This window comes from Bidens hawaiensis, unplaced genomic scaffold (assembly GCF_021521415.1).
Source record: "Bidens hawaiensis isolate Kalapana, Puna unplaced genomic scaffold, B.hawaiensis_p1.1 tig00003760_1, whole genome shotgun sequence".
Taxonomy (NCBI): domain Eukaryota; kingdom Viridiplantae; phylum Streptophyta; class Magnoliopsida; order Asterales; family Asteraceae; genus Bidens; species Bidens hawaiensis.
Window position 1 is genome coordinate 2046108 of NW_027491216.1, and position 72089 is coordinate 2118196.

Below are 72089 nucleotides of genomic sequence, written 5' to 3' on the forward strand. Positions count from 1 at the left end.
AATAAATAAATAATAAAATTTGTTGTTATACAAAAGCGACAAAGAAAGATATAAAGCATGACAAAATTACAAAGATATGGGCTATATACCATAGTTTCGAGCCCAAAGCTAGGGGCCACAACCCCTCCCCGCTCCCACTATGGTCCGCCCATGAATACAAGCCAACAAGATTGTCACACCCGGACTTAGGCCTAGAATTGTGACCAATAGTTTGTACCTGTTTTGTAAATATATCAGAGTTGTGGGTTATTTTAACGGAAGACTTTGTTTAATAATAAAATATTTATTTATATCAAAAACTTCTTGGATAATTAAATATTCGAGTATTCTATTTACAATACCTGTTTAATTCATTTACACCATTTTAATAATTAAAAACCGAGTTATCTCCATAAGGGAGTTTTAACTTAATGAGTGACTCTAATTCCTTGCTATACGTGCTAACTTTATTCCCTGTAATATGGGGGAGGGATACGTTAGTGATATGTTGGTATATCGTTGAATCTAAAAACATTTAATAAATCTTTAACTGATAAGATAGTTTTCTTGAACAAACTTAGCAGGAACGCCTCTTATTCCTGGAATTTGTACCACTTGCCATGCACACACAATTCAAGAGTTCTCCAGGAACTGATACCCATTGGAGAACTGGTTATGACTGCTAGCCTGCGGCCACGTAGCCTTGCTAGACAGATATGTTTGGATCCAGACACATGTGTACTCGGCCTGAGTTGTTTTTATTTTCTATCTTGTATATGAGAGATCACGTAATCTCTTATAAACATTTGACAAACTAATTAGCTAAGATAAACAACCTACTTACCTTAATGACTGATTGTAAAAGGTTTAACGTATTCACTTGTGATTGTCTGCTCTAAATGATTGGTGATCTCATTTAAAAACCTTCGTGAATGAATGATGTTTAACCTATAATAAAATAGGTTTATATAAATACCCGGATCGTCTCCTGGTCCGGCTACAGACCTTTAGTCTGGTTTTGATAGCTTTAAACTTGATAGATCATTTGTTCGAATAACATATTTATACACGTAGTCTTTTTGTTTATTCACCAATTATATGCTGAGTTTCTTCTTAATGAAGAAACATTTATGATAGGTTTCTTCTTCAAGAAGAAAATCAATTAACTATAACATTTGTATGTAAAATCTTATGTTTCTTTCCCATGAAGAAACATTTATTTTAACTATACCCCCTTGCATATAAAACTTTATGTTTCTTAATCGTGAAGAAACAATATTGATTGTATTCTCTTGTATGTAAAAGTTTGTGTTTCTTAATCATGAAGAAACAATATTTTAGCTATAACTATTTGTATATATAATGTGACATTCGTGACAAAACGGATACACCTTAGTACTTACAAACTCAAATAAGCATTTAACCGCATATTGTGTAACGAACAAACGAATAATCGAACGGGTATGGTTATGACCCAGATATCCCGGGGGGGGGGGCATATATAAGTGATATATGTCTATTATAAGTCAACATATTGATATTAAGGCCTTAGTATGATAGCAAACTAGTTAAACAAAAACATACTCGTTTAACTACCCGTTATGGGTTTAAACGCGAAAGAGAGTTACGAAACAAGCATTGTATCATCCGTTAAGCCGAAAAAGATTTACCAAACACTTGTTGGGAATGTTTTAAGCGATCCGTGAAAATATTTTTGATTTTTACAAACAAATAGTATGTTTTTATAAATTTACAATCAACTAGCCGAAAAACACACGTTTTCGCATTGTTTGTCGTACCCGATATATTTTTCTTGCCAAAAACCGAACCCGAATTTAAAATAGACTTGGTATTTAACATATATGACCACAAAAAAAAGGTCTAGAACCATCCCTTTAATCCCGATCGGACCAAAGGGGGGTCCTCCCTTGATACTTTTCACATAAAAGTCATACATATCATCCTAAACTCAAATATCCAACAACTAAAAGCTGCTCATGTTCTGATCTTTCATTTTTCCAGCAAGTTTCTAAGGTAAAAACTCCATTTGATCCACTTTAACTTGATGAAGAACATGATTATACACCTCTAAACATAGTTTGAATACAAAAAACCAATCCTAACTGTGCAAAAACCCTAAAATTTGTCCAAAAATATGTTTTAATCCTACATATGGTTAGGAATCAGAATCATACTTTTTTTTGGCCATAAACACGGATTAAAGGGTTTAAACGGCGTTTTTACGGTTCAAAAGTTCGGTTTAATTCCCTAGCCGAAACCCTAAGTTTCGGGGCTGCCATATTGATGAAACATGCTTGTTTTATGATATAGGACCTGTTAGGATTAAGAGAGCGAAAATGAACCAAAACCGCAAAGGTAATACCGATTTACTCGATTACGGGCTGTTTAGGATTCGATTGTGATGTGAATATTTTTAGGCTATAAAATTTTTCAGGGACATAAGGGACCATAAGAATGAGTCACTGTTCAAATTTGGTAATTTTTTGATCATCCGAGAATATTTGGCGAACGAAAGTACTTCATGAAGAGACAAGAATCGGCCAGAAAAGATATTGAAAGGGCGTTTGGAGTTTTAAAGAAAAAATGGGCAATATTGGCGAATCCAATAAAATTTTGGACAAGGGAGAAGATAACGGAAGTCGTCTACACGTGTGTAATCCTACATAACATGATACTAGAAGACGAGAGTCACGCTATTTGTCAAAACTACCAAGGTGATATTCCAAGACAAGAATCGACGATCACCAATGAACAATGACTCGACAACTTAAATATCATCAAGAGCCGTGAGATACACGACAACATTCGGCATGAGTTGGTTGAGCATTTGTGGGATAGAAGACCCGATAATCTTGTATTAGACTAGTAATATTTTAAATTATTATTAATGTAATGTTTTAAATTATTTAAAAAAAATAAAAAAAATTCAATCAAGCCCCGGATCACCTGGACCACTACACCCTCTGGGGCTTGATTCTGTGCTACGTCACCACCTACGTGTCGTAAATATATTGGATCACTTGGGCTTGGATCAAGCCCCACTACCCTTAGCCTAATAAACTCTTATGCGTTTATAAACACAACAAAATTTATTTGAATCATTTATGTTTTATTAAAATCTTTAAGGCACTATTTTATGATTTTGTCATTACAATCAGTAGTATCAATAATAATAATAATATTAATATTAATATTATTATTATTATTAATTAAGGAAAGTTGGATTACGCAATATGGGACTGTTTCAAAAAGTTAAAAAGCGATTAGCTATTCGAACCTCGTAGGTTTAGATGGACACGCATGTGGTTAATATATGGCCACTAGTTAATGATGGGGTCATTGAGAATATGTGGACGGTCTGGATTTTCTTTTTCTTTTCTTCTTTCCTTTTCTTTTCGTGTGCGTATAGACGAAAGTTCACGTCAACTTAACATTCTACACTTAACATTCAATACTTCTTTCTTGACAAACTTATATACTGTTGACAAAAGTTTATATCCGTTCCTTAAATTTGAGAATTGATTTGCAAATTATATGGTGTGGTTATGAGTAGTTGTGAGTAGAGAAGAAAGAAAAATATATATGGGAAAGTTAAATTTAAGGTTTTACTGTAGATACTGTATAATTTTTTAATATTTTCATAAAATAGTTGTAAGTGAAATAGAGAGAAAATATGATGATGATGATAAAGATATAAAAATTATTGTTTAATTAAACAGGAGAGAGAAAATACAGTGTTTTTTAATGTAATTATATGATATATATGGATATAGGGTAGAGAACGGGCTGGGAATGCTCTTAACATTCAATACTTCTTTCTTGAAAAATCAGTTTTGTTTTCATAAACATATTGAATAAATCAGTTTTTTTTTCAAAAACATATTGAATAAACAAAATCTGAATAGTGGTGATTACATCGAAAGTCGAAACAAAAGGAAAGTGGGCAATAAGTTGCGCCGCTACCCATTTTAAAATTGTAAAACCCATTCTATTAAAAATTACATTGGCTGATCTTTGAGTTATAACAATATTGTGCATGACCCGTTAAACTTGGCTAAGTAACCCAACAACATCAGGCATGAGGAAACCAAAAGTGTCAAAAACAAAATGAATATATACATGTTGGTTCTCAAGGCACGTCATCTCATTTCTAGTCATCTTGCATGAAACAGTTTTTAAAACAGCTTGACCCACTGTAAAATTCTAGAGTACTCCAGAGAAGCAACTTCACCCCGTTAGAGAAAAGAAAGTCATACTTTATATGCGGTTATGGGCAAATATTATGCTTATGCTTTTTGTTCAAACGCACTTGATCAATGATGAAATCAAACAAGTGACACCAAATGCATATGAAATTCACAGTAATGGCATTTATGGCACACTTACACTTCTAAGCAAAAATTACATGTCAATGCTGGGATTTTCGTTTTTGGGATGAAGTCTTGAATGCCGGATTGGATGTTAATGATGGCATATGTATGTGAAATTCACATTTTATAATACTTATCACGTACGCATGTACAAGAATTTCCAGCAAAATATATGTGTCAAGGATGAATGCTCGTGTTTTTAGCTCAGCCAAAAGATTTTTGTTTGATTGTAAACTGTCATCACATGCCTTTGAAATTCATAATTATGGCACTCTCTAGTTAAATATCGATGTTGATCAATGATGAATTCTCACACTTTTAACGTCACAAATTAAATTTTGGTTTTAGACTAAACTTCTGAAGTAGCGTATGTTGCTCATATTTATTTTTATAAGGAAACGTATAACTATTTCAAAAGGTTAAATTATTAAGCTTTAAAAACTTATTGTCACGTAATTTAAGTTTTCATTCAATTGCATGAGTCTCCTAAAACTCTTTTTTTCTCTTCTTGTAATTCAAATAGTGGTCAATATATGAACAAGTAAAAATAAAACAGATAAAAAAGTTTTACTGAAATAAAAAGTTTCTCCTAAAACGTCACTTTCATCCTTATTATAAACGTGTTGAGAAAAATAAAATTTAATTTTGTAAAAAAAAAACATAAGAAGCGAGTCAACCGACATGTTAAGTAATGACATGTAATTGGGAATTTTGTAATTAGTATAATATTTTATCGTTGGTGTATTTATAGTATATAATCACATGTGTATATTAATTTTATGTAATATAGTAAAAGAAAATTAATCCAATAACTGGTGTCATGACCATCATTAATTATTTAGGGGTTTACGATTCTATTAAAATATTACCTTTAAATCAGACAACAATCGTTATTAAATGTGCTTAGTTGTAGGTCTCTAGCTGGATTTAACGACACTGTTATGATCTTCTAAGGGTTCAAAATCCCCTCATATGTTGATTACAAGATTGGTACGAGATTAGAACTAGAATAACACACTTCAAATGATTCTTCTATTAGTTATAAACTCAGTTACAACTAATATCATAACTATATATCACAAAACGGCTGGAAGAGAGGAACTCTAAACCCTAGGCCGACTTGTGTTTATATAACACACAAGTTCGCCTATTACAGCAACTTAATTTCGCCCACTAAGTTCGCTCCAGCCTTACAAAAACATAAACGAAAACGTACACAACCATAAACGACACAAACCTTAAAGTATTTAATACAGAGTCGATTACAAACAATAAACACATGAACTATTGTCACCAACATGTGCCATCATTAGTTAACTAAAATGACACCTCTAAATCGATCAACAAACCTCTTACCCGTTAAGTTTTAAAATGATGTTGAATAAAAATTTGTTTTTTTTATCAGTTCACATGTGTTTATAACTTTCAATCTGTCACTCGCTCACCACCTCATCAACCAACCACCACCTACACCACCATCGATCACCACCACATCAGCGTACTTAGCATTAACTCAACATTTGTTGGCTCAGAGTCTCTTAATCATTCAGGCATTTATTGGCTCAACACTTATTGGTGCAGAGGCTAAAAAAACAACCCCTTAGTCTAGTTGTGATATGGATGGTGTTCTAGGTTTGATCTTTTGGACGACCTCTTCTTGTGATTAAAAAATTATGATACAAGTTGATTGGATTATTATTGAAGTATAGAGTGGTGGATTCAAATTCATTTTTATAGATGTAGTGAATTTTTATGGATACGTTGTATGTCATTATATGAGAAAATGACAAAACCAAAACTTTCGATATTTTTTCGCACCGAGCGGGATCACACAAAACCAAAATTGGTCCATGCCACATGATAAAAAAACAAAACCAAAATTCTTGACTTTAATTTTTGAGAAATCATCCATAACATTCATATTTTCTAAATTTACAAATTTATATTCAACTCACGACAAAATTTCAAGTTAACATTAACAAGATTCTTCAAAGAATGCTAAATTATTTCAAAATAAAAACTAAATTATTATTTTTTTTCATTTTAAATATCTTAAATTATAGAATGGGTTAGGTTTAAACAATCTAGCAACTGGTGGTTTAAACATCATATGTTCTAAGGTTAGGTTTTTGATCAAAATAGCCTACGACTTGTGAAAATACACGCAAATACTTGACAAAACCTTCTATAGACAACCGACAGTAGTAGGTGCCTCGACATTAGTAGGTGTCTCGACATAATCGTCAACTAAGTTTTTAGTTTGAAAATTTTATTTGTAGGCAGAACGATTAATAGTTAAAAACGTGTGAGCAAAATGAGCTTAGTTGCTTTATATTTGCTATTTAATTTCTAATAGGTTAAATAGTTATAATTGTATTAACATTAGATCTAAAATAAAATTTTCTCGAAGGTCGATGTCAAAATTACATGTTGGTTTCAAAGTTTAATCAGAGTATATGTCAAAATTTCTTGGGGTTGCTAGAGATTAGATCATGCATAGTAAAACAAAAAATAAAAAGAAAATCATGGTGTGGAGTCGCCTCTCATCCACTCAATATAGATTCGCCCAAGAGTAAAGTAAGAAATCATGTCTTTAGTTTATAGAGAACAGAAGTTAAGAGAATATCGTATGATTAAGAAAATGAATCTATCATGTAATAATAGTATATCACTAAGACGGACCTAGAAATTTTTTTCAGGTGGTGCACTAGTTTTAAATGTTTTAATTTCATGAAATCGGATAAAAAATTTCGGGTCAGTTCGACGGTTCGGGTCTGTTCGACGATTCAGGTCGATTCATTACATAATAGTGCTTTACCATTGGTTTAATTTGCTAATTATAATCTAAAATTTAACAAATAGCTTAACAATTAACAAATGAATCTAAACAATCAACAATATCAAGAAGAATTAACAAATGAATCTAAACACGCTGTCACGGTCGGAGGATTCGAGGAAGAGTACCAACTAGCAAGGCTAGAGGGAAGCGACTGGAGAAAGGCAGGAGCCCGCAGCGGACGGTGATAGTCTGTGGTCGGCCGGATGCCCAGACTACCGGAGGAAAGAGGTGTGGCGCCTGTGTAATCGTGGTGGAGAGGGGAGAAAGGCAGAGAGCGACATTTGTAATTGTATCCTTGCTTAAAAGTTTTGGTTTATTAAACCCTTAAAGACTACATAAAATAATTAAAAAATAGTGTAATACGGATTTGAACCTGTGACATTTAGTTAACCAACTCAGAGAATTATCCACCAAACCAACAGCTTATATTCTAATCAAGATGGTTCCCTTCAAATTTATAAGGTGGTTCCTCTATTATTTTATACAACCAATACACTATTACTTGGAAACTCGGGTGGCTCCTAGGAACCACCCATTTTAAAGGTAGATCCGCCCCTGGTCACTAACAAACGTCCTAATATTAGTTTCTTTCTAATAAATTAAATTTTAGACGAAAATATAATTGCATTAGTTTTAATATAAACGCTTTACGAAAAATAGCTTAATTGAACAATAAACATGGTTCAACCTACCCTAAAATACCTAAGTTCGATAACCTAAAGCTTATTAAATCATTCATACTTCGAAACCAAAATTCAAAATCACCTTTAACAAAAACATCACTACATCTCACCCACTATTTTCATCTCCATCCACTAAAATTTAACGAAACCCCAAACATTTCCTTCAAAAATTAAAAACAACTATTCATCCATATATCATCTCTCTCTTATACACACTCATATATATATATATATATATATATATATAAATATAAAGGAGTAACAACTAATAAAAAAAGAAAGAGAAAACATAATAATAATGAATATAAAGATAGGTATAGTGAATGGGATGAGGGGTTTTTTTTAAATTTAAGAGATAAGAGATTATGGAAAGAATGTGAATGCTTTTATAACTTAAATGATTATAGTTAAAATGTATAAATCTTAAGAAAAAAGAGGATAAAACAATAGAAAAAGTCAAAATAATCTAATTTGAAATCTTGTTTATATACGCTTTTATCATACAAAAATTAGTCAGCGTTTATTTTCTTTCTATGATTTTCATTCTAACAACCTTGTCTTCTTCACACATGCAAGTATGCAACGTTTAAAATAACTACAATAACTATCGTCAAATTTTGTTTCTCTTTTAAAAAGCTTATTATAGGCATGCCTCATTCCTAACTCTATTTAATTAAATCGTTTAATTTTTAGTATGTTTTCTCTTTCTCATATTCACAAAATAACAGAAGTGGGGAACTTAAGCAATTAAATGAGGGGGGGGGGGGGGTGGATTTTAGACTAATCATAAGTTTATGCATATAAATAATACCAATTTTTTTTAAGTAAAGGCCACAAATCCAAATAAATAAATAATAAAATTTGTTATTATACAAAAGCGACAAAGAAAGATATAAAGCATGACAAAATTACAAAGATATGGGCTATATACCATAGTTTCGAGCCCAAAGCTAGGGGCCACAACCCCTCCCCGCTCCCACTATGGTCCGCCCATGAATACAAGCCAACAAGATTGTCACACCCGGACTTAGGCCTAGAATTGTGACCAATAGTTTGTACCTGTTTTGTAAATATATCAGAGTTGTGGGTTATTTTAACGGAAGACTTTGTTTAATAATAAAATATTTATTTATATCAAAAACTTCTTGGATAATTAAATATTCGAGTATTCTATTTACAATACCTGTTTAATTCATTTACACCATTTTAATAATTAAAAACCGAGTTATCTCCATAAGGGAGTTTTAACTCAATGAGTGACTCTAATTCCTTGCTATACGTGCTAACTTTATTCCCTGTAATATGGGGGAGGGATACGTTAGTGATATGTTGGTATATCGTTGAATCTAAAAACATTTAATAAATCTTTAACTGATAAGATAGTTTTCTTGAACAAACTTAGCAGGAACGCCTCTTATTCCTGGAATTTGTACCACTTGCCATGCACACACAATTCAAGAGTTCTCCAGGAACTGATACCCATTGGAGAACTGGTTATGACTGCTAGCCTGCGGCCACGTAGCCTTGCTAGACAGATATGTTTGGATCCAGACACATGTGTACTCGGCCTGAGTTGTTTTTATTTTCTATCTTGTATATGAGAGATCACGTAATCTCTTATAAACATTTGACAAACTAATTAGTTAAGATAAACAACCTACTTACCTTAATGACTGATTGTAAAAGGTTTAACGTATTCACTTGTGATTGTCTGCTCTAAATGATTGGTGATCTCATTTAAAAACCTTCGTGAATGAATGATGTTTAACCTATAATAAAATAGGTTTATATAAATACCCGGATCGTCTCCTGGTCCGGCTACAGACCTTTAGTCTGGTTTTGATAGCTTTAAACTTGATAGATCATTTGTTCGAATAACATATTTATACACGTAGTCTTTTTGTTTATTCACCAATTATATGCTGAGTTTCTTCTTAATGAAGAAACATTTATGATAGGTTTCTTCTTCAAGAAGAAAAATCAATTAACTATAACATTTGTATGTAAAATCTTATGTTTCTTTCCCATGAAGAAACATTTATTTTAACTATACCCCCTGCATATAAAACTTTATGTTTCTTAATCGTGAAGAAACAATATTGATTGTATTCTCTTGTATGTAAAAGTTTGTGTTTCTTAATCATGAAGAAACAATATTTTAGCTATAACTATTTGTATATATAATGTGACATTCGTGACAAAACGGATACACCTTAGTACTTACAAACTCAAATAAGCATTTAACCGCATATTGTGTAACGAACAAACGAATAATCGAACGGGTATGGTTATGACCCAGATATCCCGGGGGCCCATATATAAGTGATATATGTCTATTATAAGTCAACATATTGATATTAAGGCCTTAGTATGATAGCAAACTAGTTAAACAAAAACATACTCGTTTAACTACCCGTTATGGGTTTAAACGCGAAAGAGAGTTACGAAACAAGCATTGTATCATCCGTTAAGCCGAAAAAGATTTACCAAACACTTGTTGGGAATGTTTTAAGCGATCCGTGAAAATATTTTTGATTTTTACAAACAAATAGTATGTTTTTCTAAATTTACAATCAACTAGCCGAAAAACACACGTTTTCGCATTGTTTGTCGTACCCGATATATTTTTCTTGCCAAAAACCGAACCCGAATTTAAAATAGACTTGGTATTTAACATATATGACCACAAAAAAAAAGGTCTAGAACCATCCCCTTAATCCCGATCGGACCAAAGGGGGGTCCTCCCTTGATATTTTTCACATAAAAGTCATACATATCATCCTAAACTCAAATATCCAACAACTAAAAGCTGCTCATGTTCTGATCTTTCATTTTTCCAGCAAGTTTCTAAGGTAAAAACTCCATTTGATCCACTTTTAACTTGATTAAGAACATGATTATACACCTCTAAACATAGTTTGAATACAAAAAACCAATCCTAACTGTGCAAAAACCCTAAAATTTGTCCAAAAATATGTTTTAATCCTACATATGGTTAGGAATCAGAATCATACTTTTTTTTGGCCATAAACACGGATTAAAGGGTTTAAACGGCGTTTTTACGGTTCAAAAGTTCGGTTTAATACCCTAGCCGAAACCCTAAGTTTCGGGGCTGCCATATTGATGAAACATGCTTGTTTTATGATATAGGACCTGTTAGGATTAAGAGAGCGAAAATGAACCAAAACCGCAAAGGTAATACCGATTTACTCGATTACGGGCTGTTTAGGATTCGATTGTGATGTGAATATTTTTAGGCTATAAAATTTTTCAGGGACATAAGGGACCATAAGAATGAGTCACTGTTCAAATTTGGTAATTTTTCGATCATCCGAGAATATTTGGCGAATTTATTACCGAATTAGGGCATTTATTTGGGAAAAATAGTTAAAATGCTTTAAAAATCATGAATTTTTGTGGGAAACTAAGATTTGATATATCATGATCACATATGAAATTTGGGGTCATTTGGAAAACCCTAGATATGTTTGGTGCATTTGCGTTTATTCGGATTTTCATAGTGGTTTTCGGCTCGAAAAAGTTTTTTGGCATGATTGTTAGGTTTTGGAAATTTTCCAGGTTGTTTTTTGATGTATTCTGATCACTCCAGAATTTTGGTGGATTTTTCGGAAATCATTTGGTATAAACGGATGATTTTCGGGCTAAATGCTGCATATAAAATGATTTTTTATAAATTTATAAATCAGCAAATAATTCCAGAAATATTTTTATAAAAGTATACATATTTTATTTGATAAGTGTCTAAATTTTCATGTTCGAATGATTAGCGGATAATTAATTATGCTAATTTGAAGATTAAATAAATTAAATTCTAACGAAAACCGGCAAGTTCGTGATTAACGAACCTGTTGGAATATCAGAACATCCAAAAATTATCAAGAAGCATATTTTCAGATTAATTATGTAAAAACAAACTTTTTGTGAAAAATCCGAACAATTTGGGTAGATTGTGCACGTTTTTCTCCAACTCAAACTGAATAAACGGAAACGACCCCCGTAGCAAATCCAGACCCCTAATTTGTGATCTTTCTTTATAACTTAATCATTTTATCAACCAACACGTTTACCCAAGCTTACATCCCTCATAAATGTTTTCCAAACGCATAAACGAGCAACTTGGCTCAGCTGGTGAAACGGGGAAACTGAGCCAAGTTCGATTTTAAACATTAGACATTGAACATCACAATCTAAGTCTATTAACACTTTCTGGGTGTTACAGCTATACCTAGACTAGATATACAGCCCAGTCTAGTATGAAGATTATAGTAATATTAAAATATTAATATTATTACAATATTGATTAAAGTGACTAAGAGATAGCAAGGGAAACGAACCCCGAGCTGATCTCGCACTGAGTGCCTACAAAACTTTGAGTTTCATGACCCCTCTTTTCCAACTGTTTACGAACTTTTTGGGGTGAAAAGCATATTTATATACGTTCATTATCTAAAAACAGTTCAAGATATAAATTAATTGAACATTTACATACAAAAAGTCCCTACAAGCATAATGATTGACTAAGTACGATTGAATGATGAATAGTATTCTTGAATAATAAATTAAGTGGATACGGTACGAATACCAAAACATAACGAAATTACATGTGACAACACGTTTATACAAACACGCTGTGCACTGTTAAACATAACAAGCAGGGTGAATAATGGCCATGGGTGAATAACGTGGTCTGTAACGGCCATGGGGAACAACGTGGTCTGGATGGCCATGGGTGAATAACGTGGTCTGTAACGGCCATAGGGAACAACGTGGTCTGTGATGGCCATGGGTGAAAAACGTGGTCTTTAACGGTCATGGGGGTAACGTGGTCTGTGATGGCCATGAGGATAACGTGGGCAGTGGAGGCCACGAGGATATTGTGGGCGGATGGGAGGGCACAGTGTTTGGTGATACATGATAAATACTATGTATGCGCATAAATATATATATATATATATATATATATATATATATATATATATTGGTGTCTATATACATGCTATGTGAATAGATGTAGAAGATACTAATTATTTGTGTATACACTGTGTAATGTTTGACTCTTTGTGGAACCGTTGTGGGCGGAAGGGGGGCCGCAGTGGTTGATTAAACATGGAAAATGGAAACACGCAATGCAAACAAACAGTCACGATTTTATTGTAATTTCGAACTTATATTATAAACTTACATGCGTGCATTTGTACACACAAAGATATGGCGGTACCATATATACAAACGTAAATACATTTTTATATGCTCGCGTACATGCAAATTATGATGGTATGGTACACAGAACCGATTTCGTTAAAACTTATGAAACTTACCAACTATTCGTAGTTGACCTGTTTTTAAACATGCTTTTCAGGTAATCAGAAAGGCGGAGTAGATTGCTTATGTGTTACATGTTTGGATTGTGATTGATGTTGTGAGCATTTGAGTTAGAAGTAAAGTAATTGAAGAGCTTTTGATTGTATCACGTAGTTTGTAAAAGATGTTAGAACGATGTAATATATTGTAAATTAGTTAGTAATGTTTCTTTATGAACAATGTATTTGATACCAGTTGTATCTGTTGCATTTCCGTTTTACGCTTCCGCAAATCGCTTAACGGGGTGTGACATATAAAGCTTATGTAAACATAATTATGATCAAGGTTTGGGCTATACCCCCAACTAAAGTATAAGCCATATTATATAATAATAAAATAATAACTTAAGCAGAACCCCTACCTTACACGGGTATTCGGAGTTTATACACTTAAGCTTGTAGGAACAACACTTCTACTCTATGTCGAGTACTGGGGCTTAAATCGTCGAAACCTCGAGGCTTGGCACATACTATGAGATTCGGCACACAAAAACGAGGCTATGTGTGTTTGAGTTGTGAGGAAATGAAATCCGCATCCCGTCCTTTTGATAGGCGAAATTGGGTTCCATTGCGTATCGCGATGGACCCATTCCTTGGTCTGTCGTGTATCGCGATGTCAGAAAACTAACACGTGTCATGCTGACTCAGCCCTAGAGTCTGCCACGTGTCTCCCCGGTGAGGCACGTGTCGTTGAGTCATGCCGGTCCATCGCGTATCGCAATGACCTTGTTCAGAGCTCATCGCGTAGCGCGATGGGTTTCTGGATTTGAATTTCCACTTTTTGTAACACCCCGGCTTAATCGGAAATGCCCAAGTGTGATGTACAGATTGTTCAAACACACATGACACTATTATGTGACAATATTATCATTAATTTATTTAAAATCTCAAGTAGACAAGTTTAAAGCATGGAAATACATTCAAAAACGAAAACTAAATCAACCTGTGTATTTATTATTGTAACCTAAGTCTTATGTCTTCGTTGCATGTCAACCCCTGATAATTGTACCTGTAGCATATTCATAAAATAATGTCAGCTATATGAATAGTTGGTGAGGTCACACAGTTTTATATAAATACATAAAAACCTACAATTCCATGACACTTGTGAAAAACGCAAATAAGGGTTCTTATAGTCAAATCAAGGTCCTGAGTGTAGAGAATAAACGAATGTCCTTTCTAGTTGGGGACAACCAACGTACTTGGATAATGAGGTTCCTTTTCCACTCGAAACAAATGGTCCTGAGTGCAAGGGGGTATGATCATACTTATTGAGGCAACCATGAGCAAGTAATCCTGAGCAAGTAATCAAGTAAACACACAAGTCCATGTAATGAATTGTAGTTTGTAAAGGAAATCGTAAATACTTTGAAGTTGTAAGATAACCAAAATTAATAAAAACAGGTTAAAAAGGGGGTTTGAGAAACTCACCTTTGAGTTTGGAGATAACTTGAAAGGAAGCCGAAAGCGAGTTTAAAGAAAACCGAAGCTGTCAAACGTCACGAAATATAAATGAAATGCAAAGGAAATCAAAACTAGCTATCGGGATTTAATTAACTTTGGTTATAGATATGTTGCACTATTTTAATATGTATTTTACTATGTTAATGTTATTTTTAAGTTTTTAACGGAATCTTTAACGGGTTTTAAGGTCACAACGAATTATTTTAATAACTATTATAATGAGGTTCAAAAATATTTATTAAACTAGGTTATTGACCCGTGTACAACACAGGTGGAAATATAGAAGTTATCAAGTACACACATATAATTTCAAACGACAGGATATTTTTAATATGTTTTTTGAGACATTGATATGATATATAACTGCAATTGATATTCATACAGAAAGAAAGTACTTCAAAACATGAGCTCACAAAAAATGAAGTTACATAGTAGAATGTTTACAAACAAAATTTAAAACTTTATAACATAAACTTCATAAACCACTAAATATTTCCTTATAGACAATGTTGATGCATCCATGTCTTGCTTGACCTAAAAAAGATAGTTGATGCATCAATTTAGCAGTACCTTAGGATGTCATAGCCTTAAAATTAAGAGCGATGTTCTTATAAAATTTGTTCAACTGTAAAATAATATATTGTGATTAATAAATTGAATAAATATATATATATAATCATAAATTATAATATTTTTTTTATCATGAAAGATCATATATAGTTATATTTGTACCTCTCTAATTGTTGTATCATTCTTTCCTTTACAAAAATGTTTCACAATCACAACAGAGCATAGTAAAATCAACACCACAAGAAACGCTACAATATTATATTTGTTTAAAGAATAGGTTCTGCGGACCCGCTAACCTTAATTTGACTTTTGGCTATTCTTCATAATAATAAGTGTGTTAGGTTGATAATGCATAAATGGTATTCAGATCATGCTATAAATAACTTATAGTGAGAAGAACTTAAAAAGTATTAAAATATGAAATTACAAATCTTGATGTAAAGAGGATAAAGACTTGAAATACATAGATACTTTGGGATGGACGAAATGGTGAAAAAAATATAAAATATATGAAAAGAAAATGACTTGTTTTTGGCATGATTTTATTACAAATCACAAACCGTAATTAAATTATTATATTTCATGAATTATGGAAATGTCATAACTCCAATATTTTGAAAACTGTTTCATAAAGATAATTTTAAGGAAATGTTAAAAATTGAATTAAATTTAATTAAAACAAAATAGCTATTTGATTATGAACAATAAGAAAAACGTTTTAAATTGTTTGAATGGTAGACCAATTTATACGTTGTGAATTATGGAAATGTCAACAATCAAAATTTTAAAATATAATTTATGCAATCAAAATATTTGGTTTGGTAACTTTTAATATCCTTTATACATGTAAGCTTTTAAGTACTTATTGGGATTTAGGAATTCAACCTACTTATTTTACTATGGTTGTTTAAGATTAAACCAACGAGCAATCATTATGATAAGTCTTCTAACTTTTTTTAATGTATATTTGTTCATAGTTTTGGCTTTAGAAATCATCTCATAACTCATATGAACAAATGCCATTTTGTTAATTCACTTATAATGCTAGCAAATCGTTAACATTTTATGTCAATATTATTTTTAGTTAATTGTAAATGACAAATAAAGTCGCTACTTTGTTTGCAGCGCAAAATTGTTAGTAAAACATAATTTTAATCATTGTATTAATTTACAATTAATATCTTGGCTAAATTAAAAAGCATAAACATTGTTTGTCATTTACAATTAACTAAAAATAATATTGACATAAATGTTTAACGATTTGCTAGTATTATAAGTGAATTAACAAAATGGCATTTGTTCATATGAGTTATGAGATGATTTCTAAAGCCACAACTATGAACAAATATACATTAAAAAAAGTTAGAAGACTTATCATAATGATTGCTCGTTGGTTTAATCTTAAACAACCATAGTAAAATAAGTAGGTTGAATTCCTAAATCCCAATGAGTACTTGAAAGCTTACATGTATAAAGGATATTAAAAGTTACCAAACCAAATAGAGAAGTACATAGGTGTTTCATCAACGTTGACTGCATTGCGAATAGTCAAGTCCACGTGGTGTTGTAATCTCTATTTTGTAAAAAGAAAAAGAAAAATTGGACCACTTCACAAGATACACGATCGAGTTGCATTATTTATGCATATCGAAGTGGTGAAATGGTTAGCTGTTTCAGTCAATTCCCTAATCATACAGCCAACTACAAATGAAGAAAGTCAGTATAATGAATTAAAATTAAAACCATAGAATGAGAGAAAGCACCTTATAAACATGAAATTAAAACTTAAACCATTGAATGAATTAGAACAAATGTCCACTTATAGTTTTATAACTTGATGATTGGTTCCTTAAACTCACAACTCTAGCTATATAATTTTCATCAGTCCCCAAATAAACATACATTATTTTTAAGACTATTTTAAAATCAAATAAACGCAAACACTCAAAAATAGAATAAAAAATTATTACTTATTTGATCGATAATAGGTTAATATGAAATGTGTTGGATATGGCATAATGTTATCCATTTTGATTTCGACACCTTTTATTGTTTGATAATACCTAGATTTGCAAAATTGGCCAAAATATGAATTTTGAAAGTGAATCAAATTGGCTTGTGGCCGTCACGGGTGGAAATATAGAAATCATCCAATAAACATATAAAATTTAAAACAACAAAGGTACAAGTATGACCATCTCTTGAAAATAATTAGAGTTACACATCATATTTCAATGTATTCAATGTAGGTGTAGAAACATGTAATTAAAACATTACTAAAAATGCATTAAATTTAATGGTAAATATTTATTTTATTATTGAATTATTTTATTGATAAGAAAATTCTATAATATATATAGATGCGGTTTGAATGAAATGAACTTATTTTAGCATTTTACAAGGTTAACTAAATATCTAATATTAACCGGGTTTATAATGAGAATTTAACAAAAACGAAAGTCGATTTTTAGGTGAAAAGTGATAATTATAAATTATAACTATTTTTATTTGATTTAAAACTAATTTTATTTAATTTATTATTATCTTTATTAATTTTTAATAATTTAAATTGATTAATTAAATATAAGAAAAAATGTTTAAAAAATTAAAACAAGAAAAAGGTGCACAGACCCGGGTCTGGTGGCTAACACCCAACCAGGCTAAAGAATTTTATTGGTATTAACAGAAACTAAAAGTATAAATATTTATACAGAGTTATCCATGATTCTCTAAACCCTAGAAATCTTAATTGATTAATCTAATCCATGTTTGTGTGATATAGGTTAGGGTTTAGATTAGAGGTTAAAATGATTCAAAACAATAGTTTAATTACCTTGTGAGGTGTCGGGAAGGTAGTGAACGGAGCTTGGCCGGAGCTCGGACTTGGGTGAACAATTACGGGATTAAAGGGAGGATATTAGATATGTTTGATGATTGGAACGAGTTTAGTCGATGCTTAGGGTCCTATTTATACTTGTAATTGCAATGTAAATTCGTTAATTGGTCGTTAATGGCTTGGCCGATTGTCCGACGAACATTACGGGATCTTTTGACGATTTGGAGCCGTCATAATACAATTAATATATTAGTTAAAGATTGTTATTTTCGTCTAAAGATGTTAGGCTAATTTAACGGGTCAAAGAATGAGGTTTGGGGTGCTTTGCGAGTTTTCGGCGCCGAAAATCCAGCCACCGGAAAAACGGGGGTCGGTGACCAGGGTGGGGGATTTATTAATTTAACATATTTTAATTTCATATTTTCTGTTTAGCCCCTAAAGTTTCTTTTAATATTAAAACAAAAATTAAGTTAATATTACACATTGAACCTTGGACTTTTTTGAATGTTATATAATTTGTTAAAAGTATGTATATATTCGGATTATCTTTGTATTATACCCGATGGTATGCGAATCGATTAACTTTAAAGCCCGGAGTTTCAATGATTGATCGAAAGTAATATAAATCGACGAACAATGAACTTCAAATGTCGGGAATGCTTTATTAATGATAATTAATAAATAACATACATCGAAACGAACCAACGGGTCAGGTTACGAATTCATGAAATCATATATAAAAATTTCGGGTCAGTTCGACGGTTCGGGTCTGTTCGATGATTCAGGTCGATTCATTATACCCTTTGCCCGTGCCCGTACGCATCAGGTGCTTTGCACCATCGCTAAGACCACTGAGTGTGTATTGGCATATAAGAATATTACTAGTTGAACTCAACTCCTTATAAGGAGCTCATAAGTTTTGTAATTTATCAATGTCTTTCCTATTTAAATATATGTGGAATGACTCCACTTTTTTCTTTCTTCCAATGTGGGATGAACTTATTTTTACATTGTTTAACTTTTCCACCATATCTTGAAAATATTTTTGATCCTTCAACTTTAAAAGTTAACATCTTTAACCTAAAATTAATATGGGATTTTCCGGGATATTACAAAAATACTGATAATAAATAACAATTCTCTAAATATAAGGGGACGAGAAGTTGGTCCTTAATTTTCAATCTTCGTTTTAGAGAGGGAGATGAAATATCATATCTCATGCAAACTCTTTTTCTCTAAATTATAAGGAATGCGATGTGAGTGCTCCAAAAACTAATATTTTTTAGAATGATGACTCACACATTAACTACTCCATTTTTAAATTACATATTTTTGTCATGAGTGTGACTTGAACTCTCACCAATTGAAAGGATAATATTACCCAACACCTTTATAACGCTAAGAGGGAACGAGCACTCCCTCTTAAACCCACACCACTACGCAATCAAAACGCCTCACTCCCACTTCAACACTTGCAAACTTATTTAAATTTAAAATTAAATATATAAATATACAAAAAATAAATCATATTAATAAAAATACTTTATCTTAATACTTAAATAGCAACAACAACAACAAACTTAAATTTAGTTAAAAAGTAAAAATAAACTACTCTAGGATATTCAAGTCTGGTATGTGCTTTTCATGTCGTAGTCTAAAGCGTGCCACGAAAATTGGAGTAATCAAATGTGTTTTTTTTTCATTCTATAACTCTGAAATGATATCATCGGCAACTACTCAATTTCTCTAAGGTTCCATCACGTACTCTAATGATAGTGCATTTATGTCGTCTCTTAATGTCATGTTGTGCATAAAAATAGACGTATACACCACATTCCTTATCTTACTTTGCTTCCTTGCCCATGTCGGTCGATTAAGTATACCCTATCTACCTTTTAAAAAGTTGAAACCTCGCTCGATATCTTTTTTTACCGCCTCTAAAACTTTTTTTTTTGTCTTCTTCAATTAGACATGCAAAATGATTCACAAAAATAGACCAGTATGGGTGCATCCCATCAGCTAGAAAATACCCACAAGCATAAATGCGCCCATTAACCTGAAATGGGCACCCCGGTGTGGTTCCATGCATTTCATCATTTAATATCAAGGAGTTGATGGAGAACGTTGATATTGTTGTTCGAACCGATAGGACCAAAGTACACATGCCAAAACCATAAATCATACACCTCCACCTCTTCAAGTGATATTGTTGGGCATCTGTGATTGCCTCTCATATTGGCCTCACAAATGTGTTGTATGTGACCTCCAGACGATACGCATACAATCGATGCTACGAGCATCCCTCGAAGGCCTCATCTAGCTCTTTATGTAATCATGTGCATTGTATAAAAAGTGCAATGTCATGGGTAGTTGGCCTACATAAGTACTGTATAACTAAAGGGATGTTTGGGATTCCTTATTTTATCTCCTTATAACTTATCAATAAGATAATAAATTACAAAAGTGTAGCGTATGTAACTTTTCCTCTCACAGTATAAGCAATTTCAAACACCTTATTTGTTGGGCCTAGTTATTTGGTTTGTACTTAGTTTGTTTGGGCTGCGTATGTAAACTGAGATCCCTTTGGATATCGGTGGGCTTTTGGTCTTTGTTGGGCTAGCGTGTGGTATCACAACCCTATATATAGAATGCATTGTATAGGGTTCTTGGTTGTTCATTCACTTGTTTTTTTGGTCGTCTAAGGGTTGTTCTAGACGAGTTTTGTATTGATAGTGCTTAAGCACCCGACGTATAATAATGCGTGTGTTTTGAAGCCATTCTTGTGTTCTACGTGTTTGTGTTTACTTGTGTTCTTGAATCATCTAGTGTTGGAATTCCGCACCAACACCTAGATTGTTGATATCATAATTGTAGTGATCCAGATTCGGGACTTACAATTGGTATCAGAGCCTTAGACCTGTTCAGGCTCGTTATTGTGATATCAAGGATTCAAGATCTTGATTTATTGGTGGTTTGCTTGTATTTCCGGTGAACAAGTGATCGGAGAAGAAGGAGAGTCACTTTTGGGAAAAGATTGGTTTTGGTTTGGAAACAAATCAAAATCCCAACTTTCTCGGAAGTTTGTTACGCTACAGATTGACTTTTGGTGAGAATCAGTGTTCTCGGCTACAACTAGTTTTCGGCCACAATCAGTTCTCGGCTACAACTAGTTTTCGGCCACAATCAGTTCTCGGCTACATCTAGTGTTCGGCCACAATCAGTTCTCGGTTACACTTAGTTATCGGCTACAATTGGTTCTCCGCTATCAACAGTTTTCGGCTAAGGCAGTTCTTGGTTGCTTTGGGTTTTCAGTCAACTTATGTAGTTCTCGGCATCCTTTCTCGGCTGTCATTAGTTCTCGGTCAACTTTTGGTTCTCGGCTCAGTAAACTGTCGGCTCTGTTTGGGCCTGATTAGTTTGATTTGGGCCTGATACTTGGACTATAAAACTTTCTGGACTAAAATTAATCTTAAACTAATTTAAAATGGATCAATTAACGAACAGCAATGTCTCAACCAACACTTCACTCCATCAAGAACTCGACTCTATAATGGGGACCGCCACTCGTATACCCCGTCTCTTGTCTCATGAGGGGTTTAGTGAATGGAAATTTCGTTTTGAGAAGTACGTTAAGATGAAGGATCCCAAAGTTTGAAGAAGTATTCTTAGGGGACCTCAAAGAATTACCTATCAACGTGAAAACTCGACTGAATTTCTTGTGAAGCCTGTTGCCTTGTATGATGATGATGATTTTGCTAAAGTTGAGGAAGATGATAAGGCACTTTCAACTCTAACCATGGCACTTTCACCTGAGATTGCCCTTGGTTTTAGAGAACTTCAATCTGCTAAGGAACTATGGGAGGCATTAATTGAGGTGTATGAAGGAAACGAAGACATGAAAAGGAGTCGCCAAGATTTGTTGCGACAAAAGTTCAACATGTTTAACCATGTTCTGGGGAGTCGTCGGAAACTCAACTCCAAAGGTTCATATCTCTAGTGACTGAAATGAGATCTGCAAGTATTTATCTAGCAACTTCAGAGATAAACAACAAACTGGTGAACTCATTGCCAAAGAATTGGGATATGAATGTTGATGTTATCAAGAAGACTAAAGATCTCAACAGAATGTCTATCTCTGAGATGATGGCTATTATCAAGGCATGTGATATGGACGACAAGCAACGTGCAATAAACCATGTGAATTCTTACAGTGCAGCTGGGTACAACGTTGCTTCCAACAATGCTCTTATTTCTCAAGATAATTTCTCTATGTTCAAGGCCACTCAGCAACCTCCAACCCAAGGAAACTTTCAGATGTTTAAGTCCACTCAAGGCCAGTCATCCTCCACTCCGCCTCAACCAGCTCCAGTTTTCTTCACCAAGTCTGCTCAATCTTCATCTGCTCAACCTTCATCTGCTGGCGCTGCTCAAGGTCAGAACTCAAGTCAGATTCCCTCCATTCCGAAAGAGACTCAGGAGAACATAGCTCTAATGGCAGGATTCATGAACTGCTATAATGCATTTCTAGCTGGAGACTTGGTTCAACCTGTTGTGGCTGCTGAACTCGATCAGATTCACCCTGATGATGTTGAAGAAATGGATATCTCTTGGCAAATCGCCATGGCGATATTTCGTGCCAAGAAATTCACTAAGAGGACTGGTAGAAACAATTGGAACATGCCTAATAATCAAAAGGTGGGTTTTAACAAGGACACTCTAAGATGCTATAACTGTCACGAGCCGGGTCATTTTGCTCGTGAATATACTAACCTAGCGAAGGAAGGAAACACAGAAAGGGCGCTGGTTCCACTGGGTAATGCTAGGGGAGATGTTGGTGATAGTTCGGGAAATGGTAAAAGGGGATTGGTTGCTCAACAGTTTTCTTGGGAGGATCAGATGGCTGCTCTCAACATTGGAAATCAGACCGCAAATTTTGCAAATGTTGAAGACATTGAAGAGGGAAACGCTGCTGAGGAGCAAATCAAGGAACTTCAGTTTGCATATATGGCGTTCACTTCTCCCGACTCATCTGAGGTAAGCTTTCAACCATGTTCTCAAGATTGTGTTGATAAGATAGAATCATATAGGCTCCACAATGATAACTTAATTAGAGACATGGAAAGAGTTAAATCTGAAAACTTTAAACTCAAGAAAAACGAAAAAGGTTTTCTAGATAAAATAGAAGCAAAAAAAGGATTTCTCTAAGCTGAAGTCTGAATTTAGCCTAAATTGTTGTCATTACCTAGATGCCAAACAGGAAATTGTTGAATTAACTGCTAAGCTGGAAGCCTCTAAATTGGAAATTTTGAATCTAACTAGTAAATTTGAAAGAGCTGAATTAGATTTTAAAAAATTTGAGGGTTCCAGTAGAATAGTTGACTCAATGATTGAAAATCAATTGTTGTGGAAAGAAAACGAAGGTGAAGGCATAGGTTATAGTAATATTCCACCACCTTACAATCACAATTATGTTAGTCCTCCTGTTACCAAAGAACAGGAAGAAACGATAAAAGGCATGAAGTATGGTAAACAAGATAAACATGATGAATCTAGTCTTGTGAATGCTAGTGTGTCTACTTCAGAAGTTAACGATTCTAACGTGTTTACTTCATGTGCAGAAAAATTAATTGTGAAGGAATGGACTGATGAGGACGACGACCCTTGTTTTGAATTTAATAATGACATTGTTTCTGATGCTCCTTTAAAACTACCTGTTTTGAATTCTGTTATTCCGACTGTTTGTGTGGGCTCTGTTTTAAAGAGCAAGGATTCTTGTGTGATTGATTCAGTTGAAACTTTGAATTCTGATAATGTGGTTTCCAATAAAATTAAAAAAACTCAAAAATTCAACAAATATTTACCACCTAAATTTGTTAAAGAGGGATGCTCTAATGACAAACAAGGTGATAAGTTTAACAATGTGAAACATGATTCTCGTAATTTTAAACCAACTGGTCCACACAACCAGTCCAGACAAGGAGTTGCCCAAAATGATTTTTACATAAAACGACAAACGTGTTTTAATTGTGGAACTCCCTGTCATATTGCCAAAAATTGTCCACATCGTCCATATGTTCCATATTATGGATTTTATCATAGGAATATGCCATATATGCCTCACAATTCATACAGGCAAAGATTCAGGCATCATCCGGCTAATCCCTCTGACGATGATTGGAACCGAAACAAATTTGGCAGGTTTAGTTTTCATCAGACCAAGCTTAACATGTTTCGAAAAAGGGTTGGAAAAGGTGCTTCGGTTTCAAAAACGAACACAAATTCTAAGCCAAAACGGGTGGAAAAGACAAACTCGTCTTCTTCCAACCCCAAAACACCGGAGATTACGACAACCATTCGTACATATAATGCCAAATCATACAATGGAAGACACAAATGGTTGCCTAAATCTCCGGCAAAGGAACCTGAAAAATCTACGTTTGATGATCAAAAGGACATGTCATGGCAACCCGTGACAACTTTAGATGAGTCAGGGTCACCCAGTGTAACTATGGACTGGGTACCAAAATCTAACTAATCCCGCGTTTTGTGCAGGGACAGCTATGGAGGAATATCATCAGACCTTGGTATGTTGATAGTGGCTGTTCCAGGCACATGACAGGAGACATTTCCCAACTACATGACATTCAAACAATTAATGGTGGATATGTGCTCTTTGCGGGAGGAGAGAAAGGGAAGATTACACAGAAGGGTATTGTAAGTAACAGTGTTCTGAAATTTGAAAATGTTAATTTTGTTCCAGAGTTGAAGCACAGTTTGCTGAGTGTGTCACAAATCTGTGATAAAGAATTTTCAACTCATTTTACTAAAAAGGAGTGCTTAATTTTAAAATCTGGTATCATTATACCAGAAGACTGGATTCTTGTTCGATCACAAGGAAAATATAATGCTTATGTGATCGACATGAACAAAAATGTTCCTGATGAAATAACATGTTTGTTTTCAAAAGTGTCAGAACATAATGCCATGCTATGGCATCGTCATCTTGGTCATGCTAATACTAAAAATTTGAATCGTCTTGCCAAAAATGATTTGGTACGTGGCCTACCCATTAAAGATTTTGTTACTATTGAAAAATGTGTGGCTTGTGCTTTGGGTAAACATCATCGAAAAACTCATAAACCTAAATTGATTAACACCATTTCATCATTTTTTCAATTGCTTCATATGGATCTCTTCGGTCCAGTTCACATTTTGAGTCTTTCATGCAGCTCTTATTGTCTTGTTATTACTGATGACTACTCACGTTTTACTTGGGTGTTTTTCTTGTCAAATAAGAGTGAAACGACAGATTTGATCAAGAAGTTTATTGTGCTTATGGAAAATCAACTGAATTTGAAGCTGAAAGGAATTCGTTGTGATAACGGCACGGAATTCAAGAATGCATCTTTAAATTTTTTCTGTTCAGAGAAGGGAGTGTTACATCAGTACAGTTAAGCCCGGACACCACAACAGAATGGCGTGGCTGAAAGGAGAAATAGAACTCTTATCGAGGCGGCAATGACTATGTTGTGTGACTCTAAACTGCCATTATTCTTCTGGACAGAAGCTATCAACACGGCCTGTTATGTTCAGAATCGGGTGATAATCAACAAGTCACAGATGAAAACTCCATATGAGATTTTCTATGGTCATAAGCCTACTGCTGCGCATTTCAGAGCTTTTGTTTGTCCGTGTACTTTACTAAACCTCGAGTCCACACCAAAATTCGGGGCCAAAGCTGATGATTGTTACTTTGTCGGTTATGCGGGCCACACTGCCTACAAGGTCTACAATAAGTCTACCAAACAGATTCTCGAGTCCTATGATGTTCGTTGGTTGGAAGAAAACGAGACTGATGCTCGTGTTGATCCGGACTGGTTATTTGATTACAATGAACTTTTCAAACCATTCAATGTGCTTCCGGTCATCAACACCGAACCATTGAGCAGTGCTACAGTGGATGCTGAAAGGGGGGACTCACATGCAGTATCTCACATCTCTCCACCTCTGGATGATGATGTCACAGAACCACTTAATGACGGCACACCCGCACCCATCACTCAACCGAAAGATGTTCCAGAAACTGAATTCTCGCAAAATTCGTCTGATGACGCTGCGGCAGTTGAGGGGGAGAATTCTATTCGTCAGATTTTCGAGAGCACACTTTTTCCCGATGCCATTCCAAATGAATATGTCGCCAGCACCTCGTACTTACATAGTACAGTGACCTCAGGATGGAAGAACCCTCTTGCTTATGCTGGTGCTGATGTAAATCTATCAAACTTGCACTCTACCAGTGATGTTTCTGATCAATTAGTTCCTTCGAGGATTCAGAAAAATCATCCAATTGAGAATGTCATTGGTCCTCTTGAAGCGGGCGTGTCCACCAGAAGTCAAACGGGACACATAAACAGTTGTTTGTTTTCCTATTTCATCTCTCAGATTGAGCCAAAGACGGTGGAAATGGCCCTCCAGAAACCGAGTTGGTTAGATGCTATGCATGAGGAATTGAATCAGTTTTGATAAGTTGAAAGTTTGGAGATTGGTTAAGTTACCGGAAGGAATAAAAGCACTTGATACGAGATGAGTATTCCGAAAAAAGCAAGATGACACCGGGGTTATTGTTCGAAACAAAGCACGATTGGTAGTTCGTGGCTTTCGTCAAGTTGAAGGGTTGGATTACACTGAAGTCTATGCTCCAGTGGCTAGACTTGAGGCCATCAGAATTTTTCTGGCCTACGCTTCCTTCATGGGGTTCACGGTGTATCAGATGGATGTTAAGACCGCATTTCTGTACGGCGAAGTCAAAGAAGAGATCTATGTGGAACAGCCACCGGGTTTTGTTGACTCCAAGAAACCAAATCACGTCTACAGGTTAGACAAGGCATTGTATGGGCTTCATCAGGCTCCTCGGGCATGGTATGCTACATTGACAACACATCTTCTACATCATGGCTACAAGTGAGGAACCATTGATCAAACCTTGTTCCGCAAAACTGTCAGAAAAGATTTGATTCTAGTCCAGATTTATGTGTACGACATTATTTTTGGATCCACCAGTGCTGAATTGTGTGCAGAATTTGAAGAAGTTACGAAGAAAATATTTGAGATGAGTTCGTTGGGTGAGATGACAACATTTTTGGGGTTACAGGTTCGCCAAAGTTCGGCAGGAATTTTGCTGCATCAAGGAAAGTATGTTGAGGATGCTCGCAAAGTTTGAGTTTCAAGACTCCAAGAGTGCTAACACTCCAATGGCGGAAAGGCCTTTACTGTCATCTGATCCGGAAGGGAGTCCCGTAGATCAAACATACTATCGATCAATGATCGGGTCTCTAATGTACCTCACCGCCAGCCGACCCGATATCATGTTTGCAGTCTGTCAGTGTGCTCGTTTCCAGGCTAATCCTAAACTCTCTCATTTAATTGCTGTTAAACGTATTTTTAGATATCTGAAGGGATAACCGAAGTTAGGTCTTTGGTATCCCAAACAATCAGAATTTGATCTTTATGCTTTTGCTGATAGCAATTATGGGAGAGATGATATTGACAGGAAATCCACATCTGCCGAATGCCAGTTCTTAGGAGATCATCTCATTTCATGGCAGTGTAAGAAACAACAAACGGTGTCCACCTCGACCGCCGAGGCAGAGTATGTTGCTGCATCAGCTTGCTATTCTCAGGTTATCTGGATGCAAAACCAGCTGCTGGATTACGGTTTGGAATTTCTTGATACTCCCATCTTTTGTGATAATGATGTTGCCATTACAATTGTTAAGAATCCAGTTCAACATTCTAAAACCAAGCACATCGATATTAAAATTCATTTTATTCGTGACTGTTTTGACCGAAAATTGATTCACCTTGAATAAGTTCACATCGATAATAATGTGGCAGACTTATTTACAAAACCGGTCGGAACAGCCAAATTTAATGTGCTTGTGAGTTTTCTTAAAATGCTTCGTTTCGAGGATTGAGTCTTTTTGAGTGTAAACTTATACATATTTTCTTAATTTGTACAATTTTAGGGGGAGAAAAATCAAAAAGCCAAAAATAGTGTGTGTGTGTGTGTAATCAAAAAGCCAAAAATAGTGTGTGTGCGTGAAAAATCAAAAAGCCAAAAATAGTATATGTGTGTAAAAATCACTCTCGCTTAAAATTATGTCGGTTGCTCAAGTTTGAAGAACATGTACCTTTATATATTTGGTTCGGTGATCTCCTTGTAGAATCACAGGATAGCCATTTATCTAAAGACTGGAAGCATCTTGGGCGATATTGTGATATGTTTTTTTTGTGTTTTGAATTCTTTCACTTAAAATTATGTCGGTAACTCTAAGTTGGAAGGACATGTAATTTCATATGTGTTTGGTCCTGTTAACCACTTGTGGACATACGGGATAGCCATTTACCTGAAACCTAAGAGTGACCGGGGTGACTGAGTTTTAAACTGTCTTTCGGGAAATGATATTATTATTCAGTTATCAGCTTTTAGAAGCTTCAAATATTTTCAAATGAAAATTGATCCAACCTTTGGAAAATGATAGATAAATTGCTTTTGTGTGCCTAACGAGTGAAGTTATTAAGCTTAAAAGGCTCTAGAACAGTCATTGATTTGTATGGTAGCTTTCCATGATGCGTAAAAGTTGAAGTGATATAAACTAAATTTGCTAAACTTACTGCTACAGAGAAGGCCACTCATATTCCTGTGCCTAAAGCTATTCCAGATGGTACTTTGGATAACATGAGATTCTGGATGTATGATAGTGAGACTGCCACCGTTGTTATAAGTTTGCAGAAGGGCAAAGGGCAGTACAAATTTGTTGATCCAAGAGATTTGCTAAAGCTAGGAGAGAAAGACATCAAGACACTCAGTGCATTTCAGATAATTGTCGACCCGATTTTTGAAACGACTGCAAAAGAATATACAAGCATGGTGGCTTCTATTATCAGATGCAAATTTTGGGCAGGTAGTTTGAAAGACGCTGACATCGATTATATGGAGCATGATTGAGAACCAAGCTACAAACCAAGGGGGAGATTGTTGGGCCTAGTTATTTGGTTTGTACTTAGTTTGTTTGTTTTGTTTGGGCTGCGTATGTAAACCGAGATCCCTTTGGATCTTGGTGGGCTTTTGGTCTTTGTTGGGCTAGTGTGTGGTATCACAACCCTATATATAGAATGCATTGTATAGGGTTCTAGGTTGTTCATTCACTTGTTTTTTTGGCCGTCTAAGGGTTGTTCTAGACGAGTTTTGTATTGATAGTGCTTAAGCACCCGACGTATAATAATACGTGTGTTTTGAAGCCATTCTTGTGTTCTACGTGTTTATGTTTACTTGTGTTTTTGAATAATCTAGCGTTGGAATTCCGCACAAACACCTAGATTGTTGATATCATAATTGTAGTGATCCAGATTTGGGACTTACATTATTACTTTTTTAAAAGTTAATAAGTTATAAGTTGGTAAAAATAAGCAATCCCAAACACCCCCTAAATAACAAATTGCAAATTTATTTTGGGCACTCATGTGAGGTCCTTTAAGATATTGCTAAATATTCATTTTATCCGTATGGAGGATTACTACTTGTGATAAAACTCTTTTTAGACCTCCCATCCCTTCTTGAAAGCATTCAAAGTTTGCCTCAATATCCCTAACAATTTGTAAAAATAATTATTTCGACTTACGAAATCTCCCTCTACATGTCTACACATCTTACTTTTGGGTTTCAACAAAGTAACTTTTCATTAGAACTTGATACGCCAATTCACGATCATGTGGCACATGTCTCTTTGTAGATGTAGCAGTATCTTCAAGTTCAAAATAAGTGATTGCCACCTAGGACATAAACTGACCCGATAGCTAATCATGAGTCAAAAAGTAGCGACATATTGTTAGAATCGGATAAGCTAAGAGGTGATCCAAGACAATTCGAATCAGATTGACACATTTGATTTTTTAAAAATATGAAGTTAAATTATTTGGTTGTGTAGAAAATGAACGTAGAGTAGAGTGGTTTAATTGGTTGTGTACAAAAATAAATGAAGATTGGTTAATTTATATATAACAATAATATTTTTTAGTAAAACAAAACCAACTCACTTGCATAATTCAATTATTTCTCTCAAAAATATTATAATTAATATTATTCTAGAAGTTATTTATCGTTACATAACAACTTGATATCCAACCTTTGAGTTGATGATAAATCAAGTTAAACGTACACCCAACCTTTGAGTTGATGATAAGCACATCATTCAAAAGGCAAGTTAAGCATATCATAAACCACTAACCCAGTATAAAAACGAAAAAAGGTTAAACAATAAAATATTCCAAGTTTAGCGTGTTTATTATTATTATTATTAAAATAGTAACAATCCTCAACAGAAAACAGAAACTTATTTGGCCTATTTTGGCGTGTTGGCAAATACTATTATCATCTCATTATCTACGCTAGAGGTAACGTACATACTTGACCAACAACATATCCTTCTTTCATTTTTATATTTATTTCATTTCATTTAAATATTACAATATAAATCGCATAATATCTGGCTATCTATTTATATACTCTCTCCGAGCACCCCTTTTAAAAACATACAAAACTTTCATTTTGTTGTCTCTCTATTTATTGTCACACCACCGGCGGTTGAAATGGTATTAGTCGGAAGAAAGAGTTGCGGTGACGATGGAATGCAACTGCAACTGGGTAAATACGAGATCGGAAGAACGCTCGGCGAGGGCAATTTCGGCAAAGTTAAGTACGCTAAGGACGTACAAACCGGACATCCCTTCGCCGTCAAGATTCTTGAAAAGACCCGGATCAAGAATCTCAATTTCTCCGATCAGGTATCGTTTTCTTCATCTGGGTATTGTTTATTGTTGGATCCCTATTAGGGTTTTTGATAAAGTTTATATCTTTGATTGAAATTTGATTAAATTTTTGTAGATAAAGAGGGAAATTGCGACATTAAAGATCCTTAAGCATCCGAACGTTGTTCGATTGTACGAGGTATGCTTTAAACATATGTTTGATTGTTTAATACCGAGTCAAAGTAAAACCTTGAATGAAACTTGAATTGCTGGTGAATGGATGAAGATAGGAAGGTAGCAATTTGGGGATGGTGGGTCAGAAAGTTAATTTGGATGTTTTGTTTCGTGTAATGATCAGCTTGCTTGGAATTAAGTAATAATATAATATAAAATTAAATAAATAAACACCCTTTTTGAACTTTTTTATTCCAATAATTGAGCACTTAAGAAACAACGTAGATGTTAAAGCAAGTCTTATCCTTGTTTGAAAATTTGGATTTTCTTTTTTAATTTTAATTTAATTTTAAGATAATATGAACATGAGCATCAACTTCTGGTTCAGGTTTTAGCAAGCAAAACCAAGATTTACATGATTCTTGAATATGTAAACGGAGGCGAATTATTCGAAACAATTGTAAGCAAGACAATATCTTTTTTATAATATCTTATTGTATTGAATTAAGTCTTGATGGTATTGAATCTGTTTCCGATAGGCATCAAAAGGTAAACTATCTGAATCGGATGGCCGAAAGTTGTTCCAACAACTAATTGATGGGGTCACATATTGTCATGACAAAGGCGTTTATCATCGGGACCTTAAGGTCATTAATACTCCTCTTTTCTTTCATAACATCAAGATCCTACAATGGTCATATAAACATGTGGCATTAATGACCCATTCATTTATTAACGGGTCAGCTTGGGATAGTTGATAAGTCATATCCGTGACAGGTTGGCTTTGTGAAATAATATAGAGTAATATTATATAATCACATGCTAACACGCCAATTATTTATGACATAAAATATTCAGCCATAAAAATTTTGCGGGCCTACTCAACCGACCCGTATTGCCACCTGTCATGGTCATGGGGTGCACATATTTTGGACTGACATAATACTGGTTTAAACTGCAGTTAGAAAATGTTCTTGTAGATGCTGAAGGAAGCATCAAGATTTCAGATTTTGGACTTAGTGCACTACCACAACATTTAAGGGTATGTTAGTTAAATATATGATGCGCGCATTTCAGGGTGTGCATATTTCTTATAAACCGGATTAAAGAAAACGGTTTTTTTATTATTAGGATGACGGGCTACTCCATACAACATGTGGGAGTCCAAACTATGTTGCTCCCGAGATTCTTCAGAACCGTGGGTATGATGGCGCCACATCAGATACTTGGTCATGTGGTGTGATCTTGTATGTTATTCTTACAGGGTATCTACCATTTGATGACAGAAATCTTGCGGTTCTTTATCAAAAGGTGTGTGTGTGTGTGTGAATAAAGTTTGAAGCTTTTCTTGAATTTGATGTTTTTGGATATTTTTTTGACATAATTTTGTTTTGGGTATTATTTGTAGATTTTTAAAGGGGACGTGCAGATGCCCAAATGGTTACCTTCAGGAGCAAAGAATTTGATAAAGAGGATTCTTGATCCTAACCCTAAAACAAGGATAACAATGGCGGATATCAAAGAAGACGAATGGTTCAAACAAAATTATGTTCCTGCAATTGTTGATGATGAAGAGGAAGATGTAGTTGTTGATGACGAAGTTCTATCATTACACGAGGCCGTAAGAAATCAAATATTATTTCATTGTCTATTCCGAATCTTGAAAGTTCAGATTTCTGAATCTTTGTTTTGGTTGTTGCAGCCGACAGATTCCGAAAAAGATCCAGAATCACCGACTCATATTAATGCTTTTGAACTCATTGGGATGTCATCAAGCTTGGATCTTTCTGGGTTCTTTGAGAAAGAGGTGAAAGAATTGTTTTGAATTTTTTTTGACCAAGTTTGACTTGATATTGAACAAAACTGACTCTTGGTTTATTTTAGGATGTATCTGAGAGAAAGGTGAGATTTACATCCACATATTCTCCAAGAAGATTGCTCCAAAAAATCGAGGATACAGTATCACAAATGGGATTTGGAGTTCAAAAGAAAAACGGAAAGGTCAGTGATGACTTTTTGTTCTAACTTGCAAAAAGACAAACCTTTTATAACCAACTTATTAGGTCATAAAGCTCCATCAAAGTTTCAAACTTTATGGATTTTTCTGCTCATAAAAGATTGGTAACCTAAAATAAAGAAGTTAGACCAAAGTATTTACCTTTTTATGCAATTGTGCCAAACAAAAACAAGAAACACGATCCAGTTTTTCAAGTTTGCTGAAATATGGTTTCTTGTGTATAGTTGAGGGTGGTTCGAGATCACAAAGGACAGAGGAAGTCTTGTAATTTATCCATTACAGCAGAAGTAAACATTCGAAACTCACAAACACCTCACTGAAAAATCTGCTTAAATCCTTTATTAATATTTATTGTTTCTTGTTGCAGGTTTTTGAAATCAACCCATCATTGTATGTAGTTGAATTACGGAAAAATAGCGGTGAATGTAGTGAATATAGACAGGTATGTATTGAATTATTTGACCCATGATCCGTTGATATGGATCTTAATCTTGACTCGTGGATTAGCCCGTCTAATTGTTAATGTTTACAGCTATGTGATAAGGTATTGAAGGATCTAGGGGTGTCGCGAAGTCAAGAGCATTTGGCAGCGAAGCTGTTAGAAGCTTCGTAGGGGTTTCGTATGAATATATATTGTATGTGTATAGGAGATATCAGTCTTCAATCTGTATTGTATTGAAGGAAGGCGAAGATTAATATTTTATTTTGTTCTTTATATGATTTTCGATTCGATGCAAGTGTAAGTAGAGAAACCTGCAGGGAATCTGTAATACATAGTGGGAGATTTGTGGGTTTATGGTATAGGTTGATAGGGATTGTAATGAAGAATTAAAACAATATGAAATTTGTTTTGTGTATATTGATGCATAAATCATTTGTCTATTGATGCATAAATCATTTGTCAAGATTCTGAAAATAATGTTTCTTCTATGGTGTCTTCTCCCATGATCCTCATTGAGAGAAAATATAACTAATTACGGATGAGCCTCTAGATGCTAATTTTTGCAGCAGTTTTGAATCAGTGGTTGAAGTTGATTCAGCAAACTGTCACGAGGTGCATTTTTTTCTGCGTATAATGGTGTCGGTGTGAGAGAGAAAGCACGGCCTTAATGAAAGGCTAGATGAGCTGCAAGCAGCCTTAGAGCGCAAAGGATTAAAACCGGTTGCAACTCAGTGGTAGCAATTACGACACCCAAATAACGAAGCTCAAGTATTTAGGTCTTTTGTACAGTCACAGGGACATTAAATATATGGTGTAGCTCACTTGCATTCAGGGTTGTGGGGTCAACTGCAAAGAAGTCACATAAGTTTTGTGTGATAAGAGATTTCCAACAACATAAAATACAAAATTCTCTAGTGTTGCGATTCGGTTGATTATGCTACACGAAACCAATTGCTTCGCTTTTCTAAGAGATACAACTCACAAGCACAAAAGTTGGAGGTAGTAGGGATGAGGATGCTAATGTGGATGTCCGGGCACACAGGTTGGACCGAATAATGAATTGAGTTTTTGAGAATAAATTGGGCCGATACACATTTCAGAGAAGGTAAGGAATGGGAACTGAGATGGTTTGGGCACGTGAAGAGGAGACGGATAACAAAACATGTAAGAAATGTGAAAGCCCTCGTGGAGAAGTGAGACCAAGGTTAGGAACTTTTAAGGGACACATAACTTTGTCATAACTTTGTCGTGGTGTCTTGAATTTTTCTACCCTCGTGTGTGCATTTCTTACTTGGTGCAGATGGTAGTTGCATTCTAGGTGGTTACTGACTTTTTTCTTTCTTTCTCAAATTTCTACTACTCTACTATTACAAAGTTTTATCATCTACCTTTTGTATATCACTAGCTTACTACACTATTATTAGTTTTGTTTACGTTTCTCCTAAATATGCTTTATTTTTATTCGTATTTTTTATGCTTAAAAAGCGGTTTTATGCCCAGGAGTCTCGCTTGGGCAGTCTTCATCATGTTTATGAGATAGCTGTTAAATGCCTTTAGCATGGTCATCATGTTATCAGCCTCGTCAGTGGAAACTGCTTGCTCAAGAATATCTTCATCTATGGGAACTGATCGATCAATGATAATTTAAGCAGTCAGCAATCGTTTTCTTTTCTTAGGCATTTATTGCATTGTATTGGTGGAAAGTTCTTCATGCAATATTACATTAGGATTCACAAGTATGTATTTCAATTTTTCATCCAAATAAATCTATACAATATTTAGACCTAACATGAGATATTTGTTGGAAAATATGGATGGTAGTATTTAGATGGAAAGATGTTGAGAGGGACATGCTAAGGGACCCAAATCACCATAATTAATGTTTCCCTCTCCTTGTGTGAACCCTGCAAGCTGGGGTACATCACAGATTGCGCTAGCCTAAGGAAAGGACGACTAGCGTTACGTCATTGAGTTTGCTGGTAATACCAGGCTCAACGACAGGCGGTATGATCACTTCATGTGGGAGTGCTGCCTATTTCGAAGAAAGAGAATTAAGAAAGAACGGCTTAACAACACATAGCGTTAATGTTACGGATCAATTTGTTATTGTTTTAACAAATACAGAACACACAAAATTCATACTTTTTGTAAAGAAGTGACGAAGTCTCAAATAATGCATACCAAATAGACTATTCATGTTATCAACTTTTAGTTTTTATTACTTTTAGTTAAAAGTATAAGATATATAAAAAGGCGTAGGGACCATAACTATAATAATGTACTAAAAACGGTAAAATATCTAGAAAACTTACACATCTATTAAATGTCTTTCTAAAGGACTAGTATTATAAGTTGTAAAATGCATAATGATATTTGCAGTTCTTCTAGATATTTAAAAATTAAGTCGTAACTTCATGGAAACCATAAGGACCACTTTTAATGGTTATTCAAGGATATTAAAGATAGATCTTGAACCAAATGAATGCTATAGATATCTGTTTTTATATTTTCATATTGCTTAACAAACAAATTATTGTATTCATTTTCTCTTTTTATAATATTGATATTTCCAAAACAGTATATGAAACAAAAAAATATACATATACAAAGGTGTTTACTTACTTGATCCGTGATCCATTGATATAGATCAAAATTTGACCCGTGGAACAACCCGAGCCTGTGGATCAAAAATTGACCCGTGATCTATCTTAGAAGGTTTTGAAGGATTAGCAAGGTTGCTAAAAGCTACACAAGGATTTTGGGTCCTGGTTTCGTGTGAGTATATGTATGTATGTATGTATATAGAAGATATCAAACTCATGCGTCTGCTAAAATCAATGGATCACGGGTCAAGTAAGTAAACACCTTTGTATAATGAATACAATATGTCTGTTAAAAGGATCACTAATGTTATAAATTTAAAAATCATGTATGATATTTGTGTTTTAGATATTCTAAATCTAAAAACATAACATCATAAAAGCCATATGGACCACTTTTCATAATTATTAAACGATTTTATTGGTAGATGTTGAGAAATATATATGATATGTTACGCAAATCTATTTTCATATCAGATGAATGTTTGCATATATTATATTAGTATTATCAAAAGGGAGTATGAATGATAATTATACACTCATGCCTTGATAAGATTTTTGACTTATAGCACATAGCGGAACTTGTTGAAGCGCGCCATTGTTGGACACTTGTGTGCAAGAGACTTCTTTAGTTTGTATCCGTCTCGGTAGTGATGTAGCCTCGTTTTATCTTGCATGTGTTCTGGTAGATTTGTGAGTCGCTATTTGGAAATTTCAAGTCAATCGAAATTAGAGTTTATTACCAAACTAGTGTAGTTAGAAAAATTATTTACCACTTTGATGTAGTTTGAAAACTATTTACTAAAATGGGTAGTTTCTTAAGAATTGTTTTTTCTCTCTCTTATTTTAATTGGGTAAACTAAATTCTTAAATTAACATCTTTTTAAATTTATAATTTTATTCACGAAAGTATTATTTTAACAAGATTTCCTTCTTTCATAATATAAAATAGTTCTAATAACATTTCTTAGTTTATTACTTGACGTTATAACTGTAACTATTTTTCACACATAGGATTGTAATATAATAATGTTAAATTAACTATCAATTTATCTCATACACACAACGACTACAAATATTCAATAGTACTAATTCAAAATAAGTTTTCTAATTCAAAATAAGTTTTCTAACTGCGTTCATGTTCATTGACGTAAACAAGAAAAAAAAAATCTGAATATGTAGTAATGTGTAAAAATTTTCTCGACGTTTGTGTATAAATTTCGTTGACCACAATATAATTTTTTGTTACCGTAACTTCGTTAGCTATAACGAATATCGATTATGTACTGGTATCGAGTGCCAATATTGCACTGGTATTGTAACAAAATTTATACCGTAACGTCGCCAAAAAAATACACCTAATTATGTATTCTTTTTTGTGTTTAAGTTATCGAATATCAGTTATAAAAATTACTTCTAAATAATATTAATTCTTAAACCAATGGCTTTATATATCAAACAAATAGATAGTTAACTTAATATTATTTTATTATAATGGTTATGTGAAAAGTAGTTACAGCCATATGTATGAAATTTCTTTTACGTATTCCACATTAAGCTCGAACAAGCAATAATTGAAAATTCTTGATAAAATTATATAAATTATGAAAAGAGAAAATCATGTTAAAATAAAACTTTAGTGGATAAAACTATAATTCTGAAAATATGTTAGTTTTAGATTTTGGTTTATTCAATTAAGAGAAGGGAGAAAAACAAGTTTCAAGAAAATAACCATTTTAGTAAATAGTTTTAAAACTACACTAAATTGGTAAATATTTTTTCCAACTACACCATCTAGCTAAAAAAACTCATCAAATTTATGAATTATTTGTCGAAAAAAATGTAATGTAGGATTAAACATCAAATATGAAATTTCCTTTTATTTGTAAATATATTATAAAAAGGATAAAATGATTATATTAAAAACTTATACATCTATTAAATGATCTATTAAATGTTTTATTTTTAAGAACCACTAGGTTTAATATTTAAAAAAAATATGGGTGGTATTTGTAGTTACAGATACTAATAATTTTGTTAAAGATAATGACAGCTTTTAGTAATTAATAGTTATTCAACACATTAAATGTTCCACCTTATCTGTTTTCGTATAAATCAGTTATCTCTTGATAAGGTGTTTGACTTATAACACATAGCCAAATAGAGTGTTAGTTTGCGACTCAAAAACATGAGCTTTTACCAAGTTTTTTCAATGTTCTATTAAGCTGAACTGTGCCCTTATGTTATAAGATATAAACTAAAATCTTGAAAGTCCCTTAAATTTTATTATTGTTGTATTATTGTGAAAGTTTAAGGATTATAAACAAAATAAACTTAAATAACCTAAATGAAATATATATATATATATATATATATATAGGGTTTGGATCAAATACAAATGAAATTAACGTGCTAAACGTGAGAATCAAGTAGAGTAATTATATATACAAGTAGAGTAATTATGTAATTACATCATAAAGTAATTACGTAATTACTCTATGGTGTAATTACATAATTACTCTATACACGTTAATTTAATTTGTACGTTAACCTTCCCCTATATATATATATGGTTAGGTTAAAATAAAAACCCACTTGAGTTGTGAAAACTCTAGAAACTCATTCTCAACCACATGTTTTTAATTAAAGATTAAATCTTGTGGTTCACAATTAAAGTTAATAAAAAATGTTAACATAAATATAACTTTTTCACTCTCCTAAAAACATATAAAAAAATTAGTAAAAAAATGTTAAAAATAGCAAAACAATTTTTTTTAAATGTTTCTATGTTTTGTATTAAATGTTACAACGTATATTACATGTAACAAAGAAAAAAAAAACGATGTTACATAGGGTTTTCACAACTCAAGTGAGTAAAAGTCGTTAGGCGGTCCTAGGCGATCGACTAGGGAGTCGTGAGTACTCGGGTGTAGTCGGGGATTACTCGGAAAATACCTACGGAGTACTCGGCCGAGACGGGGAGTACTCGATCTAGGCGGGGAGTAATCGGAGAGTACTCGGCCGCCTTCTCGGGAGTTTTACAACATTATGTAGTAGTATTACTAGTAATGAAATATATAATTATAATAATAAAACAACAACAATACCAATAAATAAAAGAAAAACCTTTCAAAAGCTTATAAACAAAAGGGGAAACAAATAGTTAAGAATGGGATTTGAACCCGCATGCATAATTGTAGCGTGTACAATATAAAATAACATTTTCAGAAAAAATAAAATGAAAAAAGTTTAAAATTGTATCGTTTTTTAAAAAGTAAAACTAATCCATCTATTTATTAGTTTGTAAACAAGTAAACATTACATATTTTTCTCTTCGTAGTAAGTAATTTTTTTTTGTATCCATTATTAGTTATTACTTAACTAATCATGTCAATTGTTATAATTAAAATAGGTGATTCAAAATCAAAACCTTTTTTTTTTTTTTTTGTCTAAGAGGAAACTTTAGCTAGATGATAGATCTATTAATTTATCAAGTAATTAGTAAATGATGCAGCCTTGACCCAATAATGAAAGGGCCCTTGTCTACACAAGCCCACCATCCATCAGCCCGCATAATAAACGGTAATAAAGGATCTCATATAAGTCATAAGACACGAGTACCAGAAGTGTACAAATATGACGGCAAGGGTAAATTCGGTCAATCAAATATAAAATGATTAAAATCTACTCATTGAAGATTCGTAAATGCACTTTTATATGAGGTTAACGTCATAACGTGCTAAATAAAATTTGAGGCAACGTTGTACACGCTTGGTTCAAAACGTCTTTAAAGTCTTTTTTTATTAATATGGCAATATTATATCTAACTAAAGAAAAATATGCTAAACTTTTGGTATAGTTTGGATAAAAAAATTGAAGTATATAGAGTATTTATGCCCATTTCATATCGAAACATATTTATATCCAAGTTATGTTGTTTTATATTTCTTATGCACGGCCACACGGGGGTAATTATGGCCCTTTTACTAAAGAAATGTAGCTGGTGTGGTTGAAAAAAATTGCTAGGTCAGCTAAAATTACACATGATATCAATTGAAGTCTATTCAAATTATACAATCTATATCAAGTATGCTCAAATGACGCATTGAATTAGTTTTGAGTGACTAGTATAACATAGCGTTTGGTATGTAAGAATGGAGGGTGGAATGGAATAATTCATTGTGAGAGAACGTAGAAAAGTGTGTTTGGTTGATCAAAGGAATGGAATGACTCATTACCTAGTCTATTCTATTCCCTCTAATACACCCCAATTTCATTCCATCCATACCCTATGTTTTTTTTTCATTCCATTCTCTCTTTCACCCTACATCACCTCCACCACCACCAACCACCACGGTCGCCACCGTTACCTCCACCAACCATCGCCATCAGTGCCAGTCGCCCACCACCGCCACCCGCCCGCCGCCACCACTAACCTTCTTCCCCGCCCCTCACCATCAAAGTAATCATTCATTTCATTCCCATGTGGTACTCATTAGAATAGTAATAACTCATTCCATTTCTTTGTCCATTCCATTACCACATTCATTCCATTTCATCGTTCATTTCATTACCTCAAACCAAACGGACCCTAAGACTTAAAATGAGTCCAATGAACCAACACCACCCGCCATCATTTTGTGTCGCCACCACCCACTCTCCCACATACAAATGCCACCATCTCTCGCCTATCACCACTAATCCCTCCACCCCATTTCTGCTAGCATCCCTCGCCTACCACCAGTGACACAACGGGCGAACTCAATTGATATGCTTTCTTTTATAAAAGCAACTCGGTTTTAGGTTAGCCCGTTACATTTGGGGCACACATAGAAAAACAAACCAAGTTGATGTTATTTTAATTTTAAGCAAACACTTTTGATCCGAACGTAATTTAACACTTTCATTTGTTACCATATTCAAATGTTTAAGAAAAATAAAAACAAAATATTACTTGCAAATGTTTGAAGAATACATACACTAAACTCTTGTAAATGTTTATGGAAAATAAAAGATAAAAGATTATTTGAAACCTCTAGCAATTACTAGTTTCCATTTTCATACATTTGAGGATATTACAACTATACCCTTCAACATAAATTAAAGATAAAATTAAAAGAAAAAAATATGATTGGTTATAATGATTTCTCACACTTCTCGCACTAAAAACACTTCTGAAATGAACATAATCATATATATCTATGCGCATATGTCCCCAAGACGTTTTAGAAAACCGAGTAAAATAGGGGAATGACAAAACTCACCTTAGATTAAAGGCAAGTGAATACAATTAAGAATAAACGAGTTAACGAATAAGTGAATCGTCCAATACGCGTCAAACGAGATTAACAAGTCAGAACTCGAAACTTTGATATATGATAATGTAAGAAAAAACGAACTCGTTTTCGATGGAATCAATCTAAACGGACGTTTAGAACTCAAGTTATGTTATATTTAAGATTTAAGCGAGCTAGTACTGACCAGAATCCAAACAGCGAGTCGAAAGTCAGGTTTTGGTCAGTAGCCTTAAAATTTCGTTACGAGAACAAAAGTCTTCTGGACCGAATGTTGAATCCGACCAGAAGTATAAGAAAACATAAAGTCAAACTTGTTGACTGATTTGCCCTTTAACGAGTTTTAAACGAATTGACCAGTCAACACCCTTCAACCACCGAAATTTATTGAAGGTTATTGACTAGGGAATATGTATAAACGCTTTCTATGTTTACAACTTACCCAGAAAGTGAAAGGATCAACAGAAACGATGAGTCAAAGGTTCACACGTAAGCAAAGTCAAACGAACAAGCTCGTATCTTCAACAAATAAGCAAAAACCGAAGAGTTTGGTGATGAACAGAGGCAGGTGATGGTTGAGGAGGCTCTTAGGGTTTAGTGTAAAGGTTTGTGGCAGGAAATTATGATGTGTTTATATAGAGATTACAAAAACGAACCATTTATGGAGATATGGACATATTGCTCGTTTAAGCAAGTAAATACGGTTTTAATGAGAGAATCAATGAAATAATATGTAAAATTCGTTCTTGGACAATAAGTAATGAACATGGACATGTATCTAGACTTTGGGGGATTTCTTGGGGCTTAATTCACTCGATTTAGTCAATTAGTCCTAAAATAAGCGATTTCGAGCCAAAAACAAACTAGGAAACGAAATCAACTAAACAATGTGGCGGCGCGCGACGGGGAGGGGAAGATTGGTCGCGCGATGCTCCGAAGGTGGAGAGGGAATGATTTGATTTTTGGCAAGTTTAGCCCTTGTAGTTTGAAAATTGGTTAAATATTGATCATTTTATGATTAAAACAAGGAATGAATAACATGGAAAGTATAAAAGGTAAAAATTGAATATGTAAATCTTTAATACCTATAAAAATGTGATTTTGATTAATAACAAAGATCTAAAAATATTCCAGGTCTGGTTAAACACAAACGAATACGGGTTTAAAAAATCCGAAATGTTACAGTTTAATTAACAACAAATCTTAAAATAAGTAATGACATGTGAAATCTTTAAATATAGTAATCATTAGGAATGAAATTCTTAAGACCGAGAGTATAACTTTAAACGAAGTTAACAAAAATTTTGATGAATTGATTGTGGTTAGTTGAGAAACTTATGAGATTTAAAGAGAAATTGATATAAAATTATAGCTTTTCAAGTTGTGAATTCGAGATGAGATTAATTCAATTTACAAAATTAAAATATTATAATAAATGGTAAATAGTAATCGAAATATTAATGAAAATGCGAAAACGTACGTATTCGAATAAATCGTTAATAGATTAAATTGGGAAGCGGATATTCCTGAATCATCGAGATAGTCCTATTCCAAATAAATCTTTAAAATTAGATATAAGTGTCATTGTAGTATCCATAAATTACGAAGGATCTTCCTATTTTTACAAAATTGTATAAAAAATATATGAAATAAATAGATTGAATTATACATGATTTATCATGGAACTTTAAGTAAATAGCGAATATTAAATTAATAGAGAAAATGAAAATGAGATGTGAAATAATTCAATAAAATAAGAGAAATGTGATGCTAGAAATGCATAAACCACCATGACTATTCTAACAACTAACGAAGTTATCATTAAAACGTTCAAAATTCTCGAGATGTATTGAAAATCAAAGTAGGGAGTTGAAAAACTTACGAACCACCGTTTAATTTCAACCAAATAATGAAACTTAATAAAAAAATGAAATTTCAACAATAATCGTGACAATGCCAATAAATAAAGTGAGTATGGAGCTATACATGGATCTTCATGGGGATTCAATCAAAAAGTCAATTTAATGATAAAAATTAAATTAATTAACGGAAGATTTAATTTAATAGTGGAAATTAAATTTGAATGATGAAAAAATTCAGTTTAATAAATAAAATTACAATAATCAAATTTTAATAATAAAGACTTATAAGATGGAAGATAAGTTGTGAAAAGTAACATGAGATTGAGGAAAAACAAGAAGTAATAAAATGTGCATAGTTAGAGTTGAGGTAAAGATTGAAATGGACTCGATAGTTTATAGTTTGAGAATATAATAAAATGAAATAACCGAGAGAAGATAATTTAAATAACATTAGATAACTGCAAGTGGAGCATAACAGGTATGAATCAGTATAAGATTTTTTGTTCGGGGCATTTTGATTTTGGTTGAGATTTCGGTTTTGGTTTTTAGTTTTTATCAGGGGTAGGTTTAGAGTCCTTTCGAGAAAGAGTTTCATATCTAACATGGTCATCTGAGAGAGCAGCAACAAACTCCTTGGCGATTCTAGTAGTCAAACGACGATCGTGAGAAGCAGATGAACAACGTTGATTACGATGATGGATTCTTAGGGAAAACATTCTATGATGACCAAAGATGAAATTTCATGAGATGATGGGTAAATTGTGCGAATGAGTTGATGTGAAATAGTATGGAAAGGGAATTCAAATGAAATCATGCTAGTGATTTATCATGACATGGGGATGCGTAGGAATTTAAAACCATGTGAATAATTTTGAGATACTTAATAATTTAGACAATGTTTATTCTGAAAAGTAAAATCCAAAAATGAAATGTTATTGAGTTGGGCTTTTCATGGACTTTCTATGGTAGCTTGAGAACCCAATTAAATAACGAAACATATCCAATAAGTTGGCATCCCATGAGCTTACCATGGAAATTTGAATGGCCCAGCTAAATAAGACAATATAAATTTAGTGAATTGGGCCTCCCATGAGCGTTCCATGGCATTTTATTGGCCCAATTAAAATAACAAGTAACAAACAATTGAGTTGGTCGGCCCATGAACGTTACATGGTATTTTAACTGACCCAACTAATTAACGAATTATCAAATCAATGGAGTTGGTCGGCCCATGAGCGTTACATGGCATTTTAACTGACCCAACTGAATATCGAATTATCAAATCTAAATATGAGTAGTTGGAGTATCTCGTGAACCACCAATGATGATACGTTCCAACCAAAAATCAAATTGAAAACGGGTTGAGAAATGCATAGTTGGAGTGCCCATGGATTTACGTGGATTTTTTACCCAACTAAGCATTTTAAAATGAATAATAATATAACATAATATTGGAAGTTTTCCCGAATTTAGCCATGAAATCACCGTGAATTCGGATTTTATAAAAGGATTGTAACCGTTTAACCGGCCACGTTTTACCACTTAAAGTTATGGTTGTATGACATTTGTCCAGCTTTGGCCTAGAGTTCGAGTACTTTGGTCAGGTTATCCTCCATATAAGGAATAGTGTCTGACCTTGGATTCTCAGAACCGTTTTGCCAAGGCCTGACTCACATTTCTCTCACCCCCTACAGTTATAACCGAACATGTCACACTCACATGCTTTAAGGTGAGGGAGTAAAAACAAAAACTCAGGCATTCTTAAAGAATTTCCCAATTGAAAAGACAATCTACTAAAAATAAAAGATTTAGAAAATATTTGAAGGTGAGGTGTAACCTCGGAATTTGTGTGTGTGTGAACAATAAATAAAATAATTAACCTATATAAGCTGTAAAAATTTTAATAAGCACATAAGGCAGTCAGATAAGCACGTACGGGGTCCTAAGCATATGTCTAAGACAATTTCTAACGACCTATCTTAAATCCTTCGGCTCTGATGCCAATCTGTCGCACCACAACCTAAGGCGGAAATGACGGGCCGTGATACGATTGTTTACAGCTCAAAGGTACTATCATAAATAAAAATGACAATATCTATTAAGTTAATTCAAATAAAGGTGCACAAATTATCCAAACATGACAAATAATCCAAACAAGTAAATTATTCCAAGCAAGAGTTAAATATATATGTCTTCTTTAATTCCCTAAGGTCATTTCTAGATGTCCATCACTTCAAGCTTCAAGTCAAACCATAAGCTGCATATGCGTAGAAAATAAATATAATTTGTCAACACTAGGTTGAGTGAGATTATCACCAGTTTTGCATGATATGATAATAATATAAATAAATAAGCAAAACTAATTAAATGCGGTAATAAACAATCAAACCATAAACAAATAGTGTGTTTATTAATCGTTACCTTGCGAAAGGGGCATTGGCTACAATGACTGACTATGATTGTTGGTTTACCATCGTCATATGAATCGGGCTTTGGTTACTACGACGGCATATGATCATACTGACTTGTAGACTTCTGATGGACCTCTCCGAAAAATGATTTAATATAAACACATAAGCACATAAACAAGTAATAAATAACATTTGATCGAAATACATACAATCATTCGTTTGCTAGTTTTGTGTAGATATGTAGTATGAAAATATGATCTAGATATTATTACTAGTACGCATATGTCCCCAAAATGTATGAAAATCAGTAAAATAAAGGGGAATGATAAAACTCACCTTGATTCGTAGGTAAGCGAATAAAAACAATGATAAACGATTAAGAAATAAGCGGATCGTCCACTAACACGTCGGGCAAAACAAACCAAATGAATCTGAAACTAAGAGATAAGTAAATATGAGCAAAACCGAACTCGTTGCCGCTGGAATCGTTCCAAACGGATGTCTAGAACTCCGGTTATGTTAAATTAAACGTTTAAGCGAGTCGGTACTGACCAGAATCCGAACAGCGAGTCAGAAATCGGGTTTTGGTTAGTAGCCTTAAAATCTCGTTACGAAAATAAAAGTCTTCTGGACCAAACGTCGGTTATGACTAGAAGCATGAGAAAACGAGTAGTCAACCTTGTTGACTATTATGCCCTTGAACGGGTTTTAATCGATTTGGCCAGTCAAAACCCTTCAATCACATAAATTGATTGAAGGTTATTGACTAGGGAATATATATGAATAACTTTACATAAGACAACTTACCAGGATAATGCTTGAATCGATGAGAAAAGGAAGTCAAAAGTTGAGAATGCTTGAAAGTCAAACACCAAAACTTGTTTATTCGAGTATTATGGTAAAACCAAAGAAGAATATGATGAACAGAGGCAAGTGACGGCTGGGAATGATTATTTAGGGTTTAGGGAAGTTTTTGGCATGTAAAATATGCCTTGTTTATATAGGATACACAAAAACAAACCAATATGGCTATTTTACTCGTTTAAGAGACCGAATAAGCTTTTAATGACCAAATCAATATTATATGCAGTAAAACTCGTTCTTGAGCAAGGGATAATGAATATGGGCATGTTCTTAGGGTATATTAATTTTCTTGGGGCTTAATTCACTCGATATGGTAAAAAAAATAAACAATTTTGTGCCAAAAACGAATTAGGAAACAATAATAAACAAAAAGATCTACATAGGTAGGTGGAGGCGGCACGCGGCGGCCCTAGGCCTTAGTGGTCGCGCGACGCTCTGGCAACAAGGAAGGAGAAGTTTGATTTTTGACAACTTTAGTGCTTGTACTTTCTAAATGGTTAAATATTGATTATTTTTAAAGTTAAATCAAGGAATGACAACTTAAATAACCTAAAGGATACAAAATGAAAATATATTAAGGAATACTTATAAATATTGATTTTATTAATGACAAGGATCCGAAAAACATTCCCGTATCGGGTTATATGTAAACGAATACGAATATGAAAAATCTGAGATGTTACAGGTTGCTTGAGACAAGGTCATTGCACCTATTGAATGCGGAGGTCTTGGTCGTTTGAGAGATGTGAATGTGTGGTTTTCAGTTAAATGGTGGTGGTGCTTTAAAAATAAAAGGGGTAGACAATGGTGGCGGGTTATTTGGGCCTTACATCATTCATTGAGGTCATGGTCGGCAATCCCCGCAAAATTATCTACGTCGGGCCCGTGGAACCGGATCGTAAAAATTGAATCGATGTTGAAACAATCAGGGTGGATTTGAAGATATGTGCACTACATGAGTTAAAAATGGGCTAACATGGTTCTTGTTAGATATTTGGCTTGGCCCGGTTCCATTGTGCATGCGATTTCCTAAGCTACTTTTATTTGGAAAAATATAAAAATTGTGTTGCTGCAGAAAGGCTTTACATAATTGATGAATGGATCTATGGGGGGTTGTTGGTGTTGGTCAAAGAAACCAAGAGGTAGAGAGGAACTTGAGAAGTTGCGTGGTTTACTTCAAATGTGTCAAGGAGTGCTAATTAAACTAAGAAGGTGGTTTGGATGTGTGGTGAAGAGGGTGGCTTTACTGTCTGGAGTTTTAAAGAGAAGGTGATAACGTCCAATTATTCTACTAAGAAGGTGGTTTGGAACTGGTTGGTTCCTAAAATGGTCAGTCTCATCGCGTGACGAGCGAAATTGGGGAGTCTACCAACTTTTAAGCAAAAGGAATATTCCGGTAAACTCAAATCTATGCCCGATATGTGTGGAGGTTGAAAAGTCGATAAAACTTGTTATTAACAATAATATAATTTTTGTTGGTCGTTGAAAAAGAAAAAGAAAAACATTGATGTAAAAAAAGAAAAAAAGTGTTAAATCATGAATAATAATTAAAAAGATTAAGAAAAGAAATAAAACCCCCTACGATTTCAATGTATTGCGACTGCTACTTTACAGCAATTCCAGGCTATACACACACTCTCTTTCTCTCTCTTTCTCTCCCCCAATTTGTTTGTGAGAAACCCTAGAATTGGTGAAGTGGATTACACCACCAACAATGCTAGATAATTGAAATTGAGGCGAGGTTAGGGCTAAATTAGGAATGGCGGATTTGCAGATGAACGCTCAGATGGAACAGATCCATGGAGAAATTCGAGATCATTTCCGTGCCCTAGCGTATGTTTCTTTCTTTCTTTCCTTTTTTTCTTCTTTGATTGATGAATTACCATCTTCAATTCAATTTCAAGCTGTGAAATCAGGGCTGGTAGGATTAAATGATTTTAGTAAGTCCTGCATCCAATTGTCAAACAAAGTTTGGCAGCTGCTTGAATGATGATTATCTACTTGATAATATCCTCTTTTGTTACTGGACCTTTTGTCTACCGCTTGGTTTAAACTATTTTTTTTTTCAAAAAAGCTAGGTATAAGTGAAGAACATGAGTAAAACACTTTGTTTCAACTTGAGTATATATATAACATAATTGGTTTTGAAGAGCTACAATTTATATACGGTATCTCTTTCCACTGTTAGTTTGCTGGAGAGAAAAGGCGATTAATGAGCACAAGTTTAGAAAGATTGTTAATCTTTGATTAACATTTTGAAATGTTCAGTTCATTGATTAGTTGCTAAGCAAAGTGATGATCGATGCCAAGCTTATAGGAGGTTGATTAAGTGTATGAACTGTTCTTGAGTTTGAAGAGAAGAAAATAAAAGGGTCGTAAGTTTCGATCATGTTTTAATTTGAAAAGAAAGGTTTTTGTGTTCTTAGGCCAAAAAGAGAGAGAGAAATTTGTCAATTTTACAATAGTAACTTTAGTACATGAATACGTTAGTTTAAGAGTGGTTTGGTCATTAATAAATAATAAATTCTTTGTTTATCCTTCCTTTTCTTTTATAATCTTTTCATAACTTTCAAATTTTACCATTTAGTTCTTTTATTCTCTTTTTGAAAAAACTGAAATTACTTTTAATGCATGTAATGTCGTTAGTGTGGTTTTATAGAAACTGCTAGAACATATAAGATGTTTCTATTTTTGGCAGGTTCAGCTCAAAATTTATAACTCAAAAGATGACCTAAAATAACCAAAGCGCACTTCTTAAAACAAAGCGCGGTTGACGGATATTTTGGTTCCATACAATTTATGATAAAAACAAAATTAAATTAGAACTGGAAGATGCTTTGTGAGTTTTGGAATGATTACAACTAGGTCCCAGAACTAGGGATTTGGATCCTACAGTTTGGTAAAAGTGGGTTTTTTTAGAGCAGGGTGTTCATAGGCTCCGTAACCTCGCCCCATTAATAGTTACATGTAGTACAAGTTTGAACACGCTTTCATTATCCTGTTTTTTCATGAACATTTTGCTAGCTAAATCAATCTATTAAACGTTACAAGCAAGCTCTAGATAGCGTAGTTTAGGAATACTTTAAATTATTACCTTATGCCCACTTGCATGTTCGATTATATAAGATGAATCTTAGTACACATGAATTCATGCAATGGAACTTTATTTTCCTGACATTGTGGTTGTTTATATGGTCAAGCTGCCAATCTTAATCATAATTTTATTTTAAAGAGAGCGTTTATATGATAGAGATTAAGTCCTTTTTACTTTAAACTTTACTCAATACCATACTCGTCTTTACTTGAATATATTATTAGAATAAAGGATATACTGTATTCTGATGATCATTATTAAATTTCTTTTTGCGGTTTAGAAATGGGTTTCAGAAGCTGGACAAGGTTAAAGACACCAACAGACAGAGTAAACAGTTGGAGGAACTTACTGGAAGGATGCGAGAATGCAAAAGGTAATAAACAGGTTTCTTGTTTCTTTATTTCATATGTAAAAGTTCACTTTTTTTCAATGCTGCAAAAATCCATTTTCCTCTGTCGATTTAAGAAATTTTGTTGTCAAAAGACTTGAAGAACCCTAATTTTGAATCTTGATGAATTTGTTTTTCATTAGGTTGATTAAAGAGTTTGACCGTGAAATCAAAGATGAAGGCAGAAATCCTCCAGATGTCAGCAAGAAACTCAATGATGAGAAACAATCAATGGTAAAATTTGTTAGATTGTTATATTTTATTATTGTTATTCACTTATTGTGCTTTGGTTTTGCAGATCAAGGAGCTGAATTCATATGTGGCGTTAAGAAAGACGTAAGCCCATTTTGTGGTTTGGATTTTATTTAAAATTTTAACCTCCCATATATATACCTTTTTTTTATAATATTTATGGTTTTCTTTTAAATTACAGATATCAAAGCACTCTTGGAAATAAAAGGGTTGAACTTTTTGACATGGGGGCAGGTGCTAGTGAACCTATGGCTGATGACAATACTCGGGTTGCATCTGGTGAGATCAGACTATGACCCTTAGAAAGTTTATGTCATCTTCATTTAAGAACTTTAGCTTTTGTAATTAACAAGATTATTTTTGTCTATTACACGTGCAACAAAATCGAAACAACCCGTTATAAAAAGTATTTAGGCATTTATTGGGTATTAGTTTGTTTGTTAGTGATTTGGATGGTGTTTGTGTAGAAATGACAAATCAGGAGCTTATTCAAGCTGGCAACCAGACAATGGACGAGACTGATCAGGCCATTGAGCGGTCTAAACAGGTGTGACATGGCCATACGTTTATATATTTTTTTGATAATCGGTTGATGTCGTTCACACTTTCTACTTATATATATGTATAGGTGGTTCATCAAACAGTTGAAGTGGGAACCCAAACTGCTGCTAAGCTGAAAGGCCAAGTAAATGCAAAATCCAGTTAATCTCACCTTTTTGTTATATAGTTATTTATGCTAATTTAAATATTTATTTATTTATTTTTCAGACCGACCAAATGGGTCGTATTGTCAACGAACTGGACACCATTCAATTCTCTATCAAAAAGGCATCTCAGCTCGTGAAGGAAATAGGACGCCAGGTGGCGACAGATAAATGCATCATGGCTTTTCTTTTTCTTATCGTGATCGGCGTTATTGCTATTATCGTCGTGAAGGTACGTTGTAATCCATATAAAACCCGACACATTTATTTTTTTTTAACTATTATACATGCAGTTTCTGACACGCGTTTGATGATTAGATTGTGAATCCCCATAACAAAGACATTAGAGACATACCTGGATTAGCTCCTCCAGCTCCAGCTGCAAGGAGGTTATTGTATGTAACATCCGGAGAGCAATTTTGAAGACCCATTGGAGAAGATGATGAAATTGTTTGAATTATGATGAATCATATGCTATGTTATGTTTGTCGAATGTATTCTTTCTTTTTATGAGATGTGCATATCCTACTTTATAAGTTTCTCTTTTATGTAAATTGGTTGATTTGTTTGGTTTTATTTCCATTATCAAACGTTGTATCACGTAAAACGCTTCAAAATATTATGATTTCTGTTGAATGCATGCTTTTTGTGATGTTTTTAGAGCAAACCAAAAAACAAACAATACCATTAAAATAAAAACAAATAGCGGAATGAAGCAAATTGTTTTCTTCCACAAAATTTTAAACCTAAGGTACATGAGCATCCCCTACATGTATGGAAAACAATACTATTTTTCAACTATCTGGTATATGATGAATGATTATGAGTCTCTGCTGCTAAGTTGTGAGCGCCCGATATGAGAAAGCCTTGAAGACGCCATAAGCGGTACCTCTTCGTCTACCACATTCATATCTGACATTGAGCTAACCTTCCCACTACTGGTATCATTATCATCAATGTTGTCGGGTGCATACAAATTAGATGATTTCTTTTCGGCTCTCCAATCCTGATCGTTCATGTTCATGTTACACATTCGGTTAATCAAAGGCGTTCAAAAACAAGCTCAATGTTTAGCAAAACTGACCTTATTCATCCGTTCCGGGAGGCTATCGGTAGGAAGTTGAGACGCTTTAACATCTTTCACCTTTATGTAGTTGTACATTACTACACCACAAAGTGCTGCATACGAAAAACGACTCTAAATCAGTATCATTCATTTCAGGCATCGACATTGAAAAAGTAAAAAACATAGCCAATACCTATGGCATAGCCGATAATATTCAGCCCGGTGATGGCGGATTCGGGAAATATTACAGTTGAAAGAGCTATGAGTATCCAATCTTTCAGCACACCCGCAACCCGAATGGTAACCGCTCCGGTTCTACCAATGACTAGAAAAATGGAGAAGTTTAACGCTAGAGCACAAACTGCGTTCGAGAAGAAAATCCAGTAATTAAACTGAATTTGTGAAACTTCCATTCCCGTCTTCTCCAAGAAATACCAAGGCACAAACAGAAACGCAAAACTGAAAAAACATATATATATAAAAAGGTAGCAAGCGCGTTAAAAAGTTATAACAGACAACAGATTATATATAAAATAGAATATACCTGCATGGAGCTATGTAATATAAGCTTGTGATTGGATTTAGGGTTAAACCCTTCTTTTGCAGGAGGACTTGAGTTAGTACAAGCCTTAAAGCTTCTGCAAAGATGCCCGTGCACTGATAAAGTGTGCCAACCACGTTAAAATGGATTTCGCCGTACGATGAGATAACAACCCCAATGCTGACTAACAACATGTTTAAGAATACGTCCCACCTCAGTTTGTCGGTGCCACATAGGACAGCCATGATAAGTGTTGCTACCGGCACTGCATCATAGTACTTTTCACTAGTTAGTTGTCGTCTTAAGAGTTAACAACAATATGTTTGAAAAAAGATCAGTTTTACTTAGGGCTTTTAGCATCTGAATGAAGGCCACTGATATATGCAAGTAAGCAGTGTTGCCAAACCTTCAAAAGTAAACATTAAATAACGACCAACATATTCAAAAAATTATTTTAAATGAATCAAATGTAATGCAAATGGTTGATGGTTCGTAGTTCATACCACAGACTTGATGCAAAGAAGGCACTGATGGGAATTACACAAGTTGCATATCTTGAAATGGCATAAAAGAAGAAATTTATTGGCAGGATAACAAGAATATAAGTAAAATAATATTATTTTTTTGAAGTTTAATGTCTTACATTTCAAATGTCATTTTAACAGGAGCAACTACCTGTAGCACCATAGGGAAAGAAGACAAGTCAGAAACTTATATGATAATATAGACTTGAATTACGAATTCGGAGAAACTATACAAAAGTTAATAAAAAGCGATACCTTGAAAACACGAACAAGTAGAAAAGCAACAGCTCCAGAAAAGCCCATGTGTATCATAGTAAGTGTGATAGGGAAGGGAAAATTGAAGTACTTTGGAGAGAGAACCCACTGAAAATATATAAAAAGATTGTAGGTATGATGGGCCATTATACGAGTTATGAGTAACCAGTGACATTAATAATTTAGACAAAAGGTGCATACTAGTTATTACCTTGTTGTACAGAATAACTCCAGATGACAGCAAAATGTAGATTAATAAGTACAAGTAAGTCAAAAAAAGTGACTTGTTAATCACTTTCATGGCAGCTATCAGTTCCAGATCACGATTGTACAATCAGATTCTCTCCCCAAACTGATGATAAATATTCGGTTTCTCCTGACAAGATAGTCAATCCAGTTATCTAAAGCGGAGAGGGAACTTCACCTTCTGAACCATACGAAACCATAAGTGATAGCCTCCTGCAAACGATATAGCCAAAGACACTTAGATTTACAAAAAAACAATGTAAACAGGCCTTGCATAGGTAGACTTGTATATACATATCACAAACATTACTTTGTGATTTAAGAGAGAATGAAATTAAGTCAGTCATGATTCAAGATTGATTTCAAAGCTGTATGCAGGGCAATATATTAAGTCAAATTTACAAATGTAAGCATAAATAGTTACAGGAAACTCGCTACAGAGAATGACTCCTAACATTTTATACTTCTAAGTCTGCCTAGAGTATCAGTTTATGAGTCTACTTAAGAGGCAATATAAACAATCTGGATAACTGAAACTGAGTATGCAACATAAATATAACTTGTGGAAGCATATTGCCACCTAGCCTCACTTCGTGATAGATGTTCCCCATGGAAGCGATCCAGAGGTTCAGAAACTCTGTAACATAGTATAAACATTCATTTTAATGACCCGTAAGATGGTTTACAGTTTTAGTACCGCAATTAGTGTATGCATCGCGTTAGTTACTGACTTATTGTTTTAATATCTATGAGCTCAAAAAAGCTATAAATTCACTCCGCTCACCAAAGCCAACCAGTTATCCAACTTCGATTTTGGTATACCAATAATAATCAGTGACGGATCTAGAAGAAAAGTTCAAGGCAGGTATCCTAAATCCTAATACATGAAAAGAGAAGAAAAAAAAAGTTTTGCACATTAGCGTGAAAGTTGGGGGAGTATCCCGAGCACCCCTTAGATCCGCCCTGCCGACACGCTTAAATGAATGCAGACAATGATGAATGAAATATCCAAATAATATGTTGTGCTTTTACTTGTTGCTACAGCTATGCTATAGAAAGTTCAATAATAAGCCCCAACTTTTGAAATTGAAGCTAATTCGAGTTAATTAAAGTCCTTACAACACACTAGTCTTCCTAATTCAAACATTGCAGCTGTACTTGGATCTACAATCCCTTATTATTTTGCCCTAGCTTTCCATAACCAAAACTGATAAACCATTGAAATTAGAAAACCTAATATAAGATTGGACGTGTAAAAACCCTACATTGAGCTAAAAACACAAGCATTGTGTTGAATCGAATCGAATCGGATTGAGATGCAGATCTGGTGATGTAAGAAAGAAAGAGTAGGAAGTAGTTGTTGTACCTTGGAATTGAAGATCGATTGTTCCGAAACAAGTGTTTGTTTGTAGCAGATCGCCTACTCAACAACTGATGAATAATATTTATTATTATTATTATTATTATTATTATTATTATTATTATTATTATTAATACAGAGAGAGTGATGAGATGTAGAGAGAGAAACACACACTCACACGAAGACAAGTTTCTTTCTGAAATCTTTCTTTCCACTAATGTTATGTAATGTAATGACCAAATATTCATGCTTTCCCTCACCTATCCATTCCAACACCTTAACCCTTAGTACTTTCTGCATCACTTGTTGTACTTTACGACATCCTTGTGGTTTCCAAAAACGTCCTCACACATAACTATCACGTAGATGAAAAACGTCACCAATTATTTAAATTATATTTTTAAAATATATGTATGATGGTGATTGGTGGAACGCGGGATTAAAGTGGGCAACTCCCTTGAAATTTTAGATGTGTAGAGACACTTGGCGGGTTTTGGGATAACCAGTAGGATTGGAAATGCTCTACTACACTTAGCCTTATGGCTATCTCATATGCGGAATTTGATATTCGAGTGACGTCGTATATTTTTTTAATTATTAGACTCTATAAAGTATTATTTAGGAAAAAAAATGTTGTAGAATAATAACTAAGTTTAAATTTTGTTCCAATTAGGTAATTCATACTTTTATTGTCTCAATTAAATCACTCAGATTGTCTTGGTAAGGTAACTCAGCTTTCAATTTGTGTTTTAAAACGAGAGGGGACAACTACTATATTATCGTAAGTAATATATTTTATTGATAAGAGATAAAAAAATGGTTTTAATGATGTTTTGATTATTTATAAATAAACATATAATATGAAGGTAAAAAAAAGATAGTATTAAAACATTTATTGAAAGCTGAGTAACATAATTGAGATATACTGAAAGTTGAGTGGTTTAATAGAGACATAAATGAAAGTTGAATAACCTAATAAAGACAAAAGAAAGTTTGGGTGACTTAAGTGAAACATACTTTAAACTTGATTCCTATTCTATAATGTTTTCATTCAAAAACAATCATATCCAGTAAATCCCACAAATAGCGAAATTTATTGATTGGATATGATGAAGGTGTAATCTAGGCAAACCTTACATTCATAGAATAAGACGAGTTTCATTACACATCAAACGATTTACAATGAAGTGGCAGGTAAGCGGGCAACAAGCTGCGCCGCAACCCCCTTTTGGATAGCAAACTCAATCCTACTAAAAACAAAGTTTCATTCTTATGAGCCGATAAATTGCTATGCATGACTTTTTGAACTCTGTTTAGAAGATCCACGACATCTGGATCTAAGTAACCAAAAGTGTCAAAGGCAAAGGGGATAAACACGTGTTAATTCTCCAAACAAGCTTTCTCGTGTTTAACAACGTTACCCGAGGCCGCCTTCAATGCTGCCTGACAGGCAACAAACCCATTGTCCCTTAGCCCAACAAAGGGGGAGACTCCTGTGAGATCCAACACAAGCATGTTTCCCCCTACCCACCCAAAAACAAGAATATCGGCCGGTCGTAACGTAGATCTTCCTTCAAGAGGATCCGTAAGAAAGTTTACGGGAGCCTCCTTTTTAGCTGAAATTCCGGCCCGTTTAAGAACATCGCATAGAACATCCCTCACCAAATCATGTCTGTATTTAAACCCAGGTAACTCTTTGCAATGAATTGCGTGCTCGCCAAAAGAATCCAAACAGACCTTGTGGCAAACTAGGCATGGCTTATCTACCGGGAACAAAGGAATCATTAACCGATACTTAAGGATGGTCCGGTACTCCAAAGCCGACATATGTTGGCCCAATCATTCAATAGGGATAACACTTAAGAAATCTTAAGCCCGTGGAGATCGAAGGCACTCAAACACCGCTTTTTAACGAGGAGATAAATCAAACTTCACTTTCAAACTCTGAATGATTCCACTATAAAGGGAACTCGCCAAAGCATGTTGGGCTTTAGGTGGGGCGGTGTCTTTATTAGAGAAACCTCTAATATTAAAATCAGGAAGTGAAATATGCAACCGATCTATTGCACTCCCATAATCGGAGTCAAACCCATCAATATCACAATCTCGAAGAACGTGGTCTTGCAATTTCCAAGACATTTATACATGAAGATATTGACAATGCTTCTAGAATTCATGCGATTACCGTTATTAGATATTTATCTTAAAAGTATATTATTATTAAAGTATGGGTCAAAGTCCGGTGATGGGATCTATCATTCGACGAACTATTGCTAACACGTTGATGCAGCAAAATTCTAATTTTGCTAGCTGAAACTATTAGAATAGCTCCACTAAATTTGTGGAGGCGTATACCGAGTAGCTTAAAAAATACATGCATAATCTACGCTCTGTTCCCACACAACCATTGAGAACCACCAATACCTACCTTTGATAAACCCCCCCCCCCCCCCCCTCGCGCATCTTAGACTGATAGATTGCGTTTGTTTCCGACTCAGTTTATGTTGGCTCAATTAGAGATATGTTAACTAAGAGAAACGATGTGTGAGCGGTAAAGGACGGGGATATTCAACAAATTATTAGTGTGCTTATTTTTTTAATAATAAGGATATTTTAGTCATTTTGTTACATTTTAATACTAATGTTATCATTGTTGGAATTATGGACCGGTTCGGGTAAGTCAATACGGCCAACCGGGTTATGACGCGTGAGAGTTACACCATGAGTTAACGAACCATTAACCCGCCTAAGTTAGTTAACCGGGTTAGACACTTTAATAAGATAAAAATTACATGGAGCGGACTTTGGAGTAAGAATTGAACTTGTTGGCCCATTAGGTTTATAACTAATGAGATTAGTTAAACCTAATAGGAGGCTATATAAATATATGATGTTTTAATAACCTGATAACTAATCCTAACAAGTCCATCTCATCCTTTCTCCATTCAATAGCCGGCCACCTGCTTCACCGCCGCCATCACTGCCGGCGCCTGACCAGCCACCGCCGCCTGTCCGCCACCGCCTGCCGGTGCCACCGCTGCTGTCCGGATACCGCCGCCGCCGCCGTCGCCGTTGTGCACCGCCACCGTTGGTTGTTGGATCTCGTTGTGTCACCTAGCTCGATTCGTTAGCCTTCGGTGTCTCAATCGGTTATTTATTAACCGAGGTAAACTTAAATATATTGTTAGTTTATAATTATATATTTAATGTTTTGACTCGTACTCGTATTTTCTGTAACCGGATCCTGTCAGGTTTAGTTTTCGGTGCTGATTAATTATATATTCCGCTGCGTATAATTATTAATTAATATGATTAATTATTATTTGTCACGTTTATTGAACCGGATTTAATAAACAAAATTTTAACTGATCATCATTGAAACCCAACATTCATTCCATTCACTTTAAGGACCAAACATAATGGTTATTTGAGTGAACATTGATAACTAAATGTGTAAGGGGAGGGTTCATGTACAAAATAATCTTAACATAAGAATGTAGGAAGTAATAGAAATCTATAAAAAATGATAACATAGGAAACAATACCAACTACAATATCAATCTAAATAAGCAATGTTTTATAATGATAAAGAAAAAAAAAACCCAATAATAACAACAAAAAATCGGAATCAACAATAAAATAATAACAACACTTTTAACGAAAAAAGGAAAAAAACTAATAACAATAAAGAATAAATCAACATATATTTATAACGTTACATAATCGAAAATAAGCAAATACGAACAAAAAATAAAGAAAAACATAATAATTATAATAAATTGGTTCTCACTGTTTTCATGTTAAAAACTATTTGTATTTGATCTGAACCCTTCATCGTAAACTAAACAACCATATGAGTTGAATACAGAGACCATTCGAGGCACGTTTTCTAGCAGCTCCTGACCAACTACATTTATGAAGCTCAGTAAGTTGACTACATGCACTGACTAAAAAAGTATTTCTATTCTTCATTATCACTCCTTGAATGTAAATAATTAATGCGGGAGTCAGGACCAAATTGGTCGGCCCATTTGGTTTGGTTAGTCAAAAGTGAATTGGATTCAAATCTGCTCGAACTGTTCATTTAATTTTAAAATAACTTTATATAAGCTTAAACCAAGAACCGAAACCATGGCAGGAATGACGGTGAAGCCTGAACCTGATGAGAAAACCCGACATAAATGGAACGAGTAAAACCCGGCCCATATGGGTTTAGGATTAATTTTAAAATTTTTTATATATTTGGGACGTGTTTGAGATTTGTTATATACCCAATTGCCTAATAGCATTGACCTATTTACCTTATTATATACCTGATCTGACATAACTTTTTTTATATATTTATTTTTGATATGATAGTTTTTAATTTTATACTTGTGTAAGTGTACTATTGTATATTTTTTTTAGTTGTAGGAAAATAGTTTAAAGAAATGAGTGCTTTTAATGGATGAATGAAGTTACACTGGAATTTTTTGATAGTAGCTAGCATGCTACTTTTTTGGTTGAATTGTTTTTTTCTTTTATGGAATTTTGGAGAAATGTTTTGTTTGTCGAAACTTGTTTATGAAAATTATTTGATACATTTTATGGAGAAACCCGACAGGTTTTGCACCGGGTATACCGATGGATATTTTGTCAAATCCCAATAGAAAAACTGAAACTCGATGGGTATCCCTGAAACCCGACAGGTAATTACCCGATACATACCCGACGGATTTTGGGCGTACTTTAATAATCGGGTTTGGTTTGAGAATATCCCTAAATCAAGGTAAGAATTTAGTTTACTTTGGTTTTAGATTAACCTATAAATCATGAAACTGTTGTGAAACAACGACCTATTAATTATACGGGGTATGCATGTTATCATATTTATCATATAGTAGAGAGAAAATGAGAAGTAAAGAAAGAGGAGAAGTTCTTATTCATTGAGATATCAAATACCAAATACAAGAGCCACTATTTATAGGCTATAACATGATTACAAACATAATGAAAGGAATAGGTTATGAACAATGTTGCAAAAGTCGCTAGGCGAACCCTAGGCGGCCGACTGGGGAGTTGGGTGTACTCGGGGAGTACTCGGACATGGTAAATATAAAGAAAATTAATTTTTGGATATTATATATATGTCAAATATCATAAGTTTACTAATATTTATAACAAAATAGGTGAATAACAATATATATAAGAGAAATACATTTTAAAATAATAAATTATTTTAAAAATTGTTGATTATTAAGTAAAAAAATGATATTTATTCTTTAATATTAAAGAAATACATGTTATTTATTATTTTTTTAAAGTTAAAATCGGCATAAGTTCGCCCACAAGATGTGATTCTGGCTGAGTTTGACCACTTTTAATTGATTCTTAGTAACTAGGCGGAATTAAAGAAACTAACATCAGCAACATACCTTGTAGCGAGTACTCGGGGAGTAGTCGGCCTTAGAAACCTACTTTTGCAACATTGGTTGTGAGTGTGGAGAGTCACTACATTATGGTGCATTCATAACACTCCCCCTTGACTATCCATATAATGAAATACGCTCAGTGATGTTGCCTCATTAAAAACCTTGCTAGGAAAACCCAGTGTGATAAAACTAGGGATGAGCAAAAATCGGTATGGTACTAATTGGTACCGGTACCGAAATCGGTACCAAGGTTTAAATTTTCGGGACCGGTACGGTACGGTACCGGCATTTCCCAAATTTTACCTTAAATACCGGTACCGGTACCGTACATGTACCGAACCGAACATTTCGGTGCCGGTACCGGTACCAAAAATTTGCTATTTTCGGGATCGGGATTTTCGGTACCGGTACGGTACCGAGCTCATCCCTATATAAAACCATAGCTACGGGAAAAAGAGTGCAACGTGTATAATACTCCCCCACATTTATACATCCTTTAAGTGGCGGGTTCTGATCTTCTACGAAAGTTTATCAAAGACTTCGGAGTCGATAATTACCACTTGATCTTGTAGTATACACTTCCTTATTCGGTTGAATGATGTACTATCTTCAGGTAAGACCTGTAGTACCTCATATTGTAAATAAGTGGTTTGTAGTGCGTTATCTATAAGTACCACAAGATCCATAACTTTGTTATATTACCTTCCCTGCGTCAATACAATTAACCAAACCTTTTTTTATGGGTTAGCAAAATATAAACTCATATATTTCATACTTTGCATATATCAAAAAGTTTGTTTAAATCATCTTGGTGCCTGTTCACTTGAAACAGACAATATATCTTATCAATAAATGTAAATAAATAATATGTATAGTTATGTATAACTATCTATATATATTATTAAAGCAACATGTTTTGCTTCATTTTTATTGGTCCATTTAATTAATTTCTATAAATATAAAGCATTCTTATGATTTCTTGATAATATAATAATTCAAAAATAAATTTAAAAATCACTAACATCATTTGAAAACCTAATTTGGAAATCTAATTTTCATCCAATCTCTCCATAAATCTCTCTCCCATGAGCCTCTTTCAATTCTCTCCATCAAACATATAATTATTTTGGCCAAATCAAGTTTTCTATATCATTCAATCAAGGATTATACAAGATATGGTAAAATGATTCATCGATTTCAATATTTTGTATACTTAATAAATTCAAAATTGTTACTTTCAATCGCTCTCAACAAACCCCATCATCGTCTCTTCCATTCGATCAGTTCATTGCCACCATCAATGATTTTCGATAAACAATTTCATTCACGAATTTAGTTTCACTTTATTTAGTTTGTTTCATTTTTATAATTTTGGTTTTGTTTCGGTTTCGGATTTTGTCAATTTTAATTTTACAGTGTTACTTCAGTTTTTGGCTTTGGCTCGGTTTTAGTTTTATTAGCTTTTGGTTTCATTTTGTTATAGGTTTTGTTTTGGTTTTAGGTTATTTTAAATTTGTTTCATTCCTGTTTGATTTTACTTTTGTTTTGGTTTTAGGATCTATTTTAAATTTCTTGGTTTGCATTTGTGTCTTTTTATACCGTATATTACTTTGTATTTTGTATAGGTGAAAGCGTAAAGAATGACAATGTAACATCTCGGATTTTTCGTATTTGTTTAAACCGATTCAAGAATGTAATTCGGATCTTTTGAACTATTTAAAACTTGTATTTATTGTTTTTAAACTTGGTTTAACTTATTTTATAATTTCATAACTTTTAATCATGCCAAATAGTCCATAACAACCTTTAAACTCGCTTAAAACGGCTAAAAATTGCATTTTCGGGAACTACAAGGACTAGTTTTGCCAATTCTTTCCTATATTCGATTAAATTAATGAAACTTAAACCCCAAGACATGTCAACTAATGTTATAAACATTCCAATTTCGTTTTATTGCTGTCCAAACCGAAATCATTAAGTTATTATACCCGATTTTGTCATTAATTGATTATTCGGTTTTCTAAAATAGTTATTTTCTAATAAACAAGCTTTAACCATTAATATTTAAACAAGACATATCATAAAACCCTAGATTATTACTTCAATACCAGCCACCATATCTAAAATCCACGAATTTTCCCTTACCCCATTGTCGGTTTCTTTAATTTCTTCAAGTTCTTCAAGCCTTCGTTGACATTCAAGCTTCAAGACCCTTTAACCTCGATTATCTCTTTTTCCATTCATCGTTAGGGTAAGTTGTCTTCTTCAATATTGTAGATTTTTATCTGTAGAACAAAAGCCCTCAATAAATTTTGCTGATTGAGGGAGTCTTGGTGGTCAATTTGACTCAAACCCGTTTAAGAGCATAATAGTCAACAAGTTTGACTTAACGTTTTCTCATACTTCTGGTCGGATTCAACATTCGATCCAGAAGACTTTTATTCTTGTAACGTAATTTTGAGGCTACTGCCCAAAACCTGACTTCTGACTCGCTGTTCGGATTCTGGTCAGTACCAGCTCGCTTAAATCTTAAAACAAACATAACTTGAGTTCTAAACGTCCGTTTGGATTGATTCCAATGGCCACGAGTTCGTTTTTATTTATATTATCATATCCTAATATATCAGATTCTGAATTATATATATCGTTTGACATGTAGTGGACGACTCGCTTATTCGTTAGTTCGTTTAATTGCATTTAGTAATCACTTAAGGTGAGTTTATCATTCCCCTATTTTACTCAATTTTCTAAATTTTTTGGGGACATATGCGTATGCATCCGTATTTCATACTATATATATATTCAAACAAACGCATACGTGTTATTGTGAGTGATTTAATCAAACATACGTGCTACTTGCTTACTTGTGTTACCATTCAATCAATCCTATATTGGGATTACTATTCAATCAATCATATAGCGGGTGTTCCTGTTGGTGACCAACGCCCGATTCGCTTGGCAACGGTTTACATACTTGTTTATGGTTTGATTATATTTACCGCACTTATCACGTCATGCTTATTTATATTGTTGTGTCAAAACTGGTGATATTCTCACTCAACTTTATGTTGACAAAACTCCATTTTATACGCATTTGCAGGTTGTTTGTATTAAAGATTGAAGTTTGGACACGCAGACAAAACCTTAGGATATAATCAAGATAAACATTATTTGAGATTATATTCATATTTGTAAATTGTTTGTTATAATTGGACAATGTGTGTATTATTTGAATAAAATAATTAATTAGATATTGTCACATTTTATATATGATAGTATCTTTGAGCTGTGAGCAATCAGATCACGCCCCGACATTTTCGTCTTAGGTTGGGGTGTGACAGACAACATAAATTTCTATGAAAACACTAATTTTTTAAATGTCCTTCAATCAATAGAAAATTTTCAAATGGATTAACCCTATAAATGTATTTTTTATGCGAGTCTAATTTCACTAACTTAACTCATAAAATTATATGTTACTTTTTTCTTTTATCAGGTTCAAGGTATTGAGAAATAACATGGCAAGCTGATTAACCCACTTAGAAAGCTACACGTCTCTTCTTCTCTCATACACTATATGCATCAATGGATAACTTCTTTTTATTTTATTTTTTCATTTATAGTTCTATCATGACTATCTGTTAGAAGTTCAATTTTGTATACACATGTTTTTAAAAGAATAAGCATACCCTTCAACTTTAATCAATTAAAATTCTTCAATCTATATGGAATTTTATAGATAAACTTTATGTAAAATTCAACACTTTATTACATAAGATATATATATATATATATATTTTAGTTATTGATATAGAATTCGTGGTTAAATGCTTTCTAATATGCTAGCAATCAAACAACATTGAAGAAGATGCAGATAGAGTCCGAAATTAAAAATCTCGATTTATTATATCAAAAATTGAGAAACTAGACAAGGAGGTTGGATTATATACATCATATATATTTCTATATTTCTTTTGAAATTTTTTCTTTCTAAAATTATTCCAACCACATTATAACTTATTATTTCCCCTTTCCTTATTTTTTATAATAAACTTTGCGTTATAACATTAAGGCAAATTGGAAATAAATAATCCCAACTTTTATGTATTGGCTGATAATAATCCCAACTTTAAAAATCACTACCAGCGGCCCCAACTTTCAACTATTTTTGTCTTAATGGTTCTCCGTTAAAAAACACTTAACGTCGTTACGTTTTTTCTTGAGTTTAAAACCGATGTTTTAGGGCTTTTGATCAGAAGAACAATACGATTCGACTGATGTAAAACTTATCTCGAAATGATGATTTAAATGACTTGATTTTTGTTAATTGGAAATTCAAACACCCGAATTGAAACATTGTTTTGTCGCTTTGACCACCGTTTCAAGATAAGTTTTACATCGGTCGACTCGTATTATTCTTTCGATCAAAAGCCCTAAAATATCGGTTTGAAACTCGGGAAAAAACGTAACGTCGTTAAGTGTTTTTTAACGGAGGACCATTGAGACAAAAATAGTTTAAAGTTGGGTCCGCTGTTAGTGATTTTTAAAGTTGTGATTATTATCGGCCAATACACAAAAATTGGGATTATTTATTTCCAATTTTCCTAACATTAAATATTAGTTTCAAACTTTTCTTGAAACTTGATGTGATTAGCGGCAATGCATATTTAATGCTATTTATATTGAATTTTGGCATGATCAAGTTCTTCAGATATATACAAAGCAGATTATCGTTTTGAACGTTGCTGAAAAATGACTTCGTAATTTATGTTGACGAAATGGTTTGGATCCAGATTTACGCTCACCGGATTTACTGAACGGTTTAAAAATGTATGAAATGCCTTACCAGAGATTGGTTCTGAAAGTCGGTGTACCTATAATGTTACTAAGTAATATTGATCAGAAGAAGGGTATGTGTTGCGGAATTAGACTTCAAGTAATTTATTTGTGTAGGTGTGTTATCAAAGTAAAAGTTATTTCAGGTACTAATATTGGTTATCGCACTTATATTACTAGTAGTGGTCTAACGCCTGCAGATAACAAACTTCCTTTTAAAATGAAGAGAAATCAGTCTTCGATTACAGTTTGTTTTGCAATGACCATTAGCAAATGTCAAGACCGGTCTCTTGCAAATAGTAGAGACAATGTTAAAATAGTTATATTAGACAATTAAAGTAAAGTTATAACCAAAACAAAAAATATGAGTTATAAGGAATATTTAGCAGTTTATGAATTTTACATTTTGAACTTTTAATTATGTTTATAAACATTATACTTTGTTTCTTGTTTTTTTAAGTTTATGTTTTTGAATGCTTTCTTTTCATACCAATAGTAATTACAATTAAATATATTTTTTTCTTCCCAAAAAACATATTAATAATACGTTGTTGTTTGAAATTCCACGGGTTTGTTAGACGATTTCCATATTTTCACCCGTGTCGACACGGGTCAATAACCTAGTAAAGAAATATTGCATAATCCGTATTAAATGTTCCAACATCTTTTAGATGAAGTTTGATTGGTATAAAATATAACATACAAATGCTCTACACGCATACCATCTCTATATGAGAATATGAGATACAATGCAATGATCAACATGATATTAAAATATTCAATAAGTTGATCGAATATATCAAATTTATATCTCTTTTCCCCGTGATAATCACCAAGTTGATTATACCATTTCTGATTCAACTATATTAGTCCACATTAGAACCTGTTAACTTCATATAACAAATTTCTTGAGCTTTAGTTTAAACAAGGATAGAGCCCGTGAGATACACGGATTGTTAAAAATAAAATAAAAAATTTAAGTTTAATAATATACATATTAATATATCTTATGGATTCATAAGATATAAATAATTTACTAAAATATATAGATTAGTAAGAATAATTTGTAAATGGAAGAATGTGAATTTATACCAATTAAGAAAAAGAGAATACTAACAACAATTAATCCTAGTTGAGTTGGTAAACCATAAACATTTTAAAAGTAAGGTATTGAGTTCAATTCCCACCAACAACAGATTTTTCATTTTATCATTCATGAAGGAAAAATTATAAAAATAGAAACTTGTACACTTCGAGTTTATATGTAGAGGGTCTAATTGAATGAAAAATGAAAAAATTGTGTTGCTTTAATATATAGGTAGATGCTTCATGCATGTATAATTTGTCATGGATTTCTTTCAATGTTGACTAATCATTTATACAATATAATATTTAAGAGCTTTTAAATTCGTCATGGACTTCCTTCCATGTTGACCAATCATGTATACAAATTTACTCGTCAAGAATTTGGCATCTATTCATCACATCCTTTTCTATATCATATTTAAACATGTCATCCATGATTATGTAATTATCATTTAATATTGTACCATTTTTGTATATAGTTTATTGAATATTATCGTATGCTTATTGATGTATAGGAATTACATCCTTAAGATTTTTACTTATTGCACTAAACCTCAAATTAATATATTGTAATCATATTGTTCTCGAGAACTTATTTAATATGATTTTGGCATTTTAAATTCTTCAAGGATAAATTTCATTATCATAATATTTATTAGATGCATATCAAGTCTCTCTTGTATTACCAGATTATAAATTGTATTGCATCCACCACTGGAGAATATATCTTCTCATCGTTGTGCCATTAATCATGCCTTACCTTGCATAATTTTATTTTTCTTATCACGCTTTCGCACAAAAGACTCTTTTATATCTCATATATTTTACAATATTTAGTTGTATGGACCACCTGTCCAAAAACTAGCAGATTCGTGAGAGAATTCAGTTCTACACCATTTGCATCTTTTCATAATAGCCAATCATTTAATATCTCATTTATCGGCAGAACTTAGTTTTGATTCTCAACGTTTTCATTATTTCAAGCGCTATACAAAATTATTGACAACGTCGATTTTTTTCAATTCCATATATATCTAGACATGATATAGTTTATTGAGATCTCTTTTATTTTCAGGTACATGAGGTTCTCTTCTAGAACCATCATCTCTATCGTGTCTTAAAGAGAATCTTTTATTATACATTGGCTTGACCATTTTCATTACTTGCTCTATTTTCGAGGATTTTATTCTTGAAATCATAGTCTAACACGCTTCAGGTTTGAATAGACTCATCACCAAAGTATGGTTATCCTTTTAATAACATTTATTGGAGCACTAGGAGTTGTTATATATGACTTAGCTAGTCACTCTATTTAGGTCAGTGAATCCATCTGGTAGTTAATTCAGTAATTCTTATAAATGAATTATCTTTTGAACTTCTGGTTTACACTTTTTAACGTGAGGATCAACATAATAATAATTAACTGCAACTTTTTAATTTTCCAACTGCTTCTTATTTCCCCCTCATGTTAGAAATATTATTTTGTTTAAGTAAAAATCAATATTGAGTCTTAAACGAATCCCAAGTTGATGACTCTAAATACATAATTATCAATACTTTTCCATATCAAACATATATTCCCAACCTTCCTTGATGTCTCATATTTGTGCATTTTGGTGGAGTAATTGCAATGTATATTGCACTTTGAAAAACTATCAATGAGAAATATTTGGTTCCTGACCGAAAACCGGATGAAGTATTATAACTTATTGGCCTTATGTGAATTAATATTACCTTGCATGGAAACACATGTTCCAACAAACAAATATGAACTTTTGCTCTCATGATTATTGGATTTGTAATTAATCATAGACGTTTTTTCATCGTCTTCAACAAAATAACAATTTTTGTAACAACATTCATCACACGATGTTTAACACTTATTCCAATAATCATTAGTAATACGGGAATTAAGATCACCGTAATTGTTAAATAATCTGGAATAATGTGCTTGCTATTAGCTAAGTCACAAGTCAAGTAAATTTCGGGTTGCGAATTTGATAACCATGTAAATGACGCATCGATTTAAAAACACTAAATGGTATCATGTCAGGATATACATATCCTTTTATCATACCCTGAATATTTAGGGATTCACACCCTATTTAGTTCATATATTATTAACTTCCACTGAAAGCAAAAATGCAGGCTTAATTATTAGGAAGAATCTTTTAATTCTTGCACACATTTCACATCATCAATGACTCGGAATAGTCTCAACTGGTCATGCTAATTTATTAAATACTCGTGATTCATAAACCTCTGGTTTATGATCATATATGCTTCATTTCATCCGTATGTATTTAATACAAAACATAATTTCCAAAGGTATTGTGCATTATTAATTTGAAAATTCATTATAACACTTTTCTCTATTATATTCTCGTGATTACTCCCTTAGTGTATCGCAACTCGTGGTTGCTTTTATTATTAATTTGGTTAATCTCATAATTAGGAGCGTCGTTATAATCTCGGTTGATATAATTATTCTCATGATCACCACTACCCAGTTGATCTCATTATAATCATGATCACCACTACTCGGTTGATCTCATTATAATCATGATCACCATTACCCGGTAGATCTCATCATCGCTTTCACTTCAATGGATTATATCCATTTTCTATGATCACGACATTTACAATGCTCATTATATCATAATATTCATTTCCATGAATGAATTTAAATTACAATTTTGTCAATTATTTACACTATCATGATCTTTAAAATGATCATTTTACCATCATATTCACCTCAAGGAATGGATATGCACCACACAAGTTTCATGTTGTGGCTATTTTAAACTTGTTATACACTTGTAATAGCATTGCTACTTCATGAGCATATATAGAGCGTGACAAATAAATAACTATTTTATTCAACATTTTCTTATAAATAATATTCTCATCATATAAATATCAATTGAGAAGTAATTGTGATTGTGTAATGTTCATTTTACAACCATTCACAAGATTTAGAGAGTTTGACACAATAAGTGTCATATTATAAATGGACTTTACCATAACTCAAATGTGTTTATAATCTTTTGATGAGAATGACAATAATGCATAACTTTGGTCTTTTAGTTGTTTTAGTTAAGACCGATTATGCATATACTTTGTAGCTTCTAGAAGACGTATATTACGAAGTAAAATAATGAAATTTAGAAGCATTAAACATCATTTGTAAAATAGTTAGTGCATGACAAATGCAAACTAATAATTCATATATAATGATGACAATTTCTTGCAAATTAATGATTTATAGTGACACAATAATTGTAATATTTTAAATGCAAAAAGACCAATGAATAGTGTTTGCAAGAACAAATAAATTTTGATAAACAAAAGCATACAACTTTTCTTTAAATTTCTTATGTGTCACGTTATTATACTATGTGATAGCCATAATAGAATAATTCAAGTAAATAACTTTTATCTATTATTAGATGTATCATGTGCTCTATATGATAATTGAATATAACTAAGACTTAAACAAATATATTAGCGTCAAAAATAAATGATTGCCCTATATGATAATTGAATATAACTAAGACTTAAACAAATATATTAGCGTCAAAAATAAATGATTGCCCGTAAATTCATGTTGATAATATTAAGGAATTAAATCAAAATGGCCTTAAGAAATCTTAAAACATTCGAAATAAACTTCTTTGTATCAAGCAATATATCCAAATACGTGGGCTTCATGTGAAAATTTATTAGGTCCACATGCAAAACTAATTACACACGAAGTGAATAAGTGCACAAGTTGATTATAACTTATAATAATAAATCAAGTATGTTGTGTGAAAGGTGTGAAAAGCATGGCCTTGTGAAACAGTTTTCAATTATCAGATTTAATTACAAACTTAGGTAAGCATTTAAGTTTAGTTGAAGCCATGTTTAAATTTGGGCCACTAAAATGTTTAATAGTTCTCCTTAACGTAGAAATTAGTTCATAAAATAAATATCGATTTTGGATGATCGCAAGACAATTCATCGGAACAAAATAGGATATTAAACCCATTTAAGAAACATGGATTTCCTTTTCGATATTAGTGGCAATTTTCCAAATTGAAAACAATTATGATAATAATTTAGATGCTCATTATAGTATCATGTAGAGTTACTCATTGTCCATGAAAAATATATGTATAATGCATCAAATTTACATGTAAAAATTAAAACCATGGCATCCAAAATTTCTTGCAGTTATAGTGACCGTTATTTTATTTTATGGACACATAAACAAAATTAAATTAATGTTATCACCTAGTACTTTGGCTCATGTGTAACTGCTGTTAATTATAAACTATGAATTAGAATTGGACCCGTTCAAAACCTTTCTAGTCATACGAAATAAAGTCCATATGCAAGTTTGAGGACTTTGTTTTTATTTAAGAACATATGACAACTAAGACTATAAAAATTTAATTCATGCAAAGGGAGTCACTCCAAAGTAAGTGAGCTACATGAAAATTAAATGGGTATACATAAAGGTTTTAACAGTTGTAGTTTTATGTCATACGAAAATTCTATGCGCATTAATTATCAATATTTATATTGAAATAATTAATAAATATGAATCTTGGTCGAACTCAAAATCGTATATGGATTTTGTTGAAGATTATTAAGCCAAGAACAATGAGTATAAAATTTCTAACATCACTCAAAATCAAAATTGTATGAATTCTAATATGGATTTTGTTTAAGAAGATTAAGACAATAACAATGAATATTGAATCTCAACATAACCCAAAGTTGTAAGAATTACAAAACGGATTATGCTTGAGAGGATGAAGAAAAAAATAACGATACTAACCTTATGATTGTATTACCCAACTCCGAAAGCAATATGCATGTTATCATATAGTAGAGAGAAAATGAGAAGTAGAGAAAGGAGAGAAGTTCTTATTCATTGAGATATCAAATACCAAATAAAAAAGCCATCATTTATAGGCTATAACATTATTACAAACATAATGAAAAATATAGGTTGTGAATGTGAAGAGTCACTACATTATGTTGCATTCATAACAGAAACAATACTTGTTGACATTTCTAAAAGAAAATGTCACGAAGTTTAGCCAATGTGAATTTTAATAATCTAAACCATGACTCGTTAGATCGTAACAACTCAAACTTACAACTCGACCAATGACATTATAACTTTCGTTGTCAAGAATAATTTCACTGTAACTAAGAAGTAACTATGTCTTGCGTTGTAAAGAACAATTTCATTGTAACTAAGAAGTAACTATGTCTTCCTTGAGGTGCTATTGAAGATCGTGATACAATTAAATTACAAACATATTGACTTACAAGTTACAAATCATGGCATGTTATCAGAGTAGACAAATTTACTTATCTATCAGAGTGAGATTCTCTTTAACCACCAAAATAAAACTTAGGAATGTTAGTGGTTAAGTAATAAGTATACATTATTATTGACTAATATGTGTCATCTAAAACCAATAAACCCAAATTGCCTAGGCTTTATCTTCAATGCTTTTTAGTTATGTGAGAGATACATACCACATGCTACGATATTGGGTTTACATGCAATATAAAATAGTCATCAAAAGAATCCTATTTAACTAAGCAAAATTTTACTTACAAAATAAAGTTTTGGATTAGGTTCTATCTAGCTATAATAGCATTTAAAAATTGTAAAGAAAAACTATGTTGTCGTCTATAATGAATGCAACC

At 33.2% G+C, this 72089-nt stretch overlaps 3 protein-coding genes across 3 annotated transcripts; 2 read left to right on the top strand and 1 right to left on the bottom strand.

Annotated features, from left to right (window-relative positions):
• Positions 1 to 30786: 30786 nt before the first annotated feature.
• On the top strand, positions 30787 to 33905 carry LOC143624335 (CBL-interacting serine/threonine-protein kinase 1-like). Its single transcript, XM_077095030.1, has 12 exons — positions 30787 to 30986; positions 31087 to 31149; positions 31513 to 31584; positions 31664 to 31771; positions 32086 to 32166; positions 32256 to 32435; positions 32533 to 32745; positions 32827 to 32931; positions 33009 to 33125; positions 33366 to 33428; positions 33509 to 33583; positions 33674 to 33905. Exons 1-12 carry the CDS (start codon positions 30792 to 30794, stop codon positions 33752 to 33754), a joined length of 1353 nt encoding a protein of 450 aa, XP_076951145.1. The 5' UTR covers positions 30787 to 30791; the 3' UTR covers positions 33755 to 33905.
• Positions 33906 to 48337: 14432 nt separating this feature from the next.
• Positions 48338 to 51647, top strand: LOC143624345 (putative plant SNARE 13). Its single transcript, XM_077095039.1, has 9 exons — positions 48338 to 48447; positions 49989 to 50081; positions 50240 to 50330; positions 50395 to 50432; positions 50530 to 50627; positions 50816 to 50895; positions 50977 to 51033; positions 51117 to 51284; positions 51371 to 51647. The coding sequence occupies exons 1-9, from the start codon at positions 48374 to 48376 to the stop codon at positions 51473 to 51475; spliced, it is 804 nt and encodes a 267-aa protein (XP_076951154.1). The 5' UTR covers positions 48338 to 48373; the 3' UTR covers positions 51476 to 51647.
• A 73-nt stretch (positions 51648 to 51720) lies between these two features.
• Positions 51721 to 55108, bottom strand: LOC143624344 (putative sugar phosphate/phosphate translocator At3g17430). Its single transcript, XM_077095037.1, has 10 exons — positions 55051 to 55108; positions 53650 to 53897; positions 53439 to 53546; positions 53303 to 53334; positions 53163 to 53213; positions 53004 to 53065; positions 52663 to 52924; positions 52312 to 52577; positions 52137 to 52231; positions 51721 to 52058 (listed from the first exon to the last, which is right to left on the bottom strand). Exons 2-10 carry the CDS (start codon positions 53737 to 53739, stop codon positions 51873 to 51875), a joined length of 1152 nt encoding a protein of 383 aa, XP_076951152.1. The 5' UTR covers positions 53740 to 53897; positions 55051 to 55108; the 3' UTR covers positions 51721 to 51872.
• Between the last annotated feature and the right edge of the window lie 16981 nt (positions 55109 to 72089).

Excerpts from the sequence above, each read along its gene's own strand:
- LOC143624335 (XM_077095030.1), top strand. The coding sequence starts at position 30,792 with ATGGTATTAGTCGGAAGAAAGAGTTGCGGTGACGATGGAATGCAACTG. Across the intron at positions 31,772-32,085 it reads TTTATCATCGGGACCTTAAG|TTAGAAAATGTTCTTGTAGA; the intron begins GTCATTAATACT and ends TTTAAACTGCAG. Across the intron at positions 32,932-33,008 it reads CTGGGTTCTTTGAGAAAGAG|GATGTATCTGAGAGAAAGGT; the intron begins GTGAAAGAATTG and ends GGTTTATTTTAG.
- LOC143624345 (XM_077095039.1), top strand. The coding sequence starts at position 48,374 with ATGGCGGATTTGCAGATGAACGCTCAGATGGAACAGATCCATGGAGAA. Across the intron at positions 50,331-50,394 it reads ATGATGAGAAACAATCAATG|ATCAAGGAGCTGAATTCATA; the intron begins GTAAAATTTGTT and ends TTGGTTTTGCAG. Across the intron at positions 50,433-50,529 it reads TATGTGGCGTTAAGAAAGAC|ATATCAAAGCACTCTTGGAA; the intron begins GTAAGCCCATTT and ends TTTAAATTACAG.
- LOC143624344 (XM_077095037.1), bottom strand. The coding sequence starts at position 53,739 with ATGAAAGTGATTAACAAGTCACTTTTTTTGACTTACTTGTACTTATTA. Across the intron at positions 53,547-53,649 it reads GAGTTATTCTGTACAACAAG|TGGGTTCTCTCTCCAAAGTA; the intron begins GTAATAACTAGT and ends ATATATTTTCAG. Across the intron at positions 53,335-53,438 it reads TACTTGTTCGTGTTTTCAAG|GTAGTTGCTCCTGTTAAAAT; the intron begins GTATCGCTTTTT and ends ATGGTGCTACAG.